This window comes from Haemaphysalis longicornis, unplaced genomic scaffold (genome assembly GCF_048455015.1).
Source record: "Haemaphysalis longicornis isolate Haplotype H1 unplaced genomic scaffold, Haemaphysalis longicornis Haplotype H1 scaffold_14, whole genome shotgun sequence".
Taxonomy (NCBI): Eukaryota; Metazoa; Arthropoda; class Arachnida; order Ixodida; family Ixodidae; genus Haemaphysalis; species Haemaphysalis longicornis.
The window spans coordinates 23028071-23099550 of record NW_027526245.1 but is presented as its reverse complement, the minus strand read 5'-3'; the positions used below and the strand labels follow the sequence as shown (position 1 = coordinate 23099550).

General features: G+C 47.9%; 2 protein-coding genes across 4 annotated transcripts; one reads left to right on the top strand and one right to left on the bottom strand.

Annotated features, from left to right (window-relative positions):
* Window positions 1-31221: 31221 nt before the first annotated feature.
* On the bottom strand, window positions 31222-46256 carry LOC144165195 (uncharacterized). 3 transcript variants are annotated; one of them, XM_077695313.1, is made up of 16 exons: window positions 46018-46256; window positions 44495-44619; window positions 43679-43780; window positions 43112-43250; window positions 41205-41300; window positions 41082-41141; window positions 40177-40239; window positions 40036-40101; window positions 39896-39961; window positions 39752-39817; window positions 39611-39676; window positions 39470-39535; window positions 38592-38657; window positions 36742-36848; window positions 34071-34284; window positions 31222-31460 (listed from the first exon to the last, which is right to left on the bottom strand). In XM_077695313.1, exons 1-16 carry the CDS (start codon window positions 46196-46198, stop codon window positions 31237-31239), a joined length of 1707 nt encoding a protein of 568 aa, XP_077551439.1. In that variant the 5' UTR covers window positions 46199-46256; the 3' UTR covers window positions 31222-31236. The 3 variants fall into 3 exon arrangements, with proteins under 3 accessions (XP_077551439.1, XP_077551440.1, XP_077551441.1); XM_077695314.1 differs by having other exon boundaries at window positions 36742-36845; XM_077695315.1 differs by lacking the exon at window positions 39611-39676.
* A 2032-nt stretch (window positions 46257-48288) lies between these two features.
* Window positions 48289-57179, top strand: LOC144165194 (uncharacterized). Its single transcript, XM_077695312.1, has 5 exons — window positions 48289-49654; window positions 50084-50221; window positions 53394-53513; window positions 53622-53882; window positions 56192-57179. The coding sequence occupies exons 1-5, from the start codon at window positions 48388-48390 to the stop codon at window positions 56986-56988; spliced, it is 2583 nt and encodes an 860-aa protein (XP_077551438.1). The 5' UTR covers window positions 48289-48387; the 3' UTR covers window positions 56989-57179.
* Window positions 57180-71480: the final 14301 nt, after the last annotated feature.

Sequence of the window (71480 nt, the reverse complement as noted above, 5' to 3'; positions counted from 1 at the left end):
AAATATTCAGTTCTTTGTAGAGCTTGAATAGATGTATTGTCCAGATCCTGATATCCTCTGTGGGGCGGCTTACCTGTAATAAACGGGGAAAGAGAAGGGGGGGGGGGGGGCGGAGGGCGCATACTTTAGTGGGTTGAATTTCAGAGAGATAAATTGCGCCGCTTTTAGCCAATTTCTTTTAGGGCAATATTCCGGAACACTTTCATGCTATGACTACATAAACTATTTTTATAACAGTTGCTTGACCAATTTTGATGTATATAAAACCGGTGTGAATGCCTTTACGAAGCGTTTTGGTTCTCAACAAAACACTCAGGAGCATTTAATATAACTGCTTCACAAAAAAAGTATGTCCAGTTTTTGCCCATTTTTCTTGCAAAGACATTTTCTACTCGATCAACTTTTCTGATGATCTTGCGCGGGGCTGATCCTAAGAAGGAGCGAACAGGTACTTTCATTTTCAATCTATTTTAATGTTGTTTTCATGAGTGTACGTCGACACCACTCAATAGTCCAAAAGAACTTAATTTTCTTCTAATGTCATACTACGTTCAAAAAATTCTAGACGCGTCGCGAATGACGCCCTGCTTCAGGTGGCTGCAGTTGTATCCCTTTGTGTTCACGCAAGGAAAGGCGTAAAATTAGAGTTACATAATTTGTTTCAAACCAATAACATAGCAATGGTAGCATGTATACAGGAAACCTTGCATACTGCAACGAATAGGGCAATAAATATTTTATTGGTCAAGGTTGAATGCGTAGGGTTCTCAACCCGTCGGAGGCAAACTTGTGCCTCTGGAAGTTTATTTATTTATTTATTTATTTATTTATTTATTTATTTATTGTTTTTATTTATTTATTTATTTATTTATTTATTTATTTATTTGTTTGTTTATTTGATACCTGCTTTCCTTTGCATGCATTACAGAAGGGAGATACATAACACGAAGCATTAAATATGAGACAAAATAACAAAATAATTCTACAAAGCGTGCTGAAAATCGTCAATATAAACAGTTAATGCAATCATACGTCGAAGATAATTACACTGCAGCATTGATGTAAAATAAAAGGAATCGCGCAAGGCGTCACCTTTAAAGAAAAGTTAATAATTTGCTTTAAGCTAGCGGTCCCACTTTGAGATATGTAGAGTGGCGCTTGGACATACTTCTCCCCTTCTACAACAGTTTTCGAATAATAGATATTACGAAAAAAGTTAAACCTGTGGTTTCGTCTGTGATCTTTCACGTCCTGCCATTTCAGTTTACTTTTACTTTCTCTCATGCTAAGTTGAGCGTGCCAATTACCTAATACGAATTGCACTGACATATTCTGTATGTTTTCGAGCGTATCAACGAGCTCTTTGGTGTAGGGATCCACGAAAACACATGCGTACTCCAAGATTGAGCGCACATGAGTGAAATACGGTTGTTCTTTTCAGTTAGATGAAGGTTCACTGAAATTTCGTCTCAGAAAGCCAAAAACATATGCAGCCGTAACTTTTATGGTGTGAACCTGCCTATTTAACCTCTAACCGCTCCCTAAATAAACTCCTAGGTATTTATATTCCTCGGCCGTTGTCACAGCAGCATAATTTACGGTATACGTATCCAATTGGAATGAAGGTTTTCTTGTAAAGGTGCCGTTAACACACTGTTTAACATCCAAAAACTTTTCTGATTCAGCACACCAGGATGTTATTAAATGCGAATAAAGCTGCAGGTATACGGAATCACGTTCATTCGTTATAGTCCGGTTAACTACACAGTACTTTTGAACAAAGCTATAGGGCCAATAGTAATAACAATGCAAAAACCGATTCATTCAGTTCATAGGATGAAATGTACTACGCAGAAGGTGATATGCAACACCATCATTTGCTTTTCTGCAGTCCAAGAATATACAGTCAACCACTTTAAGCTTATCTATTGCAAGAGCCAAATCGTGCGTGAACTCAACAATCTGCGTTGAGCAAGAAAATCCTGACAAAATCCGTGTTTGCTAGGATGCTGGCGAATATGTTTAACCAAATGAGTCATGTCCCAAGAGTAGCTAAGCTCACCTTCAAACATCGGAACTAAATTAACAGCTAGGCTTCGTCAGTGACAAGGCTCTGTTGTTATCGCAAACTTAAAATAATTTTTTTTCTAAATAGGCAGTCGTAAAATCCCCTGAAGTAACATAGTGCAGGGCATGAAGTTGATCCTACCAATGCACGAGCGAGTCTCTTCTACGTTTATCACCAACAACATAGTGCAACATTGCTTGTCGCAGTTTAATTATAAGCAGAATAACTTGCGCTTTTGCTCGCACTTGCCTTTCTTTGGTGGGGAGTCCTTGACATGGTGGCGGTTTAGCTCCTGCGTGGTTGCCGCTTGCTCGACGCCCTTGAAGGCCAGTTATTTTGGTGAACCATCTCTGGTGGATCGATGTCTCCAATGCTCTCCATTTCTTGAGCGGGCGAATAGCCTCGAGATGATGCGTCGACGAAGCCGGAGGCAGAAGCGTGGTAGCGGCGATGACTGGCGAGGCTTAGCTCACCCGTCGGTGTGGCACAGTCTTCTTGTGGCAATAAATGACATTTCGATGGCCTAAAAGGTTCCCTGCTAATGCCCAGTGAGTCCTTGTACCTTGCCCGTTCACCGAGAACACTCATTACTGTTTGACAAACGATGTTCGTTCATTTAAAACGTAGAAACACGGAGCGGATGAAAAACGCGTCCCCGTCGTTCGGCTCCCTAACGGCTCTTTGTCCCCCCAGAAAAAAACCGGTCGGTCTCCTTCCAAACACGTCTGTGCATGAATTCTCGGCGCCCAGGCGCGAGCCGTTGTTCGGCTGGATGCCGTTTGCCGAAAAAAGGACGTATAACCAGATACCTTACGTAGGCCGGTCTCCTCTTGAACACCGGTTGCCAAATATTCTGTGGCCATTCGCTGGCCGTAATTCGGCCGAAGACAGCTAACCGAATGCAAAACGTATATTCTGGGGCCGTACGTCCGCCGGACGCGCGGTTCACCGTTGAAACAACGAATGCACGGCAGCCGCGCTCCGGCCGGTCTCCTTTCGAACACCAACTGCCGCAAGAATACGCATATTCTGTGGCCGGTCGCTTGCCGTGCTTCGGCCGATTACCGCTTCCCGAAGAAAAAACGGATGCCCTAAGGCCGTACTTCGGCCGTTCTCTTTCTCAACATCGGCATCCGTAAGAGAACTGAATATCTGGCAGCCGGTTAGCTGCCGTTGTGCGTCCGGACACGGGCAGACGGAAAAATGCCGAAGCGCTGGTTGCCGAATGTTGGCCGTTCAACGCATGATCAGTGGCTGCCAGAACCTGGATGCTGGCCGGACATGCCAGAAAGCGGCCATAGACGGGCCGGTCTTGGGGCACACTTTCTGCGCCGCCTGGGAGACTCCTGGAAGAACTAAGAACGAAGTACATTCCTCAACACGACAACCCGAAATACGAGAACTACAACGGCAATGAAAACAAAGCTGTTGATGCGGAATTTACCCTCAGTGAACTCAAAGCCAATCTGCAAGACTGCAAACAAGCCAAAACACCGGGACCAGACCAAATTACGAACCCATGCCTCCGGCACCTCAGCGATGAAGATCAAGAATGGCTGCTTCAACAGATTAACAACATATGGAAGGGCAAAACGCCCCTGCCCAGCGAATGCAAAAGAGGAGGAGGAGGAGGAATAAATGTTTATTCCACGAGCGCTGGTGCTGCTGTTAGGGCACCCGCCCGGTGGGGGGCGTCCCTAGTCCGGGATGCCCTGGGCTTGGCTGGCAGTCCAGGCCCTCTTCACCAGTATACGCTGGGTCCTAGGGTCTGGACTTTTCAGGCAGGCCACCCACTGCTCGTAAGAGGGGGAAGGGTTGGGGGGTAGGCCTGGGGTTTGTCCGCACTCCCATACTTGGTGGTAAAGCGTGCCCGGCAAGGGACAGAAATTGCAGGTGGCCGGGTATATGGTGGGGTAGATCGCGTGAAGGAGGGTGCGATGGGGATAGGAGTTCGTTTGTATCCTTCTCAGGCTGGTGGCTTCTTGTCGCGATAACTGGGGATGTGGAGCCGGGAATAATCTTCTGCCTTGGCGATAGTGGGCCAGAATGTCTCCATATTTGACAAGAGGTTCTGTTTTGGGAGCGGCAGGCGATGTTTGTCCCTCGTAGATAATGGCCCGGTGTACGTGCGCGCGGGCAGCGGCATGGGCCGCCTCATTACCAGCGAGGGATGTGTGTCCGGGTACCCAGACGATTTCTATTTCAGGTAGCTGACCCTTGGTTTCGAGGATGCGGAGGGCTGTTTTGGAGATGCGTCCCCGTAGATAGCTGCGGCACGCTGCTTGCGAATCCGTAAGCACTGTGATTGCGTCCTCGCTAGTCGTTGCGGCCAGAGCAATAGCCACTTCCTCTGCGCTTTCCGTCTGCGTTGTACGGACGGTGAGGCAGGTCACTTCTTGCCCTGTTGAATTGATGACGCATACCGCGTGCGCTGGTCGCTGCAGATAAGGAGACGCGTCAGTGTACCTTGTGGTCGGATTTCGCCCATACTTTATGTCCATGGCCCTGGCTCGTGCGATTCTGCGAGCTTGATTGTAAATTGGGTGCATGTGGCGTGGTAGTGGCCTTACCCTGATGTTCTGTCGAATAAGTAGGGGAATCCTAAAATTGTGGTCTTGTATTGGCGGCGTTTTATAGTGCAATCTTCTTAGGGTCGCACGTCCTGTTGGCGTTAATTTGAGGCGTTCTATTTGAGAGGTATGATGGGCTTCCTCTATCTCTTCCCAGGTATTGTGTAATCCAAGTTGAAGCAATTTCTTTGTCGATGTCTTGCAGGGCAATCCTATGGCGGTCTTATATGCTTGGCGGATAAAGATATTCAATCTTGCCTTCTCATTCTTTTTCAGAGCCAAGTACGGCGCACCGTACGCCATCCGGCTGACTAGTATTGCCTGCACCATGCGCAAGGTGTCCGACTCTTGCAATCCAAATCGGCGATTTGATACGCGGTGTATTAAGTGAGTCAATTGACTGAGCGTCCTTTTTAGTGGGGCTATGGTGTGGAGGCCTGATCCATTTTGGGGGATTGTAAGTCCCAAAATGCGCAGATGGGATACCTTTGGGACTGGTTTTCCTGCTATGTGAATTTCCGGATCCGGAATGCTCCGCTTCTTTCGTTGAGCCGTCCCACTACTGAGAGCAAGGAGTGCCGACTTTTCTGGTGCGCATTCGAGACCTCTAGCCCGCAGATAAAGATGCGCCTCTTCTATGGCTGTTTGCAGAGCATCTTGCTGCTCACCTATAGATCCTGTGGGGGTCCAGAGGGTGAGGTCATCTGCGTACAGTGCGTGCCGGAGATGCGGGATGTCTTCCAGTAGAGGGGGAAGGTCCTTCATCGCTATGTTGAAAAGAAGCGGCGATATCACAGATCCTTGAGGGGTGCCCCTGGGTATTGTCCTGAATGTCGTCGATCGAAGGTGACCGATTCCTATTGTTGCTGTGCGCCCGGTCAGGAAGTCTGCGACGTAGTGGTACATTCGTTCCCCACAGTTGATAGAAGTTAGTCCTTGAAGGATGGCTTGGTGGCTGATATTATCAAAGGCGCCCTTGATGTCCATGGTCAGGACGCACCTCTTGTGTGTATTAGAAAGCCGGTCAATGATCTCTTCCTTCAACTGCAAAAGGATGTCTTGTGTGGACAAGTGGGGTCGGAACCCGTACATGGTGTTGGGGAAGTGCCCATTATCTTCAATGTAGGGGGAGAGGCGATTTTGAACCATATGTTCTAGTACCTTTCCAACACAAGAAGTGAGGGAAATAGGTCGCAGGTTAGCAGGGGTTAGCGGTTTTCCAGGTTTCGGTATCAAGGTAATATCTGCATGCTTCCACTGAGGAGGCATATTGCCAGTTGTCCAATGTTCATTAATGTAGTCTAGAAGGGTCTCTAACGCTGCGGCATCCAGATTTCGAAGCAACTTGTTTGGAATCTTGTCTTTCCCGGGCGTAGTATTTCTCGTTAAACCTCGTACCGCTGCTTCAATTTCCACGAGGGTGAAAGGGCTGTCCACTTCAGGGTTTGGAGCACCGGTGTATGGCTGAAGAGGGGAAGGGGTCGGATTAGTTACGTCCTGCCATGGTTTCTTGATTTCCTCAAGGAGATCTTCTTCCGTGCCGTCGTAGTTGTGGATAAGACGTTTTAGTTGGTGGGCTGTGACTGATTTACTTTCCTTAGTTCCCATTAGGGATCTTAGGAGATGCCACGTGCGTCGGGTGCCGAGTGTGCCTTGCAGTTTTGTGCAGAAATCAGACCAATTTTCTTGGCTAAGTTTACATGCATAGTCTGCAGCTTCTTGCGTTAGTTGGGCTATTCTGAGCCGTAATTTTCGATTTGTTCGTCGAGTTTTCCACCGTTTTGTTAGCCCTCGTCGGGCCTCCCAAAGGTGCAGTAGGTGGGCATCTACGGCGGGACAATCCTGGGTGAGCGGCAGTTCTTTAGTTGGCTTTTTTGCAGCTTCCAACATTTCTTCAGTCCACTTTTCAATGTCATCAATGGGGTTCGTTGGAGCTGTTTCTCGGAATTTTCGCCAATCGGTGACGCGGGCAGTTCCTATTCTCTGTGGTGGGGTTTTGTGATGCGGAAGTTGCAGTTGAATGACATAATGGTCACTTCCGAGTGTTTCTTCTAGGCATTCCCAGATGATATCTTTAATGCCGTATGTTAGAGCAAGGTCAGGGGAAGTGTCTCTGGAGACACTATTCCCTATTGTCGTAGGAGTGTCGCTTGCATTGCATAAATGCAGGTTATTGTTCCGGATGGCATCATGGAGTTGCTGGCCCTTTTTGTTATCACGCTGATAGCCCCAGGTGGTGTGATGGGCATTGAAATCACCGACAATAATCAAAGCGTGTCCTTTGGTGCGTTGCTTCGCGATTTTAAAGACGCGATCGATGTCTCCTAGCGGTGATGATGGCTTACTGTAAATGTTGAGAATAAACAGGCTGGTTGGCGTCTTCTTGTTCGGAATTAGCTCAACAAATGTGTAGTCCATTGTAGTGGGGAGGGTGTGTGCCTGCGCTGTTTCACTTGCACGGACTAGGGTTGCCGTCTTCAAATTTGTCTCTGCAGAGTACGTGTTGTATCCCATCAGCGTTACTTTTTCGGTGCCTGTTTCTTGGAGAGCGATTACTGTGGGCGTATGTAGTGATGAAAAATGAGATAAGGAATTTCGCTTGCTTCTATACGATCGGCAATTCCACTGCCAAATCACTGTTGGTTTTATAGGGGAGCTTTTAGAGTTCCCCGCTTTCACACGGTTCGAAATCATCGTCGGATGGTATTGTGCTAGGCGGGTTGCTGGGGCCTGGGGTCTTTTGTTTCCTACGATTCTTCCTCCTCACAGTTTCATTAGCTTCCTGTCGTTGTTCTATAGCAGTTATGCGACTTTCCATTTGTTGTCCAATCTCTCGAATAAGTTTTTCTAGCCTTCCGATATCCGACGGTGTGGGTGGCACGCAAGGTTGCTGCATTACTGCTGAAGCAGGCGTAACTTGTGATGTGCTCTCTGCCGGTGCCGGCGTGATTTTTTGCAGATGAGTTAGCAGTTCTTCTATGCGGCGCTCGAGCTGTTCTGTGCGGGCTGCCTGGGCTTCTAACTGTTTCCTGAGTTGCGCATTTTCTTGCTCTAATTGTTGAATGCGGGGGCTGTTGTCAGGCTCAGGGATTTTCGGTGAAAGCAATGGGGGGAAGTCTTGTGGGGCGACAAATTCGGGCGCTACGACTGAAGACCAGCTTACTTGTTGCGACGAGTGGTACTGGCGACGAGCGTTGTCCTGAATCTGGGTCGGAGGCGGCGGATGGGCGGCAGCAGCTGGTTGTTGGGGCTGTCGTTGGTAGGTTACCGCGGTCCTGGCTAGGCGTTCGCGGACATGCAGAGGTGGCGGTGGTGGGTGAAGCTTCTTGCGGCACTCTTTGCTTGCCGTGAGATGTGCGAGGCCGCATAATTTGCACTTTGGGGTGCATGTGTGCTCGGCCGAAGGATCTCGCTCGTGACATTGGGCACAGACGGTCACCTCCGGTGTCGGGCATACATCCCGCCGGTGACCGATGTCGCCGCACAACGTACAACACTGTATGGACCGTCGGTAAGGCCTGCAGCGAGTGTGAAGTCCGTGTGCTCGGATGAAAAAGGGCACATGCGGGCCCTCGAAAGTCACTACTGCTGATGTTGACTGGCCAAGTATTCTGGCCTGCACTATCCGTGGTCCTGATGATGCAAGTATGTAGGGCAGTTGTTCGGTGGTCGTTCCAGGGTCTAGTCCGTGAATGACACCCCGCACCGTACCCGGAAAATGTTTTAAATACGGCTGGAGATTGTATGTGGCGGCACCCAGAATGATGGACGTGACCTTGCATAGCGCGGCAGCACACTCCTCGTTGGGGGTACTGGTGACAATGAGGTTTTGGATAGCTTGCACCTGCACGGTTACCTGTTGGTTAAATGCTCTCTCTGGTATTTTGCTTGCCAGCTGTACCCCTGCCGTGATTTGGCGGTCGCTCCAGGATGCCAGGCGTAGCCCGTCTCGTGGTCGATAGATGACTTTAAAGTCAGATTCTGGGAGTCTCGGGGCAAGCGGAACTCGAGAAGGCTTACTTGGTGCTGGTTCCATGATCGGTGAGTAGGCCTGCTGCTTCACTTGCGTCGTTTGGCTAACATTTCTTGCCACGGTCCGGGATGGTGGATTGTTCGTCCGCTAAGTTCGTCGTAGTCCATTGCCGTGTCATGATGTTTTGGCTCCGTCATCGGTGGAAACTGATCGCGTGCCGGCTGTCCCGGCACGCCAGCTGCGGCCCCAGCCGTCGTGGCACAAGGCCTGTGAGCGGGGTAGCCCCAGTCTGCAGTTGGCGATTCCCCGCTACTGGATGGTCCGATGTCGCTGAGACTTGTATGAAACTGTAGGGCGTGACTTTAGGAAGCTGTTTGTACTGATCACACTGGTAAAGACACGCCGAAAACGCAAAAAATGTCCGTCAAGGCAAGAGCTCATACGAGCCCATGCTCGCTGTGGTTCTTCTTCGTCGTCTTCCATGCAAAAGAGGGAAGATGATTTTTATCCCAAAACCATTAAAGGAAATCAACACATCAAACCTCAGACCCATCACACTCACATCCAACGCCGGTAAGCTCCTCGAACGAATGGTATTACGACGTTTGCAAAAGCATCTTGAAGAACACCACCACATCCCCTTCAGTCTTCTAGGCTTCCGACCAAAACTATCTACACAGGATATCCTCCTAGCACTATATGAAGAAGTGATAAAGGAGCCCAGCGCGTCACAATTGAGAGAAATAGTAGCTGCGGACTCGCAAAAAGCGTTTGATAACGTAACTCACGACGCTATATTGCAGGAACTAGCCAAAACGAACTCTGGAACGGCAGTATATAACTACGCCCTTCAATTCCTGCAAAACAGAACACTTTCAATCCAGATCGCCGACTATCAATCCCAAGAAATTCGACACCCACAAAAAGGCATCCCTCAGGGAGCGGTAATTTCGCCGATGCTATTCACCCTAGCTACGCTGAAAATACACGGAGCTCTCAAAGACATCAAAGGACTTCCATACCTCCTGTATGCAGACGACATTGCTTTATGGGTCACGCAGGGGTCGCCAGGACAGATTCAGGATACGCTACAAGAGGCACTGAATGCTGTTCAAACGGCAGCTTCAGGAATCGGACTGTTGTGCAGTACCTGAAAATTCTAGCCTCTTGCCAGTCCATCACCCAAGATGGCATCCACCGCCGATACATCTAAACATCGGCCAACAACCCATACCAGCAGTGAAGGAGACAAAAATTCTAGGTGTACACATACACACCAAAGGAAAAGTAGACGCTGCGGTCGCTAACGTAACAAGACAAGGGAACCAGCTCCTCCAAGTCAGCAGAAGAATTGCCAACAGACATAGTGGCCTCAAAGATGCCGACCTACTACAACTTCATGACGCACTCATCACGTCACGTATCAGATACGCCATACCGTATTGTACGCTAACCAAGAAACACCACGAGAAGCTTAATGCGTTCCTCCAAAAAATATATTAAGCTGCCCATGTGAGTCCCGATGAGCACCTCCAACACGCACATCGAGAACACCGGACTCTACGTAACATGCGAAAGGATCATGGCAGCACACAAGCACAACCAACTGGCCAGACTAAGAAGCACCATCCCAGGACAAGACCTTTTACGACTACTTAAATTCGACACCAACCATCCACCAGAAGAAGAGAAACCAATCAGCCCGGAAGACCACAACCGAATTACCGTAGCACCCATCCCAAGACAAATGAACAGCGAAAAGGACGACACAAGTCGAAAAATTACGGCAGCATACTTTACGAAGAAAATACGGCGCACACGAAATGAACGACATATCTTCACAGAAGCTAGCACCCATAAGAACCAATGGGAATGGGCCGCCGTCATTTCTAAGGAAAGGAAGCCACGGGCACCTGTCCCTGCACAGAGAGCACTGAAGCAGAAATGTACGCCATTGGCCAAGCCATCCAAAAATACGCACACCCCACCTCACCTCTAAACATCTACACTGATTCCCAAGAAGCATGTTCACGCATCCTATAGAATCGGATACCACCCACAGCACGCATGCTTTATGAAAAGATAAAAGGAACGATTACACTCTACTGGTTACCTGGTCATGTCGGGATGCGGGGTAACGAAACAGGAAACCGACTCGCCCGCGAAACCGCACTCCGGGCTCCCTGCAACCGCATCCAGCCCCAGAGATCGCATCCAACCAAAACCCATCACACTGAAAGATCTACGACACAACCCGGAAGCTTACCCTAAATCACACAAACACCTAACCAAAGAAGAACAGGTCTTAGTGAGGCAGGCGCAAACGGGTACCTTCCTGACCACAGCACGAATGACCCTTTACCAAGGAAGACCACTACCACAGTGCTCGAAATGCCTGGGAGTGCTGGACCAACGTCCCCTATTCGGCAACTGCAACAAGGGACCACGCGAACAAACCATTGTGGGACTCTCGTCACGTGAAGACCAAACCGCCCTCCCCGCTTTCATCAAGCAAAACCTGGAACGCCACTGCAAGGGACGTCAAAAAGCCCCCGACAAGGACTCAACCTAGTCCAGATGACGCCGCCTGGGAAGCCACGATAGGCAACCTAGAGGTTCCGTGAACAGAGGGGACCTATACCCATAGAGTTTCTCAATATTAGTGGAAACTCTATGCTTATACGGACAAAAGATATATAGTAATAAAGCTTTCATTCATTCATTCATTCGCTTTCCTTAGGCATGCGGCAGGCTTTCCCGCAATACATCGGCGCGCAGTGGTATCGCGGGTGTCGCTTGCGGCTCCCGCGCGAGCTCGGGCGCGTCCAAACCGGCCGTGGCAGAGTGGACCAGCTCCACGCGTGCATGTCTTTGGAGCCGAAAGCGCCACATTGGGCGCTGCGGGCTGCGGTGTTACCGAATTTCAAGTCCGCGCCACTCGCTGCGCGCACTTGCTCGGTTCGCTGGGTTCGCCGTTATTCGTTTGTATCCATGCTTGTCTCCGCTCTGTCGAAGACGCCGAAGACTGCGTACCGCTTCCGAGCACGAGCGAAGTGTCGCTGCTGTGGTCCTGCTACGGCGATACTGCAAGGCCATTGAGGGCAGCAGTCTTGTGTTTGTCGACTGTTTAGATACCGTGCAGCAAGCAGTCACAAGCAACGCGTTGCCCTCCAAGAATCAGGCTACCTCACCGATTATTTCGCTCCAATAAATTATTGTTTTCTTTCCGAGAAAGCGTCGTATCAATAGTGAACTGCAGGTTGGTAAGAGCTCAGCGTTAGCTCGTGACTCCATCGGCAAGATTGCTCTGATATCAGTTTTTTTGCTTCACTTTCTATATCGAATTTTTGCTACACCGAACTATTTTGAATCCTCGCGCTGTTCGATATAAGCGGGCTTTACTGTACTGCGAATAGTGTTGGGACTCAGTAATGAGAAGCGAATAATCTGTGTCATTGCATAATTGCGCAATCATTGTGACACACATCCGAAGAAGCTGTAAAGTGTCGCCCCGTCTATCCACGAGGGTTTCGCGGTCCAAAAATGTAAGCAGACATAAGTGCGCCCCGAAATGTTTTGGCTGGCCTTTGTGTAGTGTAGTCCCTGTCATTCGGGGTAAGTTGGTTTCATTCCTCTTGCGTTTTGTTCCGTTTGAATAAAGACACGTGGAATTTTAGGTCAGCCGGTGCTGACTACAGAGGGTTTACCGCAAAACAAGTACTTAGTGCTCTCGCAATAAAAATTGAAATCGCACAATTGTTTTAAATTGAGCACCCACCCGTAGAAATTTGTAAGGCACACAAGAATGATTAGATACCCCTGCCACTTCGGATCTAAGCCACCGTAACCTCATCAAATATCTCTTGGGTAAACCTTAGGCGGTTCGAGATGTCCTCTCCGGAGCCAGCTTGTTACTTTCTGCAGAGTACGCTTCAACTTTTTCATGCAGTTTCCAGACGAAAACATTAATTACGTATGTTAGTCAAACATCAGGCATCTGTGGCACCCAGAATGGATGATAGATGTTACATAAAATGGCCGCCTGCTTCAGAAGACCGAACGCAGGTCAATGAACTCTCCGGATGACAATTCGCATCACGGGGAAGAAAATTGCACTGTCGCCTCCTGTCGCTGACGCCCATCTGCCGGAAAGCCCAGGTTCTTTGAGGTTGTTCCGCAGCGACTGTAACGTGCAACAGCGCCAGTAACCTGGCCCGGGCGCTTGCTAAGGTTGTCAAAACATACATCTTCCAACAAACGAGGCCCACAAAATGTACCGACTCAGGACTACAAACTGAACTACAAGCAGGAGCCAATGAGAAGTCACAATCCAGCGAAATGTGTATAAAGCTAAGAAATTATAATTAGACAGAAAAGAAAAGAAAGGGTACCATCAAATGTTCACGGCCATGCAGAAGAGTCGTATGTTTTCATGAAGATGCTAGGTGAGGCGTCACGGGGCAACCATGATGGTGTCGCGTGTTCTGGGACGGCGATGAGGAAGACGAAGACGCAGCGTTGCCCTCGTACGAAACGACTTACTTTACACCCGTTCAGGAACGCCGCTAGGGGGCTATGGAGTGATAACCTACTCCACATGAGCTCTCGCTTTTGCTGCTTTTCATGCGGAAAAAGGCCATTCACCTTTCTCAGTTGTGCATCAAGAACACCGGCAAGTCGCAAGGAATCTCCCGTGGCCCCGTTTGTCACAGTGAGTGCATTTTACGCCAAGATTTCAGGCTGTTTAAACATCGCATCAGGCTAGGCCTCACGAGAGGAACGTTCCAAGGCCGGCGAAGGAGAGCGCCTCGAGGAGCCAGTAGCACATGCCCGCACCACGCGCATGAGCAGCAGCGCGAGCTCTCATCGGCAAGCTGCGGCTGCCCAAGAGCTCCACGAGCCGGTCCAGCCGCAGCTGCTCGTCGCCGACGCAAGCTCGGAGATGCCTGCGTACGTGACCGGGACCCCGACAGCCATGGATACGAGTTCGGCGCCGGACCAGCAGCCCATATTGGACCGCAGTTCGGGCCGCACGGCAATTGCTGTCCCGGGAGCGGAGGAAGAAAGCGCACAGGAGAATCAAGCCGGCTGGGTCTTGGCGACTCAGCGTGGAAGGCGATCACCGAGGGCGAGCACCGAAGCTTCGCAGCAAGCTTCAAACAAGCCCGTCACCGGTAAGAAGACTTTCCAACCAACGAGGGCCCAGTTTGCCCGTAGAGTGAACGCAACCATCGAGAAGGCAGCACGTATGCCTAACAACATGGCACGCAGCGAGTTCAAGATCGTGGTTAGGCCTCGCGGCGGGCTGATCATCGGCAAGACCAAGCCAACGGAGCTTATGAGCGCCATTGCTAGGGCTGCCGGAGTGGAAATGCAAGCTTTTGCGGAGGACATTGCCTGTCCAAACATCGCTCAAAACATTGTTGTGATGAGCACCCCGAACGAAGAGCGGGCCCAGCGCTACTCGGCGATTCGGGCCATCACCATGGGAAATCAAGTCTTTGAAGTGTTCGCGTATCACGCAGCACCGGAGAACACAGCCAAGGGTGTGATTCGAAACATTTCCATCAACGACACCCCCGAGGACATACGCCGGTATGTACTCAACAATATCAATACTACGGCGATTGACGCTCACCGAATTGGCAACTCGGAAGCGGTCATCGTGCTGTTTCAAGGCAACAAGGTCCCGTCATACATAAAGTACGCGGGAGTGCTGATCCGGTGCTATCTGTACCGACAGCACAGAGAAGTTTGCAGAACGTGCGGGCAAATTGGACACCGAAAAGATGTCTGCCCGTACCCAAACGCCCGAGTGTGTTTCGCCTGTGGCAAGCACAACCCGGGGCACAATCACGAAGAGGAGTGCAAACCGCACTGTAAACTCTGCGGAGGCCCGCACCCAACGGGCACGAAAAATTGTAAGAACAAATTCAAGACGCCGTATCTAGTCAAGAAACGGCAATGGAACCGCAAAGAGGCAGAAGAGGCGAAAGCTAAGCCTCAGCCCGCCATGAAAGTCAGGCTTTCTAGAAAGGACGAATTCCCCGAACTCGCTCCTCTCGGAAACCACCAACGTCAGCAGCGGAGCCGCAGCAGAACGCCAGCCGCTGCTGTTGCTACCCGCAACGCGGCGAACCGCGATAGGACGAGAAGCCGATCGCGCGATGGTGTGACGCGAGCCAAACCGTCATGGGTCGCGGTGGCGGCAGCGGGCGGCGGCGCCAAGAAGAAGGCGCGCTCCCGCTCAAGGAGTACAAGAGGACCTCAGAACGAGATCCAACAATTGAAGAAAATGGTGCGAGAACAGCAGGACGTGATCGCCAAGTTGACCAAGCAACTAGAAGAAATCCTGCTTACAGGAAACAAGCCTACAGCAACAACACCATGTGTCCAAGGGAAGGTACCCCAACCTCCATCCCTCACGCCGAAACACCTGCAACAGCAACAACCAGAGAACAAGCCCGCCACCCCAGAGGAAGCGAGCGAAGAGTCTCTGAACATGGAAGACGAAGCCGACAGGATCTCTTCGGTATCGTCCCCAACAACACAGACTACGAGTACACCGTGCAGCATCGGCTGTGCGGTCTGCATTCGACGTATCACAGAACGCGTAGACAGGCTCGAGAAACGCGTGGACGCTCTCGAACACAGAATGAATGCCAGATTCGACCGGCTGGAGAAGTTCCTGTTCGAGAAACTCGGAGCTCCCTCTGCAGCCACCGGCAACCACGGCAACAACGGAACGCAACAACAACAACCATGCCCACCCCAACCAAGACAAGCCTAAAGATCTGGCACTGGAACGCCAATGGCTTCCAGTCCCGAAGAGCCGTACTACAGCAACACCTGAGGTCCATGAAGTCTCCCCCTGACATTATCATGGTCCAAGAAACACACACGGAGCAAGCACCAACCTTGCCGGGATACCGCACACACGCCAGCCCTCCCAGCGCACGGGAATGCGGCACGGGAGCAGCACAGGGGGTCTGCACCTTTGTCCGCAAGGGGATCACATTCATAAAGCACGAACACTTCCTCGGCCGCAGCACGGCAATCGAGCTCTGCGCGACCGAGGTGGTGATTGGCAAGAAGAAGACTGAAACCATGCTCTTCATCAACACCTACAGCAACCCGCAACACAGGCAACAGAAATTCAAAGCCCTGTTTCATAAAGCACTGAAGACGGCCCCCAGCGACACGATAGTGATCGGCGGGGACTTTAATGCGCAGCACAAGGAACTCGGATATGGCATCACGGCAGCCAAGGGAAGGGACCTGTTGGACGATGCGACGGACGCGGGCTTCATCCTGCTCACCGACCCGGCCAACCCCTCCCGCATCGGCACATCGGTTGCCCGGGACACCAACCCTGACCTCGCATTTGTGCGGCTGCCAGATGGCAGACCCGTGCAGTGGAGGAACACGGGCCACAACCTGGGCAGCGACCACCACATTATCGAGGTAGAGATCCCCACCCTGGCAAAGGGAGGCATTGGCTACCAGAAAATCAAACACAGGCTAACGGATTGGCACCGGTTTCGCGAAACGAGCCTGGGCACCCAAATCACGGACATTGAAGACTGGGCGGAGAGGCTGGTAGAGGCAACTTCGCAGGCTACCACAGAGGTGGAAACGGAAAACACCATTCAGCGTATGGGCCCTCGCCTCGCTCACATGATCGAGGCGAGACAAGCATTACAGAAGAGATGGAAGCGGCAGAGGCACAACCGCAACCTCAGAAAGAGGGTAGCGGAGCTGAACCGCAGCATCGAAAAATACAGCAGGCAGCTCTGCGCTCAACAATGGAACGCCATCTGCAATGAAGCGGACGGGCAGTTACACGCTGGCCGAACGTGGAAGCTGCTCAAGCACTTGATGGACGAATCCAAGAGCAAAGACTACCAACAGCACAGACTCTCACAGATTGTCTACGCTACCACCAAGCAACTCGGAGAAGAGGAGATGTGTAAACGCTTGAACGAGCGTTACCTCCCCAGCACCCCGAGCGAAACGCACATAGACTACCAGGGACCGCCCAACCCTCTGCTCGACAAGGATATTGAAGAGTGGGAGGTTCGCAAGGCGGCCCAAGACCTCAACTGCAAGTCCGCAGCCGGCCCTGACCAAATCACCAACAAGGCCCTGCGAAACCTAAATGACGAGGCCATAACGGCCCTCACCAACTACTACAACAAGTGCTGGCGCGCCGGAACACTACCCAAGCAGTGGAAGGCAGCCAGAACAATCCTAATACCAAAGCCGAACAAGCCACCCGGCATTGAGAATCTGAGGCCCATCTCCCTCACTTCGTGTGCGGGAAAGGTATTGGAACATGTCCTAAACAACAGGTGGCAAAGGTTCCTAGAAGACCGCAACATGTACCCGCACACGATGCTAGGGTTTCGAGAGAAGCTCAGCACGCAAGACGCCATGCTGCTAATCCAGCACGAAGCCATGGACACCACCACAGTCAACACCGGGCACAAACCGCGCCATCCTCGGCCTAGACCTACAGAGCGCCTTTGACAAGGTGCGCCACTCTGCGATCCTGGCTCAAGTCAACAGACTGGGGCTCGGAGAGAGGACCTACAACTACATCAGGCACTTTCTGTCACACCGCACGGTGATGCTACAGATTGGAAACCTACAAATGGAAGAGCGGAAGCTGGGCAGCATCGGCACTCCGCAAGGCGCAGTCATCTCGCCATTTCTCTTCAACCTGGTGATGATTGGAGTCGCCGAACGCCTGAACCAGCTCCCTCAAGTCAAGTACACCATCTATGCGGACGACATTACCCTCTGGGTCCCCGGGGGTAGTGACGGCCACATTGAATCCACACTACAAGAGGCAATCGACAACATCGAAGACTGCCTGAAAGACACGGGACTACGATGCTCTCCGCAGAAATCGGAGTTGCTGATACTACCACCGCCCGGGCGCCTCCGCAAGCGAGCAGCGAAGGACGCCAAAAAGATCACGCTGCGCACGGGGGACGGCACAGTCATACCCCACGTGAAAAGCATCAGAGTTCTCGGCATGCACATCGAAGCCAGCCGCAGCAATACAACCGCAATCGACCGCATGGTCACCAAGATGGGGATCGCAACGCGTCTCATCAAACGAATATCTACGCGCAGACAGGGAATGCGAGAAGCTAACCTGCTGCGCCTCTTGCAATCATTTGTCATGAGCCACGTTACATACGTTGGTGCGTTCCACTACTGGAAACAACAGGAGAAGGATAGGATCAATGCGGCCATCCGTAAATCCTACAAGGCAGCACTGGGGTTGCTCAACAGCACGAGTAACCAGGCCCTTGCCGAACTGGGGGTACACAACACCCTGGACGAGGTGAGTGAAGCCCAGCGGGTCTCCCAGCTCGAACGCCTCGGTTCCACCAAGACCGGCAGGGCCATCCTCCAGAGGTTGGGCCTCAACCCACCTCAAGTTGACCAACATCAAGATAGGATCGTTCCCATAGAGGACGACATCATTCGCAAGATCAAGGTGCTCCCCTTGCCGCGGAACGTCCACCCGGACAGGAACGCGGAGAGGAGAGCGGCGCGAGCCCGAGCGCTTGCCGAGGCACACAACAGTGACGAGGGGGCAGTATACGTGGATGCAGCCAAGCACCGCGACCGTCCCAACACATATGTGGTGGTGGTCATACGAGCCACCACCGGGGAACTAATGAACGCCTGCAGCATCAAGGCCCGAACGGCCGCGCAGGCAGAGGAGGCTGCCATAGCCCTAGCGCTAGCGAGCAGCCCCACAATCACCACGGTGCTCAGCGACTCGAGGACCGCAGTAGCAAGCTACGCCAGGAACGCCGTGTGCGGGACTGCAGCGAGCCTGCTCCCCGAGCGCAAGGAGACTACAACGCACATCCGCTGGTTCCCCGCACACGTGGGGGGCATTGCGGGTGGCACCGTCAACCGCAACGAGGAGGCGGACGCCATCGCACGCGAGCTCGCGCACCATGCGGTGCCCCCCTGCCCATCGTCTGCGGCGGAGATCATGGAGCCCCTGACCAACTACGGGGACATCCTTCACTGGCATCGTGCGGGAAGACGCGCCCTGCCCCCCCCCTCACCCGAGGCTCAAGAGGGGCGAAGACGTCCTCCTCCGTCAACTACAGACTGGATCTGTGCTGACTCCAGCGCTCGCGCGCCACGTGTGCCCTGGAACTTACGAAAATGCAGTGTGCAGTGTGTGCGCGTTGGTGACTGCAGACCTGGCCCACATCATGTGGGGATGTGAAAGACACAGTGCAGTGGGGAGCCCAAAAGAGCTACCACCGGACATTATAGGACTTGTGAGCTCGCCCGAATACGAGCGGCAACTGCTGGCAGTCCAGCGGCTCGAGGCTGCTCTGGCCCGGCAAAGGCGAAAAGGAGACCCTCCTTCGGGAGGGGACTCGCCGAGTAGCCTGAACCGGTGCCCAGGCATAGCTTCGGGGTCTGCTTAGTACCTAGACAGGGGGTGGCGAAGCCCTGCGTGGCCTGACCCGCCTCCCCGCCGGAAATTTTCAATAAATGTCATTTTCTCTCTCTCTCACTCGTTCACGACCGGTTGTCCAGCTACAGCAGGCAGCGGTCATACGGCAGGCGGCAGCTGTCGGTAGGCGACGGGCAGCAGGCAGTTGGTCTTCCAGGGCTGTCCTTGTGGTTACTTCCTTCGTCTTCGTCACCCAGCGGTTGTCCTTGTGGTTACTTCCTTCGTCTTCGTCTGAATTTGCGCTGGTTTTATCCAAGAATGTCTAAATTTCAACTAGCCCAGCTTGCTCCTGTATAACGCTGCTCTTTTGTTCGAAATCTTTTTTTCTCTCTCTCTCTTTCTCTTTTTTACTGCTCTCGTCAACACTGTGCACTGGCGACCGCAGGGGCAGTAGGCCGTCGTCAGGCAGAGTACATCTGTCTTTTGCCTCTGTACCCCAGGCTACTCCTGTCTGAATAAAACTTCAACTTCAAATATGTCATTGATCTCATTGCTCCTTGCCTCACACATATATTTAACCTTGTTCTGGTGTCTGGATGTGTTCCAGATGCTATGAAAATAGCGAAGGTTTCTGTAATTTATAAGGGAGGGGAAAAATGAAATAAATAACTACCGGCCAATTTCCACACTTTCAGTGTTTTCCAAGGGGTCAGAGAAAGTAATTTTATTCCGTAGCAATAACTTTTTTAGTTAACTCTCTATACTCGCAGAGAGCCAACACGGATTCCGTCGGCGAAAGTCCACTCAGACGGCCCTTTTAACAATGAAAGAACTGGTCATGAAAATATTGAACGCAACGAGGCCACGCTTGGTATATTCATAGACTACAGTAAAGCTTTTGACTACCTAAATCATAACATATTGCTTCATAATCAACGTAAAGGGAAAAACTGCGCGATTTTGGACGGCCACAAAAAGGGAGGGAACACAGTACAAGCGCAGACTTGCAACTAACCTTTATTACACCAAAGTGTAATAAAGTACATCTGGAATATAAGTACATCTGGAAACACCGCCACATATAAGTACATCTGGAAACACCGCCACTGCGCTTGTGCAATACAAAAACCAATATGGCTTCGCATAATGATGAGATGAAATGTATTGATGACCGGAGTTAGGGCGTTTGAATTTGTTGATATTTATTATCGTTATGCGAAGTCCTATTGGTTTTTGTATTGCGCATGCGGATTGGCGGTGTTTGCGGATGTACTTATATGTGACTTCGGTGTATACAAGTTTGTTGCAAGTCTGCGCCTGTCCTGTGTTCCCTCCCTTTTTGTGGCCGTCCAAAATCGAGCAGTTTTTCCCTTTACGTTGAAGATGCACCAACTCGCCTACTAACGAGTTCTTCTAAACTATATTGCTTCATAAGTTGGATGCGCATGGTGTTGGTGGTGTTGCACATGCTCTGTTTCAATCATACATTTGTAATCGGATGCAGTATGTTGCAATTGAAAACTTTGTTTCATCGCAGAGCAAAATATGTTCCGGTGTACCACAGGGGAGTGTTTTAGGTCCCTTTTTTTATGTTTACGTCAACGACATTGTTAAACTTGACTCAAGTGTTGACTTTATACTTTATGCAGATGACACAAGCCTTTTTATTTCAGGGCCAGAGGCAAGTTACGTAGCAACTAGGCCAGAAAAATGTCTCTGAGAACTATCCAGATGATCCAACCCAAATGGTTTAAAAATAAATACTCAGAAAACAAAAGCTATAATGTTCACGGCCAGTAACGAACAGGCAATGTTAAATAAGCAGCTGACACTTGCGTCTGCCCCTATAGAAATTGTCGGCCGACACAGGATTCTTGGGGTAACTTTTTGTAATGCTTTGACCTGGACATGCCAAGTGCAGTCTGTATCGAAACCATCATTACCTGCGTCGGGAGGGCTAGCTAGATGTCATTTTTTCCCAACAAAAGCTAAGCTGCAAAGTTATCATGCCCTATTCGTTTCGCATGTCAATTTCTGTACACCTGTTTTGTGCACAACTACAGATAAAAACATAAACGCAATTCACCTTTTGCAAAAGAAAGCACTGCTAGTATTGCCAATGTCCCGTTTGCGCACACGACAAAGCCGCTGTTTACAAGTTAAAAGATAATACCTCGTCCGCGAACATACGAGTTTCGTCTGCTTTATGCTTTTTTGTTCTCAAATGAGAGCTTGAAATCCTTTTTTCACTCAGTATCTGGGATATCCAAAAATGGTACGGATGTACGCACTACATGCAATGACAACTGGCTAGTACCACGCCGACGCACTATGTACTGCAATCACTCGCATACTCATTACCTGTTCTGCCTAATACGTGTGAAAAAAGGGTTTGATATTGTGTTACCCGGAAACAACTGGTGTATTACTTTTAGATGCGGAGCATCTCTTGCTCGGGGGTATTTCCCGCGGCGTCGGCGTCCGCACTCACACTACGCATGCGCAACTCTCCTCCTTCCCGTTCTCCAAAAGCTGCGCGTTACTCTCTCCACTTCTCTCCTACCACCTGCTTTCGCTTCTCCTGCGTTCTCGCTTCTGCTCTCGCGGCGCATGCGCTACTCTGTTCCTCTAGTCTCCTCTCCTTCAAGTGTGACTATAAAGCGGGTAGAGCGCTTCGCGCGTTCAGTGCAGCACTTGCTTCGGTTGACTCGTTGATGCTTCCGATGAAGTGTGATGGAAGCAACAGTCCCGTCAGTGAGTGGGCTGACGCAAGCACGCGTCAGCATCAGCCCAAACACTAATAGCAACGTTACGTCCACCCAAGACAAAGCTGCGAAGCGAAGGGCACGCGACGCTGGACGCAAACGCTTGAAGCGAGCGGTGGACCCTGAACTTGGTCAGCGCGAAGCAGCTTCGAAGCGTCAACGTCGAGCAGCGGATCCTGAGCTTCGGCAATGTCAAGCAGCGTCGGTTCGAGAACGCCGAGCGGCGGTAACGGAACTTCGACAACTTGAAGTGGAACGCAAACGTACGAAGCGAGCGGCGGAACCGAACCTTCGAGAACGGGAAGCCGTTTGTAAACGTCAACAACGTCTACATTCCCATCGGGGGTTCCGTTGCGTTCCGTTGTGTTAGTAGTTGGGTTTGGGGGAAATGTAGGTGAACCCCGCGATGCTCCGCATCCTACTCAGGGTTCCCCTCGGGCAGATGGGGTAATTTTTAGACAACTCGTTGTGAACAAATCATTTGTAGACATGTTTTTTCCTGGTTGAGTGCAGCTTTTTATATATGAGCATACGATTTTATGCTACTTTTTATCGCAAGTACTTTAGGTTGTAAATAGGCCATTTTATGCAATACTTTTTATTTTGAACATGCTGTCCTCCAAGGGTCGTCAGGCACCCTCAAACAGTACGTAACTGCTTTTCGCCTGTTGTATCCCCACACTTTTGCTGAAACAAATAAACCTTTGAACCTTTGAACAAACATGGCGGCCTACGCAATGCTGGCACATGCGTTCCACAATTCAACAAGTAGAGTTGCTTAATCACTACGTGCCCCATAATAAAAGAACCTGGGATTTGTCTACATCCATGAAAATAAGGCTAACATAACTAAAATACTAGGCCTGTGCAAACAATTTGAACACCTTGTTTAACGTCTTCTTAAGACACATAGTCGTACTAGTAGTAGTATGGGTGTTTTCGGAGTGCAAGGTGGCCTAGGTCAAAGAAGGCCACGGCTTAGCTGAATGGTCCGTCAGTGTCGATTGCAGGCATGGAGTAAGTGTTTCCAGGTAAAATATAACCGTGTAAATGTGAATTAGATAAAACGAGTCACAAAACAATTTTAAAAATGTCCGTATTATAATCGTAAACGTGGACCCAATGAGGAGAGAAGATAACAATAAGGCATGAAGTACGCCAGAAACCTCTAATCTTGTTCCTCAATTACCGGGGGCGGACGAGTGTACCAGCGCGTACCAGACAACCCTCAGTGCTGCCATAGGAGGGGCTACGCTAGGCGTTACAAGAACTGATCTTTAAAAATCGTAAAGCGCTAAGCTAGGATAAAATGTGATTCTGGTATAACAGGTTGACACGCTGAAACCAATAATAGGTGTAGACGAAGGGCCTGTGAGTGTGTTGATCAAACGAAATAACATGTTCACGGCCATCATGACGTTGAACTAGAATGGCACCAATGCCCACTCTGCTAGCGTCGGTGTGGTCTTCAATATGGGCAAGGCGGTCGAAATGATGCAGGATTGGCCCCGATGTAAGCAGAACCTTCAACTGGCGGAAAGCTTCATCACATTCTGGAGTCCAGATGGAAAGGACGTCTTTTTGAAGCAGGCGCGTTAGGGGTTATGCCACGTCGGCAAAGCTGGGCATGAAGGGTTGGAAATACGAACAAAGGTCGAGAAATCTTCTTAAATTCTTTACAGACGGTCGCTTTTTGAAGGACGCGACAGTCTCAGGCTTGTGCGGGTCTGGTCGCACACCATCCTTGCCAACCAAAAAGCCTAAGACAAGGACTTCGGGGGCTTGGCGTGCACGGAAACATTTTTTTAGTTCAATAGGAGGTCTGCGTTTTCTATGCAGTCAAGCACGACAGCTAGAAGGGAATTACGCTCATCGAAAGTGCGACAGAAAATGACGACATCATCGAGATAGCACATGCATATGTGCTACGTCAGACCACGCAAAACTGTGTCCATGAACCGTTCGAAGGTGGCAGGAGCATTACACACGCCAAAGGGCATAACATTACATTCTTATAGCCCATTTGGTGTGAAGAAAGCGTCTTTTCTTTGTCGCTGTGATGCATAGAAATCTGCCAGTATCCGTATCGTAAGTGGACGGAATAAAAATGAGAAGCTGAGTGGAGGCAGTCAACAGCGTCAACAACCCGTGGTAAAGGATATAGTACATCCTTTTTGGTGACAGCTTTTAGGCGGCGGTAGTCAACAGAAAATCACCAGGAGCCATCTTTATTTTTAACCAGTATAACGGGGGCTGCTGGATCACGCCTGGCTTCGCATTTCGCCGAGTAATAACTGTGCGCTCAGGTGGTTACACTCGATAAGGTTTCTGCCGAATTGGTGTTTGCTGAACCGGTATTTATGACGTGATGCGTCCAGGAGTTTGGAAACGACAGCGTGCAGCGGGTTTGGGAAAAATAAAGCACAGCAGAGTGCCAGGAAAGAATCCTCAACAGAGGCCGGCGTTCGACAGAGCGGATAGATGTATCAATCATTCCAGTGAACTTTGCTTCCTGGGGGAAGGATCGAGAGAAGGAACTGGGGCATCGGCCAGTGCATAAATTGCAGTTGGGGCACATTCCTCGTACGAGGCAATTTTCATGCCCTGGGGAAGCACGGTGGTTTCGCTCGAGCACAATCTGGCACGGCCATCAGCAACTGAGACAACACAGCGCGGAACCAGTAGGTTCTTTTTGGCACAGCGTTCATGTACTGGCTCCACCAAGGCTTCGAACGATCCTGAACTGATCGTAAGCGACGTAAAAGCCACAAATTTCGCCGGAAGGGCTGGTGCGGCATAATCTTCCAATACAGAAAGAACGGCGATATCAGTCAAATCGTTCATCATCATCGCAATCAACCGTAGCACCAAACTCTTAGGAAGTCAATACCCAATATGACATCATGCGTGGAACGGTGAAGCACAGTAAATACTGCCTTGAACACCTTGAACTAAACATATGCTGTGGCAGGACGCCGTACGTTCGTCTGCATGAACTGCATGGAGCGAAGACAGCGTTCGCAGCCGCGTTACAGTGAACTGGCCGCATCGCCGCTGGGCTACTCCCAGTGCGGCTAATGGAACCTCCATTCATGCCTAGAATCAGCGGCGGCGTTCAGTAAACAGACCCAGTAAATGAGATTTCTGCTGGTGTTGCACGTTGTTAGACGATTCTGCCTAAGACGGGAGCGTTTTTTCTGCCGAAATATTTGATTTCAGTTGATTGATTTCAGTTCAGTTGAAAAAGCTTGACTTGTGCCATCAGGGGTTTTACCCTTGACAGCCACTCAGGAAGGCAGTCCTTTGACTTTTGCATTTCCACGAATTGCGTGACACTCTCTATAAAATACTCTCTTTGCGGCCTCGCATACACGTCCCGGTGGACCTGCGCCATGCGCGAACGCCAAATGCTGTGGAGGCCCAACAACATGACCAAATCGTAGGGAGCCCCCTCTTCGTTGCCCACACTTAAAAACCGGATGCCGTGGGGATGCGGCGGAATATCCTTGTGATTTGATTGATTGATTGATTGTAGGGTTTAACGCGCCGACGCAACGCAGGCGATGAGGCGCGCCGTAGTGGAGGGCTCCGGATGAATTTTGACCACCTGGGGATCTTTAACGTGCGCCGAAATCTCGTACACACGGGCGTTTTTGCTTTTCGCCGAATATCCTTGTGGATGGTCCTTTGAAGGATATCCCACAAGAAGGTGGCTTGCCAACAATGATGGAAAGCGTGCTCGATATTTACCGGTTATTTGTAAATATAGAAGTTGACTCCCAATGGCACACACAGGTTTCTTTCTTGCATCCAGGTTTTCACTGAGAGTATGCCGGTGTGCAGTTTAAAGAAAAAAGACTTGACTCCCGGATGAACTTCCACTTCTCTTACACGTTTCCAAACGTTTTGTCCTGGGCCTCCCCAGAACAGCGCTTTGTACGACGGCATTGGAAAGACAGTATCCCAGACTGCTTTCTATGTGCAACTGAACTGAAATGTTAAGGGGAAAAACGCGCAGTTAGAAACTAAAAAAGGCATAAAAACCTATTTCAAATAACCGTGCAAGCCACCCGTCATGCTTCCTTAGGATACGCAAATGCAGGTAAAGCACGCGCCAGCCGAACTTGAATGACCGTGCGCAGGGAAGGATCAGGAGTCTCCTTGTAAAAACAGAATGCCATTAACTAGCTCTCTCACGTACAAGTGTACGTAAGCCCCCTCACTGACCCGCTTGAACAAATTGTTGCGACTGCATCTTTCCAACGTTGACGACCACACAAAAACGGCAGACCTTGTGCAATTTCTGCACAGTAACCCTTGAGCAATGCACTGTTTGCCTCACAAACCAAAGCTTTGCAACGAGAAATAAATTTCATAGAGTGGGCTCTCAAATACAGACAGCCACACTCCCTTTCGTTTCTCTGCCCTTTCCTTCAAATCGTTTACCTGCCGTCGCATAGGGCTCGCTATCTCGGTAATGCTCAAGGGGCGTACCCACCATAGAGTTTCAAATGCAGAGCATTTCAGTAACTCACGATGTAACCCGCGTTGACGTCCGTAGTCGTAGTCCGCAACCCCTCCCCTACACTACATAAAAAAAATACTATCCGGCGCCTGGTTTCGATCCCTCGACCCTGCGGGAGGAACGCAATGTACATGGTGCTCTACCCACTGCGCCACAAAGCCGACACAGAATGGGAGGCTACGAATGCGCCTTATATCCTTGACTCATTCAAACTACGTCAAGAAGCTGCTGATACAACGCATCCACTACCACCAACTCCCCAAACACTAAACTTTAACGCAATACACCCATTCCCTATGCGACGCATTTACTCGGGTCCCCCTCGCGGGGAGATGGGCAAAATTGTCTTGAAATATACACTAGAGAGGAATCTGGCGCTAGCTTCTATGCGGCTCACGTCAAGGCTGTCTGTGTCGTCATGGACCGCCATGATACATCGCGCTCGCCTTAGTTTCTTCATTGGCTTGGATTGAAAAGTTTTAGTGACCGCAAATTTAAACAAAGTGCCACAAAAACGCGAAGAATAGTGTGCAATTATGTAAGTGGAAAATTAAAAACAAACTGATTTAAAACTAAGGAAAAAGGAAGTAAAGCGTATTTTTGCCCGAACGGTTGTGCTGCTATTCCCCAGGCCAAGGTTGGGGGAGAATATTTGGAGGAGAAACACATAAGAGACTGAGATTTTATTCATTTTACCATTATTGCAAATAATAAGTTGCTTGAAGAGTTTGGAAAGGTTTTTCAGCGTGCCTATTAAAAAGTTGCCTTCGTGCTGAACCAGTGCATCGACTGCCGGCTAGTTTAACAAGAAAAAAATAAAACGTGGCGTTAAACATTCGTGGACGATGACAAGATAGGACGCATACAAACGCCCGTATCTGTCGTATCTTGTCTTCGTCGAAGTACGTTTTGTTACTCCTTTTCGTCGGCTACAAATTTCGCGGCGGCATATTACCCGCTCAGTCATGCGTCCTTCGACTACGGCATAAGCAACATCAGGTGCGATCACGCACTGCCTGCTGTTTCACGTACCGAACACGGCTACCACAGAACAGAAAGGATTTAGGCTTCCTTGTAGCTCGTAAACGTTTTAATGCATAGTGAAGAAAGCAAATCCCCAAAACAGCTGAAGAATCCAATTGTCATGCCAAACCCTAGTCAAGAAGGGGGTTTTCCCAAGAATCCCCATGACGACATGGCTTACAAGGCGCATTTTCCTCTCTAGAATACTTACTAAGAAATTCTATGGTACCCAGGTGCTTCACTTGTGTTGTCGCCCAACTCGCATTTTCGAAACTGCTTGGTTTCGATGACGAAGCTCCGTGCCAAAAGCCGACATGCATTCCCCAATCGACTCGACCTCCTGTGACATCCCCGAAGCGCTTGACCGCATGCACCTCCAAAGAAATGCTCCGTTTGTACGTGCAAAAAACTGCCACATCATCCGCGTAAGCCAAACGCTTAACTTCGGTTGCCTGCAGTTTGTACCTGTTAATTGCCTCCTTTCACATGATGCTCTGGCACAAGGGCTCGATATAGATGCCAAACAGCAGCGGGCTCAGGGGACATCCGTGGCGCACCGAGCGTTGTACACACATAGGCGCTCCAAGCTTCTTGTTCACTATTAGCCGTGTGGTGCAATTTTGACATGCCTCTCGCCTATTTCAACTGATGGCGGCTTCGGGCAAAATAGAGCATTTCATACTAGGCCATCAATACATGCGGCTTCCTGCTTCGTTTTCGTCGTATTTGGGAATCCCTGGCAGTGACGCTTCTCAGGCGCCAATCTGGCAGACAGGTCCCACATTGCTATTATTACAAGTAATGTAGCCTGATAACCTTGATGTAATCTAATTTAAGCTATCGTACATGCCCATCTCGGCGACACAAGCCACGGCAGTTGGGTCGGCACGGTGTTTTGCTTGCAGATGGAGCTATCATAATCGCGCGGAATTCACTCGTTTCAACCTCATTTTTCTCACGCAATCGCTGATTTACAATCCCTTTGTTTAGGTCGAGTAACAATGCGCCAAGCGTTCTAATGAGAAACTGTTTGGCTTTCGAAGGCTTCCAAAGCGGCCGCCCGACAGCGGCGTGTACACGCTATGGAGGGAAATCGGAAGACCCGATTCGTTCCTGCGTGATGCCGCTTTCCTGGCCCAGCCAGATATGCGGCGGACGATGTGTTTTCTACCGCATCGCGTAGGGCGGACACCGCCGTGTGTTATTCGTAGACTTTCCATCGCAAATTCGCTCCAGGTATCCCGGCCTTTAGGCATTTGAAAGTAGCTGTAGTTGCTTGTATAGCACTTTTAGAGTGAAAAACATCCTTTTTTTACTTCCGTATAGTGAAACAAACGAAGGCTCGGTATTCGAGCCCAGTACCTCAAATTTATCGGTATTTCGAACCGTAAAGGTGGTCCCCCCCCCCTACCCCCCTACCCCTTTACCCCCCCCCCCTTTTCACCGAAGGCGTTGTGTAAAAAGTGCGCTAACTCAAACACGCGTAGGTTCCGCAACGGATATTTCAAATTGCTCATCACCGCCCCGGGGCTTGTCGCCTGCCACACAGCCACAGAAACGCAATGCCTTTATCACGCCGTCTGTGGACGCGACGGAGGGGCTCCAGTGGCCGCCAGTGACGACGAAGTGTAGGAGAAAGAGGGTCTGCGCGGCCGGCCCTTCTCTACGAAAGCCAATATTTGAAGTCAATGCCACCCGTCTCTTGATAACTTGTGATGAAAGCGAAGGGAGGACTTCGGCCACTTTCAGTTTTTTTAGCGTTTATTTTGCCACAGGGCATAGATGAGGGGTATGAGTTGATGATAAGGAAAGTTTGTTAGATGAACATGAGAATGTTCGCTTCGCGTATAAAGCCTGTAAGGGAACGATGACGGGGCCCATATATCCATGTCTTGTATGCGGATGCGTCGTCGACGCGGAGGCCCGTCGCCGCAAGATGTCGCAGTCTCGTAGGACGCAAAGCCAGGCAACACCACAGCAGGTGGTGTACGTCAGCTATTGCATCGCTGTGGTGGCAAACTGGGCAACCGGGGTCTGTAAAACAATCTTTGAAGTGAGGCCATTGCCGGGTCACGGCGAAAGTTAAGCCCCCCCCCCCCCCCCCCCCCCTCCCGGATCCTCCTAAGCGCAACCTCCTCGGCACCGGTGAGATCCGGGGGGAGTGTGGCAGCACACGGTGGAATTAGAGCACGTGTGCGGCGCCGGAGGTGTTCCTTTCTAGTCAGCAGGAGAGTCGCATCATCCAGCTCTAACGGGAAAGTGGGAGATGGAGTGGAGACTGCTAGCCCGGCTGCTGCGTCTGCCTTGCAGTGGGCCGATAGTGCTGCCACTGCTGCCTTGATGGACAAAAAGCTGACTGCAATAAAGGACGTTTTCAAGCATTTTATTGTTCATAAGCTCTACTACATTTAAACCTGGATATAACGAAGTTGTCGAAAATGCGCAATTTTTTGTTAGATGCATGTTTCGAGTTCAGGCTCGCGGGAATGAAGTGAAAAAAAAAACCAAGATGTTAGACATCAGTGACGCTGAACTCGCCCTTCAACAATGTATTTCACAGTGAAAAACAGCGTCATTTGCGCTTGCTGCTCTGCCACGAGCTTAGTGAATACACAACACTACAAGCAAGGTCACTTACCCCTGTACGCACAGACCTAACTATTGTATCACTTTTGCTTTTGACACTTTCGGTGTCTTAACGTGTTGTCAGTACCAAACTTATGCTGAAACGCTGCTGTTTGCGAGCTTGATGCTCTTTGCCTCACTAAAAATTGGTCAGAGGGTGCCAGCTGGGATATTGTACCGTACGTCGACGTTCGTCTTTCTTGCTAGTGCAGACGGCATTTAAAAATTGCGAGCTTGCGTTGAAAACAAAAAACTGGTTTTTTTTTTCTGCAAGCAGAAATCATCACCGGCAAACCGACACCGCAGATAGCATGGAGACGCGCCATTATACGCCCACAGCCAGGCATAGCACCCAAACGCACGGTAGTTTGCGGTGCGCGCCAAATTTGCCATACTAGTGCGTTTCTCTATCCAATTTTTCAGAAAAAATTGCAAAAAAAGAAGGTTTCATTAGCGTAGCGAATTAGTTGCATCCATGTCAACCGTCGCAGCGCCTTCGTTACATAAAGGTCGCAAAAGTATGGGTTTCAGCGGGGCTGGAAATGGGGAATCGAAAAACTTTGTTAAATCCAGGAATTCGTTACAAACACGTCCGTTACATCCGCATTTGACTGTACTTTTCAATCGCAGTGCGCTGTTGTCCTCGACGTCTTTCTCTTGTTAAAACTGTCTAACTGAGATGACTTCCCCTTGCAGTTCGAATTAACCAGCCTGCACTGCATAAGAGGGTGTCAACTTCAATTCGTCTAATAAAGCATTTTGTATCTACAAACTCCTCAGTGTGTAAAATGAGTGGCTTTGATTCCCAATGGGTATATGAAAGTGTTGCCGCCTGTTTCAACTGCAAAAATGAGACAACCGAACACTCGTCAATTCAAGGCCGTCTTTTACAAAAAGGGGCCTTTGTGTCTGAAAATATAGCACAAGAGTCTGTCGCTGGTCGTTTGGGAATAAATATCAGAGCGACAAAAAGGTGGCACAAAAGAACTACCCTATTGAAAATGTGGAGTTGATGGAAACCACATGGTGGATTATGGTAATGGAAGACATAATGGCATGCTGGATAATGGATGTCGGCAGGACAGTTGACGGCAGGACGGTTGGCGGCAGGACGGTTGGCGGCAGGGAACAGGGTGGTTGGCGGCGAAACATAAATTGTGTGCTCTCCCTATGGCCTTGACAAAGGTGACAAGCCACACACGCGCATGCCAATAACTTGAGTGTCATGAATGTGTTGTACAATAACTTACACAAATACACAGCCAGACCGCATTACTGTCAGCTTCTTACAATGAATGCAAAAAAGCCAGTGCTTACTCATCGGCTTTATTTTTTTTTGTGTGCCCCGCTTGCCCCGCCGACTGGACTCAGTAAAAAAGCTGCGCAGGTGCTTGCGGACTTGTCCCAACCGGTGTTCCGCCGGGGGCCCTCCAGGTCGAGGGTGCTCCGCTATGTACTTGGCCAGGAAGTCTGAAAATATATATATATACATACATATAAAGTTCCTAATCCACACAAATGCAGTCCATAACTTGTTATTTTACACATTACTGTAAAATGAACAATTTTGTGAGTGCTAGATTCAAGCTTACTTTTATTCGAGAAGTATCAAGTACAGTGTACTCTACCAAACAGAAAAATTTATTCAAGAAATAAGTTTGTGCACAGTCCTTCCTGCACATGAATTGGGTGCACCTAAGATGCTAGCACATTCTGCAGCTGCAAAATGGGTTCTCCCGCAGCTTGCATCTTTTTTTGCATCACAATCACTGACTGAAAAATTACAGCAACTAAACTACAGGCATTTTTTGCTATCAACATTACCAAAGCAGAGCCATGCCTGCTTACACAAGTGTCACAAACGCATTCCAGGGTTCCCACAGCTCAACGTAGGGTTCAGTTGCACTGTTTAACATTTTGTGTTAAAGGGACAGACAACCGATTTTTGTCGTGTATATATTCTCTATCCCAACTGAAAGGGCACCACTTAAAGCACCTTGACGAGACGGTTTTGCTGATAACGCCCCAGAACTTTTTAAATTGAATTTTTTTATCTACGAGCCGTATGTGTCCCTCCCAAAACTAGTGCTGGCAACCATGACAGAGTAGCTCGGCAACATACTTTTGTCTGTATGCGAAATAACAAACAATATTTAAAAACTTGTTCCCAGCTAAAAAAGTTTGAATCGCAGGCTTTCCTGTTCCTTTATGTGTTTTTTTAATGCAACGGTCTATTTTGCACGAATGCGCCATCTGTTGGGATAGATGATAGGTAGAATCTGGCTTCACGTTGTGGAGGCGGGAAGTTCGATTCTCCCCGGTCGCGACGTTTTTTTTTTTTTTAAGCTTTCGTTGGTGTATTTGAAAACTGAAATCAAATATTTTGGCAGAACAAATGCCTCTGCCTCAGGCAGAATCGTCAAAGCTCCTTCGCTGGGTCTGTTTACTGAACGCTGCCGTTGATTCTGGGCATGGAGGCTCAGTTAGCCACACTGAGAGCAACCCAGCGGCGGCGGGCGGCGTGTCTCAAAAAATTTCAAAATACATATACAATTTAAGCTTGTACAAATACTTGTGTTAAAAGGTTTCCAATACGTAAATAAACATTTAGGCAGTTACAGTAGCTGCTAGGTTTGCGGGTCACGTGACAGGGACACATATTGTAGTGCCAAGTTTCGACACTACGAACCGCCACCCTTCCGTTTTCAGGAAGTTTGCTGCCAAATTAAAATTATTTCCGTCAGTTTGTTTATAAATTGCTTGTGGTTACCGGGCTATATAAAACGCTGGCTTTCATATGAGCTAGAGAACATATACGCGACAAAAATCGGTTGTCTGTCCCTTTAAAAACTGGCAATGATGGAGTCATGATGCTGAGACTAATATGTGCTGCAGAAAAAAATATGCATTTAGTCAGCATGTGTGGGCAGTATGAGCCGGAGTTTCACAAAACGTACCTTTTGTATTTTGTCGCTGCTTAAAATGGGCTGTGGCCAAGAAACAAAAACACGAACAACCAAGAATGGCTGAGTATATTTACACCATCACAATGCAATTTGTGCTTCTTATCTACCCTCCTGCATTAAAGGAGTACTGACACCAAATTTCAAAGCTGAGATAACTATGTAAAACGCTTCCTTTTCATCAGGAGATATCTCCCAGCAAGTTTCAACAGCAACCGTTCAGCGAAACATATTTAAAATCCATTTTAATCTTCGCCCGCACGAGAAAGCCCAGAGCAGGCCGACGTGACATCATCTGCTACGTGCCCCAAACTGCCGACGTCGGGGCTCCCGTGACGAAGCCGACGCGCTGGCTGTGGTTGGCGCGCGCTGCTGGGGCGTGTGTACACGTCATGGTTTTGGGACTGACATCATGCTGCCCGGGCCTGTGGGGACGGCGAAGACCTCGGCCGGTCTGGGCGCGCGCGTGCGCTCGCTCGCGCGCGCTTCCAGAGAGGCAGCGATACGGCAAGAATGGTGACGCCATGTGATACATGCTGTCATGGCGGCCGCTCGGCGTATTTTTGCCGAAACCGAAACTGGCACAAATAAACGACGCCGTAAATGAATGTTTACGCTGCACTCGACCGTCTAATCTGTCAGTCTATGATTAGTGGGCTGGTAGGCACGCATAGCAGCGAAAAAAACGTAACATAAAAATTTCGTGTCAGTACTCCTTTAATGTACAGTTTGTTTCGATGCCCCTGTACCTGAGTATTCAGTGCAGACTAAATTTTGTTGTAAAATTACCAACTAGCCATAAAACTTTGGTAACCTCCTTAAATGCTTTAAGGCAGAGGCCTTTTATGCGTCAAGTAAAAAAATCTGGCCTTGTTGACCACAGGTGGTGTAAAACCCCATAAAGCGCAGTGCGTGAGCACGAAACAGCTCAAGGGAGTAGGCACGCTTAGCTACAGAGAACAGTGATTCTGAAAAAGTAGTGATGAGAAGTGTATGCAAATGTGCACTTTTATAAAAGTAAAAAAAAAAATTCTTCGGGATATTTAAACTCTCATATTGCCAGGTGAAGACGTAATGCCCCTTCTGCTGCAAAATGCTGTGCTGGACAAGGACTTACTCTTGACAATGTCGACCTTCTCTGGTGTGGCGACACACTTGCCACTTGCGCCCAAGATGGTGCGGGGGGCCTGCCCGGTCAGGCTTCTCTGGGCTGCTTCTTCTTCCAGCCACAAGTGCCGCGATACGTGTAGCACACACCGGGCGTCTGACGTGCTGCGCATGATGAACGCGAACTTGTCGACGTTCATGTAGGTGGCTGGCCCAATTTCCACCTGCAGTGGTAATCCATTTTCATGGTTACTACACAGCACAAAAAACAATGATGTAACACAGGGCCATTGTGGTAGAGAAAGGCTCCACAAAATGAGTGACAGAGCAAACAACATAAAGCATGTAAAAGATGCTTGAATGAAGCGATATGAGGCCACGTCAGGGCGACTCGCCTGTCACCCTGACGTGGCCGTGCGCACACCGAGCCAGCCGGCACGCGATGCGGCCAGCGCTGCACCATGGCGCTGCACCATGGCGCTGCCTCCGCTCGTAGAACGACGCCAACAGGTGCAGCTACAGTTTGCTGCCGCTTGCCCGAATGGAACTAATCGCGCAAACCAAGTTATGCATGCGAGAAAGGGGATGATGCTGTGGTGAAAATTCCCACAATATATAATCATGCGCGGTAGTCGCGCAAGCGACGATCAGTATTCTGCCACGATGTTAAGCCTAAAGTTCCTTCCGGGTGCCAGCTGCGGACAGAGCTGGCTGATCCAAGCGCTTCAAAGTTGGTGCCACAGAAGCATTCTCTCCTATTGGCACAAAGGTCAAGTCCCGCCCACACGCCGTCTACAGATTGGCGCATCGTGAGCTATCCTCGTTCGCAGAAGCCTAGCATGCCTCGAAAAGGGTGCCTTTGATAAGTGCGCCTTAAGGAAGGTTTGTGAAGCGCAAAGCAGCCTTTTCTCATTCTGGTCCTTTTCGAACGCTTACGAAAGGCCTCCTTAAGGCATAATTTAAGTATGCTTTCTGAATACAGGGGTAAGGAGTGTGTTTTCCCAACCAACGTCACGACAGCTTAGCTAAGGTGGCAAATTTTGTGCATTATCATGAGAAATTGATACAGCTGTAAAGGACGAAGCGCTTTCTACACACAAAAAAGGATCACATCTGCGTGCAAACTGGGTGACATGTGATGCGCCCAGTGCCAGTACCATGGCGCTCCCTCCCAAGGAATGAGTCATAAAGGCATGTGGGGCAAATTTGTTGCCACTTGGCAAAATGTAACCAACCGCAAGAACTAAGTTCAACATGCGAAAAATGGGATCATAGTGAGGTAGAAATTTACGTAACGAATAGTCATTCTGGCTAGTCGAGAAAGTGCCGATCAAATATCTTCCATGATGTCAAGCAGGGGACCAGCCACTGACGCAGCTGTGATTCAAGGGCTTCAAAACTGGCAGCACAGCAGTATCCTTCCCCACTGGCCCACCCAGGTCCCACCCACACGCTATATGCAAATTGGAGAGTTGTGTGTCAGCCGTGTTTGCAGGAGCCCAATTTGCTCAGGAAAGGGTGCTTCTGATAAGGATGCCTTTACTCTTTCGTGACTGCGGGAAAATTGATATTTTTAGGGGTCCAAGAAAACATTTTCCTGCTGCAAAAGAAATTGGTTAGGCACTAATTACAGGAACAAAAAATGCACATTATTTAACGGCCTTTCCAATAACACAAGTTTTTAAAATGTTTTCATGCATCATAGTTGCAAAAAAATATCAAAATCAAAATTTTTGCCAGGTTGTCAAAGAAAATAATAAAAAGGAGTTGTGTATAACAAACCACCCGTAGCAGAAAAAAAATAATATATTTTTTATAGGGAAACATTTAAAAAACATGCCCTAGAAAAAAATGTAACTTGCACGGAATTGTTTGCCAGATATTAAAAAAATTTCAGCACGCGTGGCGATGGTGTCTGGCAGTGAAGCCCAACCTCCATTTTGAATTTGCAATTTCGGGTGGTTCCCCGGAAGAAATCTGGCGGTTTGACATTATCAAAGGCACGCATTCGCCCCCACGTAACGTAAAAACATCTTGCCAATGACTGACTTTTCATTTACGGCCAGCACAGTATTTGGGACAAGCATGCAATGCAGAAAAACATGCACGAAGTTGAAAACGAAACTCTGTGGTTGGTGCTTGTTGCCGTTCACTGTCAGTTATCTCTGAAAACACTTTATCTCCCAAGGTATCATTCAAATTGAACGATTCTGAATAGGCACAGTCTTGAAAGAGTTAAGGAAAGTTTTTGAAACTTGTAACGGCCTCTTCACATTCTGGTTCCTTTTCAAACTTGTACAAAACACTGCCTCGTGGCATAAGTTTTATTTCTGAATACAAGGGGTCAGACACAGTATCAGAGTGAAGAAGCAGAGGGCACAGGGTGACTTTGGACACAGTCGCTTCACTGGACACATGCAGTTACAGCCTATAGAGAAAGGATGATAATGAAAAGGCATATTTGGCAATTGGACACAAATGTTTTTGCATTTTCTACACCATGAGGAGTGATTAGGTGCCCTTGGAGACCTCTATTGGCTACACAGTTGAGCAGTGCAAGTTAATGCATAATTCGAGTCCAGTTTACAATATTTGCACACGCTTTGCTCCTTTTTCTTTGTATTCATATGTGCATACAGTACAAGTTCTTACAGCAGCCTACAAAAAAAAGTGTCAGTCACCTTGCCGTCGGCCACTTTAAACGAGCTTTGAAGAGGTGCAATTGAGCTCTTGCTTGCCAGGCCAGCGCCAGCGCCACCCCGTACCGCAGCTGTGGCTACAGCAGCTACTGCAAACACAGAAAGAATGAATCAATGCGTACCATCTCGTCTCACTTTCGCCAGATTTAAAGCATGCCCTTAGAGACAGAACAGTTAAGCTACTATGTCACTAACATAGTAGCTACAGATCATTAAAAAATGCAGCACAGTATTATCAATGCTGGTTTCCAAGAAAAAATGTCTACAATGCAAGTCATCCATACTAATGAATGTTTAAAAAATAAATAAGTGCAGCAAAAACACAACTACTGTTTCTTCAGTGAAAAAAAAATGAAGTCAAGAGGGTTTTCTCTGATAAACTTAGCTTCACTTAGCATGTAAGAAGTGCAAATGACATCACTTACTTAAAGTGCCCGTTAACATGGTTCCTGCATCCAATGTGGGCGCTATGCTATGGAAAACAACTCCTAGTTCGACATCTGATCTCGCCTTTTCATCGCCTGCTTCTGACCGCACAGGGTTTTCATCCAATAAATGGGCTTGCTGAGCAAATTCGTTGACAAGCTCCAAAATGCGCTCGTCACTGATTCCCAAACATTGGAATCATCGCTCGATTATTTTTAAGAAAGCTGATGCTTTTTCTGGAAGGCCAGAAGGTTATCTTTTATTTTCCTTTTCCTTAGCAGAGGTATTGCCGACAATTCTTGCATGCCACCAGTCATTCATACTGGTTAAATTTTAAGTGAATTCGACACCATCTTCAGATCTTCAGTTTTCGAAGCTACCACCTGAAATCATCAGTTCACAGTACCTCATTTCTCACACAAATCCAGCAATGGCCTAAAAGTTCACTATTGTGGTGTGCATTAACAGCAAATAATTCATTGTTCCGAAGGCTCAATTTCGGCAGTAATGTTCGGGGGAGAGAGTTCAACACACCTTAAAAACTCGTACCGAGTGATATTAAGCATTGCCCAACTACAGATTCACCTTTCTCTTGGGCGAGCTAGTATCACATAATTGTTGCCGTTTTGGAGCTTTACTGGCACCACATTGCAGCCTTTTTGCAATACAGATTTCGTTCCTGTTTAGCTGTTGAAGCCCAAAAAAAGAAATGAACGGAGGAGAGCCATAAACAATATAGAAATCTGAGAATTCACTGCAGCCTTTGTAGACATTTTTTTTTACAAGTGTCCACAGTAATGCAATGGCAATGAATGCACTTAGCCATTCATACAAAAGACCATTCCTAGTTTGGACTGCATGTTTCAACTAATGTTATGAAGCCTGACACTGAAAGTTTTGTCCAGACTATCAAGTGCCCACATTAATGAGACAAGGCCACAGGATAACATAAGTTTGTATAAAAGACTATTGATGGCTCGAAAAAAGTTTCAAATTCAAAAATAAAAAAAAAGGCTGAACTGACTAAAACGTCTGAACTCATCCACCTGCAACACTTTAGAAAAACTGATATGAACGATCATAGTTCACTGGTACTGAAGATTAAGAGAATGCCACAACAGAACATCTTCAATAAATTAGTGACCATAGAGAAAAACACCCCTGTAATGACAGTTGGCCTCATGCCACAGCTACTTCCCAACCCCAGCTTTCTGAAGTGAAAAATAGATCTTGGCCTTAAACTCAGCGTAGTAGCAATAAAAGCACAACTAGCCATGATTCATATAACTGTCACTAAATAGATGATGTTTGGCTACATGAACTATATACAGCTGATGACCCTAGCTTGAAGAATTTAAATGAGGTGCCCCAACTAAAAATGTACCCGAGTGAAACACCACGCTCACCTGCTAGTCCCCGGGCCTCGGGCCGCTCGGCAAGGCTGGTGGGCGGAACTGCCGCAGCACCCCGGCCTGCATAACATAATGAAGTGGCCCCCCACCAAGTACGTTAAAGGAGTACTGACACCAATTTTCGGCATTACTATTATTGCACAGTTCACTTCCTTTACTCGACAGAATACCCTGGCTGAAATATGAGCGGCCTGTGACGCGAACACACTATGGATCTCATTTGTCGCGCCGACGGAGACGCGCGCGGAGAAGCATTCAGCAAATGGACATCCGCGTGACATCACCCCGTGAAAGCCAAAAAAGTGACGCGACAACACTCGTCAAAAAATCATGACGTCACTTCACGCACACGGCCCCGCGAGGGCCGAGTGGGCGCCGGCACATTCACAAACGGGTGCACATAGCCAGAGCTAGAGGCATAACTGCTGCCCAGAAAGGCACTGTTGGAAAAAAAGTTCCACACACGGGAAAGGAAGCGATAATATAGCCCGGAATCACAATAGAAGTCGCCATCAGGACTTTTATTGAAAGCAGTCATCGAACTTGTGCTGCAATGGTAGGCCTAGCACCTTCAGGCAGCTCAGCCGAAACAGCATCCCCACCGGCCTCCCCAGTGTTTTGACATCCTCACAAAGCGGTGAGGTCACGCCGGGATTCTGTCATATGCGCAGTTCGGGATGAAAGTGCAAGAATTTAAAACAAGCAGTTTTCAGGCCGTTCAATGTAATTAATTACTACGCGCTGAAGTATTTGAAGCGCTGTTTCGAGTTCGCCAGACCATTAAGCATCAATAAAAGCGATAAAAGTGGAACATAAAATTTTCGTGTGAGTTCCCCTTTAAATTCTGTGCATGAGCGAAACACCACGCTCACCTGCCAGTCCCCGGGCCTCGGGACACTCGGCGGGGCTGGTGGGTGGCACTGCTGCAGCACCATCACCTGCATAACATAATGAGGTGGCCCCCCACCAAATACGTTAAGGAATTCTGTACATGAGTGAACCATTAGGCTCACCTGCTAGTACCTGTGCCTCGGGCCGCTCAGTAAGGCTGGTGGGTGGCACTGCTGCAGCACCATCACCTGCATAACATAATGAGGTGGCCCCCCACCAAATATGTTAAGGAATTCTGTACATGAGTGAACCATTAGGCTCACCTGCTAGTACCTGTGCCTCGGGCCACTCAGCAAGGCTGGTGGGTGGCACTGCCACAGCACCATCACCTGCATAACATAATGAGGTGGCCCCCCAACAAATTATATGTTAAGGAATTCTGTACATGAGTGAACCATTAGGCTCACCTGCCAGTCCCCAGGCCTCGGGACACTCAGCAAGTTTGGCGGATGGCACTGCTGCAGCACCAACACCTGCATAACATAATGAGGTGGCCCCCACCAAATGTGTTAAAAAATTATTTCGATAAGCGAAACACCACACTCACCTGTTGGCCCTTGTGGCCAAGGGCACTCGAAGTCGCTGCTCACTGGCACTGCGGCAGCACCACTGCCTGCAGAACACACCACAAGCAATTATAACAGTAAAATATGTACTGCGAAAGTAACAGATACAACACACCACTCACCCAAAAGTGATGGGCCCTCTTCATGCGCAACCGAAGTGCTCAAAGGCACGCAGAATTCGATGCCTGTAGAGCGAAAACAAAGAAGCACTTAATTCAGCCCCACAAAAGACTAATGGTTATGTTCAAAGAGGATTCACTAAAAGCAAGCAGCGCTATATTTCATTCCTCTGCAAAGTTTGATGTTTTAGTATAAAGCCCCAGCCCCAAAGGGGGCTGAAACCAAACCGCTTGAGGACACATTTTAAAACCAGCCAATGTGAGTTTTACTCACACAGTGGGCTAATTAAGCTACTATTCGGATGTACTCCTGGAAATGTGCACGGCCGTTTCATTGCTGTAGCTAAGGCATCCAGCTCTCATTTGTTAAGCTTTTCAACTAGAAAAGCGGTTTCAGACTATATTTTATGACAACACGGGACAATGTTACAGGACCAAGAATAAACAGAACCAAATATGGCTGCAACTCCTACACATGGCATATGAAGCTTAAAAGCTCTGTTTGTGTGTCGTCTCTTCGCTTGCAGACTACACCTGATGGCAGCTTCCTAGTGAAACAAGCGACACCTTTGAAAAGCAATCATTTTGTCAGAGGTGAAAGCACAGATTCATAAACACGAAAGCCTACAGTTCATACCGCAAGCTGCATGCAGCACTGTGGAGGATACATTGTTGTCTATTAATAGAGTGCCCACTGAGGGTGCCTCTCACCATGAAGAAAAGCGAGAATAGGTGCCGGTGCCTTGTGTTACAGAATCCCACGCAATATGATCTACCCAAAATATACCCCCTCGGTCACTTTCAACAATCTGCAGCTGCTAGTGGGTGTACACTGCACACGCAAAGCATGCCTTTCAGAAGTGTTTCACCAGAAATAATTCAGATGAGTTTTGAATTGACAAACATACCTCGATCATCATATGGATCCTCGTCCAGCTCCTCAATCATCTCCCTTGGGAGACCTGAGGCTGTGAAAGTTGACACAAAAGCTTAATACTAGATCTCAGTAGCCACAATTACCAAAACATTACCTGTATCCAGTGATGGCACAACAAACTCTGCCACAACCTCGCCGGCAGGTTGTCGGCATTGGCACGCCGGCACATGAGAGCTTGTACCAGCAGCCTCTGCAGTGACAACAAGAACAGAAATTACAGTATGCAATGAGCAATTGCATAACCAGAATTAATAGAAAAATTGAAAACAGCACATAGTAAAATAGCTGTCCCTGGTAATTGTAAATGACGAAAGCCCCATTACTTTTACACTCCTCCAGTTGGCTTTTCATGGCCGCTGACATGCACCAGTAACCGTATTAGCAGGCTAACAGTCATAGGTGTGACCCCCCCAAATCATCTTGGGGGGGCGCCAAATTTGCCCCATACCTTTACTCAACCGAACCTGTTCCGTAAGGGTATGACCACGCGTGTTTTCACGGTAATGACAGCCGAAGAACTCTCATGTTACCTTCCAAAAGCTGTTTAATTCAGTCCCGGAAAGGTGGGGATCGACCAGACGCAGGCTGTTGTGAGAAACACGTTATCACATAATTTTAAATTTTCCATCTATTGCGGAGCTTGTCCTTTTTCTACTTTTCCTCGTAAATAACGTGCGCAGCACTGATCAAAAGAGCCGCGCAAAAGCGAGTTTCAGAATAGACCATATTAAGTTTATAAATTCATACGCATTTCTTCCATTTCTTCTCAATGGATCTTATAAATTCTTACACATGGGAAGAGGTCAGGAGTTGGCGGTGAGGTGGGGGGGAGGGGGGGGGGCGCTGCGGTAAGACTTCGCCCCCCCCTAATCTATAACCCTGCGCACACCTATGCTAACAGTGACCTGCCAAAGGCAAACGCAACAGAAACTAACAAAAATAACCAGTCAAGCTTAAATAAGTGGGGCTATTTAAAATGTAAGCCCTTGTGTACGAAATAAATATCATGCAGGTTTTTGCGACCACCAGTTCACTAACCACAAAGCCGAAAGCCTGAATGCAATACTGGCGGTCTTTTGGGTGGCTCACTAAACGACCGGAGCAGCTGGTGTGCAAGAAAGAATTGGAATTTGGCATGGCACTCCTCTTGGACTTGGCAGCGGAAAATAAAAAAAAAACCTTTTCTCGTTCACATATAACTACAATCACTGGAGACCGCAAGCTACCACCACTTGCCGAGTTGTCTTAACCTGAATCTTTTGCTCTCAGTGAACAAAATAGCAGGTAACGCAGTAACCCGTTTTTATCATGTTCCACCAGCACTTTCAGCCACTATAGCATCCCGTTGATTGTGGGGTATAATGCGCCAACTGTACTCAGGCGATGATGCGCGCTGTAGTGGAGGGCTGTGGATTAATTTTGACCACCTGGGGATCTTTATGTGCGCCGAAATGTCATACACCACTATAGCATCCTTTCTTCTGAAAGGCAAGAAACAAGCACTCTCCCTTAAAACAAAAATGCAGCTCTTGTCCTCTCTACTTTGTGCTCACTGTCCATGAGTTTTCACTGCACTACCTACCAAGAGACTTCAACTAGTATAGCAGAAAGTCCTGCTTGGCCAAAAACTTAAACTTCGTCTGCGAATAGCAAAAATATCTCAACAGCAGCTGCAAGAAAAAACAAAATCCCGCATAAAGGTTGTGTGAATTTCAGTGATGTAAAGAAAGAATGCATGAGAGGTTGGTTGTACACACGGCGTTGCTTGGGCATCTTTTATAAGCAATGACACTCGAACAGCCGAACAAGATGCATGGAAATGCGTAACAAAATTTTCAATGCAGAAAAAATAACACCGAATAAATCGTGACAGTTTAAATTTAGTCGTGCTACAGATTAGCCAAGTGGCAATCCTATGCATTGTCTTTATAAGTACAGTGTACTGCAGAATGGCATAATGCTTCAATGTGGGCACATTACCAAGATTTAAGGCATAGTTACCTATTCTATCCAACAGCACGTTGGTTAGCCGTTGAACCTGTGCCTCAGCTAGGTCCAGCTTCTTTTGAAGCTTTTTCATAGCTTCCCTTGTCCGCCGCAGTCGCGCACCAAGGCGAGGTCGTTTTGGCTCTGCTGTAGACTGTAAATTATGAAAGCAGACGCAACTAAAACACAAACGGTGTCCTGTAATTCAGTTTTACTATTTGGTTTAAGATTATACCTATTGAGACACTGTGTATTAGTAATAATAAGCATGGCAATCAACTGTACTTTTGCCAATGTAACCACCAGGGCTTCTTCACGAATAAGAACATTGGATCTCACTACTTGTTGCTTGATGAGGTTAAAGTTTGTAGCTGCAATTATGTAAATTTTTCGTTGCCCATTCCCAATGTTACCTAGAATTTTTGCCTGATTTGCTGGTACTCGAGCAAGCCACTACAACCTGAACTGCCATGCAATATTCAATCAACTGATCCAAAATAAGTGTATGTAATTAACCATGGCTCAGGCATGTGCAACTCTTTTTTTTTTGTGTAGTAAAATATGTTATGAAAGAACACATACCCTCGCATCCGGGCTTCGGTTCAACTCTGCCATGATATTTTCATGGAGAGCTTCAGTGGCCTCCTTTTTCCTCTTTTTCGCTTGCTTCTCGGTGTCCTTGGTCTGGAAAAACAAGCAATAACTTTGCACTGATACTAACATTGTTTCCTGTTTGGTGCCACAAGTTTTCTTAGCCATCACCCACGTCCTGATAATTGGACACCAGCATGTCTATAACTGTTTTTAGTCACGCTTTTTAGCAGGGGAAGGAAAAGGATAAAAGAGGCTCTAACCAGCCTTCACGTGAAGTTTCATGTGATGTGAAATGCCATCTTAGAAGGTTTCCCAGTCTCTTTTGTATTTTGCTCACACTTTCCACTTCCTTCACCTTTACTCACATGTGTCACTGCTCCAAACAACCAGTGGACATCGGCTCAGCTTTACTTCAACATGGGTTTTGGTACGCCAGCCTTTCACGACCACTGCTACAATGTTATTGCTATCGACCCCCAATAACCACTAAAAGCACCACAACTTTGTTGAGGTCGCCCGTGAGCGGCTATGCGTGGAAAACGAGTGGATCAAGGCAGGTCGTGATCGACACTTAATTTAAGCAAGTCCTCATGGTCCCAAGTCATGGCCTGTTCGTAAGGCGGTGCATGGCGGCTTCCAGATCTCTATAAACATTTACTCTGTTTTCTAATGAAGAGCTTCTCTCACTGCCACACTTCTCACAACCAATGTAGTGTCTACAATCCTCTCCCGAGCCTTTCTTCGTGTTAAAGGAACAAGTTTGCTAAGAGGAATTTGCAATTACACATTGTTAAATTGCCTTACAGAGCGGCCAGCTGCCCTTTTCTTGGATGCAGCTGGTGTGGTCGTTTCTGTTATGCCCACTCCAAGAACCCTCGGGAACGGCTCCCGCATGCCTTTGGCCTTCAGCCGAAGTGAATCCAGGTTTTCTGGAAACATGAGGGCACCGAGTAAGAACTAAAATCACACAAAAAACCTGAAACTCACCCACTTATATTTTCTTAAGGACACTAAAGACAAAATGCAAGTTGCTTTAGACCTCACTGAGAACACTCTTATGAGCAACCTTTCTAAAATAAGGTAGCAAATAGCAAAAAATGAAGACAGTTGTGGCTGCCACTGGCTATACCATGCAACTTACACCGGAAGTGGTTGAGATTGCATGAGAAGTATTTTAACAATACGCCTTCAGAAATTTATAAAATCTCAACTGGAAGTTTTTGTAGTGCCGTGTTTAATCATCGAAGAACAAAATGAAAGCCAGAAACCAATAGATCCCACAGCGACTCCAAACACTTGTTTTGCTAGTTTGTTTTGGTTTTGGTGCCATACCTGCAGCAATATGCAGCCAGATAATTGTGCAATCTGTGTACAGTATTGTGGACACAGCAACAGTTGTTTTTATATCGCTACACATTGTTGTGCCTTCCTTTTTCGTGGCTGCATACATAAGCCACATTTTTGGTGTAGTGCGATTGCACAGTGAATACCATGCTTAAAAGGGAGATGACAGGCCACAATTTATTTTATTAGGCTCCAGCAATGAGGAAAGCCAAGGAAGCGCATTGTTAAAACATGGGTAACAGGATGAGTGAAAGTGAAATAAGATTCTAGTGAAATACCAGCTATAACCTTTTGAAAAATCCCACACTAACCTTAGCTAGTTTTGCACATTCCCGGCGTTTCGAATCCTATATGCATTGTACGAGACATTGCAGACTTCCGGATGTGGAGTGAAGAAACTGCACGAAGCTGTTGACCTTTGCCCACACATGGCACCGAGGCGTACTTTTAGACAGCATATGCAAGTGCTTGAACACTATGTCACAACATGTCCATTTCTTTCAAAAGTGCACAATGCACACGACTTCAGCCTGAGACGACGTGCTTGAACATCAAAACGAACGCAGTGGGCACGGGCAACTGCTTTGACCATTGAGTGAACGTGTTTCTACACTGATCGAACACACAACGTGAACCCAGCCAATCCTCACTGATCACGCCGGGCGACGTATGAAATACAAAAAAAGCAATTCACACTTCAGACAACGGCCATTCTCCCTTCTCACGCCCGGCAAACGCTTCGCGAATTGAAACGCGAACAACCTCCAGTGACGAGAATGCAAACCCGCGACTTCGTGCTTAACAAAACACAAGTTGTCGTCAGGATTCAAAGCGCCGAATAGGCTTGACATCAACGCACAACAATCTAAAAATCTTGTATGCCACGACATCTCTGCTTTTGTTTGCACGAAATGAACGCATGAGAGGGTAGAAGTAAATCTGTGGCATTTGCGTTAAATGTATGAGCAGGCAAGCCTACTTACCGGCGAGGGCGACGACGCGGCCGGGATAATACCCTTCCACGGAACCGTCTTCGTTCGTCCAAAAAGCTTGAACCCTCTTCGTGCTATCGAAGTCTGTGTCATCATACGGGTGAAAATTCTTAATCAAACGAACAGGTACTATTGCACGTAGCTTATCTTCGTATTTGATATACGCCAGCATGGCTGTTCGATGACTAAAAACACCATGAGATTTCAACGGATGCGCTGCAGGGGCTGGTGAGGGATGGTTAAGGGGGCACCCGATGGTTATATATGGTTATACACTGCTTTTCTAAGAATTGCCAGATTTCCTTGTTTTCTTTTTCATTTTTTTACTAAAACCCACAGCGCTACATCTGTTATGGAGGGGTGTTAGCAATGTCAGCGCCGCAGTACGCAGAGTAAGTATGTCTTGGTGCGCCACTGCTACAAAAAAAGAGAAGAAAATTAACATTTGTTTTGGTCATACTTCAACAATCAAACTGTTTACAGCAAACAAAGTAATTAATTTTTGTTGCTGAAAAGTACAATGGCCCATTGAGACGTGTGTGTTCGCATTTATAAAACGCGTTTTAGTACAAGAACTAGTGTGGAATAATTGATATTTCTGAATGTTCGATACGGCTTGTGATTCATCATTAGAACATGTCTTTTGAACATTTCTCTGCCTAAAGCAGCTTTGAGCAGTTCCTGGGTAGCCCAAAACTGCTTCCGCCATAGAAATTCAATGGAAAATACAATACGGAGCTGCTCAGAGCAGGCAAATGTCAAAAACCGATCTCCACACCACCCATACAAAAGACACTCGAGCCCTGGCAACTCATTCTGCCAATATATTCGGCTCATGGTGCAGCTTTGAAGCGTTTATTGACACCAGACTTGCGCAGAAATGCCGAAATATACAAAAAAGCAGATTGTTGTGTCACAAGGGGGATAGTGGCAAGGCCAGGCACGTGCGTGTGTGTGCATCGAGTGGAAGGTGTTGATACCTTTATCTCCTTTGCTAGGTAATATCGGAGTCCCTTAATAGGACTCCGGTAATATCAAGGTATGCGTGGTTTCTTCACGAACCAAGTACTTGGTTGCAGCAGTTTCATCAGTATGACGCAAGGAAAATAGCTGCTCTCTAGCCGGAACAAAGACATATGTTATATACATTGAACACAAAAATTCAGTTCCAGGTTTTCTTTTCTTGGTGATTGGCGTACCCGAGTGATAAGGTGATGGTCACCTCATCCATCACCCAGATGTGGTCGGTTTGGCCGCTAGCAGTTGCTTTGCTAGCGACTTCCGAAATAGGAAATGCATAAAGTTATATTCGAGGCATTTGCATGCATGAGGTTTAACTATTACTGTTCATGCGACCTCCCGTTCAGTTACTGTTCATGCGACCTCCTGTTCAGTCTGTTCATCATTATTGGTTTGATTTTGGTGTTGAGATCACATGCAGCCATGAAAACTTTGTCAATGTGCATTGTTGTTTTCCTGTTTTCTTCATTTTTTGACAGACAACCTTTCCGACGTATATCTGCGTTCATATCGAAATACTGATCATGGTTATATTTCGCATAAAGTCCCTCTCTGATGAAGGGACTTCAATTTCGCAATAACAAATTACGGCGCCGTGACGTGGCCTTATCTTCGAAAAAAAGTTCTATCATCAGGCCTAGGTGACGCGTTCCCACACCTCCATGTTCGCAAAGGAAAAAAGGATTAAAGGTGCGCGTTCTGATGGTGGCCAGCTTCCGCTTTTGATTTGATAACAACCATTTATTTCTATCTAGGCATCCTTCGATTTTTTAATCAGTTTTCAGCTGTACGCTCGCTTGTCATGTAGGCCACAGCACGAACATACGAGTGCACATGGTGGGACCTAACGTTAAGGCGTTCACGGGCGGGACCAAGCAGAATTAGCAGCGTTTGCTGGGCCAGAGCCTTCCTTCAGGAAATTGACCCGAACAGTTGAACTGACGTTAATTTCTTGCTGACCCAATTTAAATCGTACAATTAACTGCCAGCCATTCTTCACTCATGTATAAATTTAACTTTGATACAGAAGCAAAAAAACAAAAAAGAAACAGTTTCAGCAAGCAGTATATTTTGCGAGGTATCTAAATATACTTTTGAGATACAAAAAAATATTTTTTTTGCCAGTTTTGCAGCGCCATCTGAACAAATTGGTTGGTTTCTGCAGTGTTAGTGCGTTTTTCTTTTGTTTCTTTTTTCTGTTGACGGGCCCGCGCTGCCGCAAGCATTTGTTAGATCACAGCGCAGCCTTGTTGCATAGGCGCATTCAAATACTTTTGTTTTTCTGTGGTTGCGACTATGCGTATGTGCTTTACCATCTGACACCTGCGGACACGACCGGCCATGTCCGACAGCCCTGCGAGAGCGCGGCGGAAACGGTACTTGGACCGTGACAGTTATTTTTATGTGCCGGCGTCAACAAGCTGGAAGCGGGAAAAAGACTTCGAAGCTTCAGCGCTTAGTGCGACCGCATCTAACGTTGAGCCTGCAAGTGACGCACAGGTCGTCTCCCAGGAGCACTCGGAAAGCGATGTCGGACCTTCAAATGCAAGCAATGAAGGCGGCGCGGCTGATGTCGACGCGGCACCTTCAACTAGTCAGGCCGAAAACGATCAGCTGATTGACGAAGGCGACCATGACAGCGAGTATTGCGGCTCGGAGTACAGCTATGACAGTGACGATGAGAGTGACAGCGGGTTTTTGGACGTATCAGATGAGGATGGCATGCTTCATTCCCGCTTTGCGCAGTTTGATGACCAAACATTGCCCAATTCCCAAGTTACAAGGTCGGGTGCTATAGCAGCCATTATGTCATTTGCTGTTGCCCATGGGCTGACATGGTCAGCTCTTGGTGATCTAGCGAAGCTGGTCAACTTTCTTTTCGGAACGGATGTATTGCCCAAGAGCAAGTATTTGTTTAGGCAGCTCTGGTCCAAGGAAACACAGGATATAGTGCAACAGCACTACGTTTGTGAGAAGTGTGAATCTGAAATGGAGGCACAAGGGCTGTCAGCTCACTGCCCCATGTGCCAACACACTGATCGAATTCAGACATTGAAAGACCGTGGCCTGTTTTTTGTTGTTCTTAACATGGAGAAGCAGCTCAGCTTTCTTCTTGAAAAAACAAAAGCGGACCTTCATGAAAACCTCAACAAGCTTCAGCAGCCCGAAGAACAAATTACTGATGTGACCAGTGCAGAGTGCTACAAAAGGCTGCGAAAGGCAAGAAACCTGAGTAAGGATGACTTGACACTGCTCATCAACACGGATGGAAGCCCTGTGTGGAAGTCTTCAAAGACTTCTATCTGGCCCCTTCAGTTCATTGTTAATGAACTTCCACCCAAGGTGCGGTTCAAGCATCCCATTCTTGCAGGACTGTGGTTTGGGAAGAAGCATCCCAACATGCAGTTGTTCTTGCACACATTTGTGAAGGAGCTCAATGGCATGAAGGCAATCAAGTGGAACCATGAGGCTCACACGCATGTGTCCAAGGTAGCTGTCCTGGGGTGCTCAGTTGATGCTCCAGCAAGAGCAGCCACACTCAACATGGTCAACTTCAATGGCTACTTTGGATGCCCATGGTGCCTCATTCCTGGGGAGCACACTGAAGGTAAGCCATGTTTATCTTGCAGTTCTTTGGCATGGCCTGTGGAAAACAGTAAACCAGTTGCCTTAATATTTACTTTCCCAAACACGTTGCAAAACTTATTTATCGCATGGATAAATGCAAACAGCAACGCTTCCAACTTCACGAAAGCAGAAGGGTGCACTGAAGGGCCTGTTGATACATTTTAACTTCAAAAAAACAGCGCAGATGGCAGGACTAAGCAAGAAACACAGAGTACAGGGGCTGACGAACAATTGATTGCGCTTTAATGCGGCAGGAAAACACACGTGAAACGTGAGGAAAAACGAAGAAAGCGAAATAAAGTTTTACATAAAATGTTTTCAGAAGAATACTGTTAGTAAAAAAATAGTAAATTCTGTGCCATGTTTGTAGTGAGGACATTGTGTGACGAGTTTTTATTTTTCATTTCAGGGAGCATGCGGTACATCATATATGAGCCACCAGAAGCAAGGACATCTGAGATGGTGGTTCAAGATATGAAGCTGGCTCTTCGGTTTAAGGACACCATCAATGGCATCAAAGGGCCATCTGCTCTTGTGAACTTGAAAGGTAAGCTAGCCTTTAATCTCCTTTTATCGGCTATAGGTGCGCTTAGTGATTTTCATGGCATGATACAAAAACAGCAACCTGAGCACGATACAAATGGAAACATTCTCAACCCTGAGGGTGAAATTATTGAGCAAAAGGTTGTGTAATTTAAGCCAAGGGTATGACGGAAGCCCTTTTGGTCGGGATGCATTTTGAAGAAGAAAGGCCAGGACGCCGACCACGTTATTTCGAGTTTAAAGGAAATTAACGTTTCGGCTTCCACACTGAAGCCTTGGTCACAATAAAACCTTGAAGGGAAATAATCACCTTAAGTGTTGAGGGTGGCCGAGCGGGTACTTCGAGGGACCGCCCCGGCAGAGCACGCAGCCCTGAGAGACACGTACAGACACGATGCTACCAGCAGGAACATAACCCGCCCCGGCGGGGAGCTCGCTTTATTAGCGCACCTAGAATCCACTGATGATGATGGTCGCCGTGGTGCCATCTAGTCGAGACGCGACACACTACATTAAGTACGCTTCACAACGCTGCGCAGGCTACTTGCGTACATTGGCGGCAGATTTCTGGCGTTCCTATTCAGCGTGTGTTCCGTCGTCTGTATGTGAAGTGATTCCAGTAGCAGGCGTGAAGTGGCATTCCTTTCTTTTGCGAGGACACATGTAGCAGACCAGTAGATTGTGTGCGATGTGGTATCGCAGTGCTCGGCAAGGGTGCTTGTCGACACGTGGTTCTTGTTCACATCATTTTGATGCTGCTGCAGGCGCTGCGCAAAGTTTCCTGACTCGCCAATATACACGTAACGGCAGTGTGCACAAGGAATGACGTAGACAACTCCTGGATACCTCTCTGTCGGCAGTTTGTCCTTTACGTTTACAAGTTCATGCCTTAGTTTGCGAGACGGCACGGGCGCAGTTTGCACATTGTATGAGCGGAGTATGCGTGACAGAGCCTATCTGATGCCGGGCACGTACGGAATTGCTGCGTGCTTTTGAAGTCCGACGTCGGCAGCATGCGCAGGGCGAGGGCGTTGTCACTGAACAGAGTTGATGAAGCCCTTAGGGTAACCGCACAATGAAAGCTCGTAGTGAGCTCGCATATTGTCTGCCACCCGGTCCTCTGGCTTGCTGGAGGTCCTGTCAGCTCTGCAGAGAAGGGAGGCCACCACAAACTGCTTCTCTCCTGCCGGATGCACCGAATTAAAGTGTAGGCACAGGCCAGTGTGAGTCTTCTTTCTGAACACCGTAAAGGACAGCCCCACACCATCACGCTTCACCAGGACGTCCAGGAATGCCAGACGCCTGTCGGCCTCTTCCTCAGTCGGGAATTGGATGAATTCACAGCCGTGAATTCACGACTACGCGAGCTCACTACGAGCTTTCATTGTGCGGTTACCCTAAGGGCTTCATCAACGCTGTTCAGCGACAACGCCCTCGCCCTGCGCATGCTGCCGGCGTCGGACTTCAAAAGCACGCAGCAATTCCGTACGTGCCCGGCATCAGATAGGCTCTGTCACGCATACTCCGCTCATACAATGTGCAAACTGCGCCCGTGCCGTCTCGCAAACTAAGGCATGAACTTGTAAACGTAAAGGACAAACTGCCGACAGAGAGGTATCCAGGAGTTGTCTACGTCATTCCTTGTGCACACTACCGTTACGTGTATATTGGCGAGTCAGGAAACTTTGCGCAGCGCCTGCAGCAGCATCAAAATGATGTGAACAAGAACCACGTGTCGACAAGCACCCTTGCCGAGCACTGCGATACCACATCGCACACAATCTACTGGTCTGCTACATGTGTCCTCGCAAAAGAAAGGAATGCCACCTGACGCCTGCGACTGGAATCACTTCACATACAGACGACGGAACACACGCTGAATAGGAACGCCAGAAATCTGCCGCCAATCTACGCAAGTTGCCTGCGCAGCCTTGTGAAGCGTACTTAAGGTGATTATTTCCCTTCAAGGTTTTATTGTGACCAAGGCTTCAGTGTGGAAGCCGAAACGTTAATTTCCTTTAAACTCGAAATAACGTGGTCGGCGTCCTGGCCTTTCTTCTTCAAAGGTTGTGTAATGCTACACGCAGCTAATGATAATCCTCTTGCCAAAACCTGTCAAGTTTTTCCAGGTAACGGAACATTGTAACTGTGAGGCTTTCCAGCTGATTCACTGTGCTGTTTCATTTAGATGTCAGCTCTAGATTGTGGCTAATGTTTGTCTATATTTCTCTTGCTTGCCAAACACCTGCAAGGACACCAGTGTAGCAGATAGAAGAGTGCACAAAAAGCAGGGTTTTAAGGCAAGTCAAGAAATGGAGTAAATTTAGAAGCTGGACCATTCAAAGTGTAGGGACCGGCTCAGTAGACAATGTTTTAATGACAGTTTAAGGAGTTTGTATGACTGGTGAGGTCTATACGCAGTGTGTGGCGACACAGCTAATAATTCTTTATACATCAGTTTGAACCATTATGTACATACCTTCCTCATGCTTTCTGTTGTTCTGTGGTAAAGTGGGAAAAAAATAAATGAAAGAATGAAATGGCAGAATGGAACATCAGTATAAGGTGAGAAAGGCAAGTCTATTTCAGGGCATAAACAAAGTAAGCGCTTTTTGCGGGATTTTAAAAAATCCTGCACAACACTGTTTGTGGAAATAACAGGTGGCAGCAAACATCTATTGTTTTGAACCTTCCTTAATGACAAAAGAATACGGGAGGTGTCTGTATGAAAGCATAGATAAAGTCAATGGTGCACTTACCTCTTGAAGTTGTTTTGAGCTTGTAATTAGAGGTGGTTTCACAAAAAACAATAAATCCTATTGTCGAGAAATTTATTTCTGCTTTGCACTCCCCCCCTCCCCCTCCCCGCCTTATGAATGCACATTTCGAAATAGTTAACTGAGCTCTGTGTATTGACTGTGGGCTTCAGCATTTCATGACAGCCTGGTAGTCCGACTTCAGTCATCAAGGCAGCACTATTTTGCCCTGCTCCTGCTGGGTATTTTAGCAACAGGGATAAGGTTATGGTGCAGGTGTAGGTCACAGAGAACTTTAATGGCATGCAGTATTTTATCGGCCATTTTACTCTTCATACGTGGAGTAGTTATTTCTTGCATTGGGCGACACGTTTAATGGGGTATTTGTTAATGACATTATTAACCACGCTGTTTTTTTAGGGCTAGATCTGGTCAATGCTCAGAGCGTGGAGTACATGCACTGCGTCCTGCAAGGTGTGTCAAAACAAGTCACAGAGGCACTCCTGTCCACTCCATACTCCAATCTCTGCTTTGACGAAGGTAATAGCACATATGTTCTCTTTTCTTTGTATGGTGTGATTTGCTGCTGAAATGATGCTACTTTTACATTCCTTGGGTTATACATTTATTGGAGGTTATTTTTTACAGCTCTCACATCAACAGTGGCTAAAATAGATGCACGGCTCCTAGTCATCAAGCCTCCCCATTGTGTGACAAGGTTGCCACGGCCCCTTTCCGAGCGGAGCTACTGGAAAGCTTCAGAATGCAGGCATTGGATCCTGTTTTACGCCCTGCCATGTCTTGAGGGAATTCTTCACCTTGAATACTGGAGGCACCTGTCGAAGTTGTCAGAAGCTCTGCATATCCTTTTGGGAGAAGAGCTCAGTTCAAATGAAATCGACAGAGCAGGTAACATCAATGTTTCAATTGTGTTGCAAGCAATCCGTTATGCGAAATGTTTTCCCAAATGCTTGTTGGGATAGATGGACCATAGTAACACAGTAACATGGTCATAATTTTTAGCTGCATCTTATGTTTGCAAGTGACTGGCCAGTGTTGAGTGGCATTGATAAGTTAACTCATTTGATATTTCAGCCATAAAAGCCATTGGATGCCATTATTAATGGTCATTGAAGCCTTTGATTGGCCACTTATCGCTGCTATTTTGAGTTTTTAGTATTGGGCAGATGGTCAGTGTTTGCTGTGTTGTTATAGGAAAGCGCAGGCTTTAAAACTGCATAGCACTAGTTTCAGCGTTGGCTTTTTGCACAATGCGCCAGCCATGTGGAAAAGCCAGACACGCAAAATGCAGTATGTAGGTGTTAGGCTAGAACATTCGTGGTTGAAAACCACTTCCATAGATAATAATAATAATACTTTTATTTGTACTCAGGGCGACTGGAGCCATGTGTACAGGACTACAAAAGGCAGGACTGCCCATACTCGGGAGGTTTATGTGGGAAAACAACTTGCGCTTCTGCAGCAGGCTAGTTTTGCGTAGGGCCACGCACAGGACATACGCCGCTGGCAACAGCCCACGCATGACCATGACGACATGGGTACCAGAAGTATGCAACACAAGGAGGCAAGATATTAATCGACCAGATTTAGGGGAAATCCCCAAGGTGGAGTAAGTTTCAGCAAATGAAAGTTTGACATCCACCTAAATGCAGCCATACGGCTACAAAGGAAAGCTATACAGCTTTCTCAGAAACTTCGCAGTTGAAGAAAAATTCGTCCTGGTCCAGGATTCGAACCCGAGACCACTGCTTAACCGGAGCAGTCGCTCTACCAACTGAGCTAACCACGAGGCTAGTCGTTTGTAGAGCGAGAACAAATTGATCGACAACTCGAAGTGAAGGGCAGGTGTTAATCGACCAGATTTAGGGGAAATCCCCAAGGTGGAGTAAGTTTCAGCGAATGAAAGTTTACTTCCTCCACCTTGGGGATTTCCCCTAAATCTGGTCGATTAACACCTGTCCTTCACTTGGAGTTGTCGATCAATTTGTTCTCGCGCTACAAACGACTAGTCTCCTGGTTAGCTCAGTTGGTAGAGCGACTGCTCCGGTTAAGCAGTGGTCCCGGGTTCGAATCCTAGACCAGGACAAATTTTTCTTCAACTGCGAAGTTTCTGAGAAAGCTGTATAGCTTTCCTTTGTAGCCGTATGGCTGCATTCAGGTGGATGTCAAACTTTCATTCACAGGAGGCAAGGCGACAAGGCAAAAAAAAAGTGACAAGGCGACAGCAAGTGCAAGCAGGGCAATGACAGGCATAACATGAAGCAACCACTGACAAAAATGATAAGAGCACCCGCCGCGGTGGCTCAGTGGCTAAGGCGTTGCGCTGCTGAGCACAAGGTCGCGGGTTCGATTCCCGGCTGCGGCGGCCGCTTTTCTGATGGAGGCGAAAAGCAAAAACGCCCGTGTGTACGAGATTTTGGCGCACGATAAAGATCCCCAGGTGGTCAAAATTAATCCGGAGCCCTCCACTACGGCGCGCCTCATCACCTGCGTTGCGTCGGCGCGTTAAACCCCACAATCAATCAATCAATCAAAAATCATAATAGCACAGCCTTCCCAGGCACCCCCTGCGTTTTTTCCCTGTCGCAGCAACACCACGTACCACTTCATGCGACTAATCTCCTAGTCAAGTGAGGCCATTCAGCAAGAAAAGTCAACATGGTCGTTGGCACTCGTCGGTTGGGCCGGGTCAGAGTGCTAGTTTTTGTGTAGCATGCGGGAAAGTTTTGGCGATTACGATGTATAATAGAGGGGTTTCTAATGCATGAGATCCTATGGGAACCATGCCGGGACTGATTGATGATGACGTTGCAGCCAGGAAAATGCAGCAATTGCGAATGTAACAGTGGGGTTCTACTGTATCGGCATTACTGGTAGAATTAGATACTGTGGAGAAAAGATTTAATTGTCAATGCTGGAAGGCTAGTGATGGGTTGCCCGGTGTAGGAAGTAGAAGAAAGCAGCGGCCATAGCTTGTGTACATTAGACAGGTAAAAAATAATTGCCATGTGAGCCCTGTGTTTGCGGCATTTATTTGGAAATCCCCTAGTCAGAGGTTATGGAGGTAAAAAAATAAATGCCATTTGGGCCCTGTGAGTGTAACAGATATTTGGAAATCCCCTAGTCAGCGGTTATGGTGCTGACACATGTTGAGTTGTCTGCTGCACTTAAAAAGATGCTATTTCATTCTCTTTCAGAATTGCTCTTGGAAAGCTTTGTGCGCAGTTGCAAGTCTCTGTACGGTCCAAGCTTCATGACGTTCAATGTCCATGGGCTGCTGCATCTGGCCAACTCTGTGCGGTCGCTAGGGCCGCTGTGGGCCCACTCTGCCTTTGTTTTTGAAGGTGGCAATGGCAACATTGTGCGGCAAGTATCAGCAGCCAAGGGCATTCCTCAACAAGTGACCGAAAGAATTGTCATGTTTCAGCAGCTGTGCCAACTTTGTGACAGTGGTCGGCTGACACTGCAAGAGCAGCAGGTGTGCAAGGAACTGATTGGTTACACACCTGTACAGAATGCTGCACGTGTTGGGGAAAAGCTGTGCCTTCTGGGAAGAGGCAAAGTAACGGCCCTCAGCTGTGATGAGCAGAGGACAATTCAGCTTCGTTGTGGGATTGCTGCTTCAAGTGCACTGCAGTACGAGCGTTTTATTCTAGATGGCCAGGTATTTCACAGCACTGCCTACACAAGGCCAGCTAGGTCGGACACCACTTTTCTTAGAACGACCAGTGGTGACTACAAGCGGGTGGAAAAGGTACTCGCTCTGAGGGGCACTGATACCTGTGTTATTTTGTGTCGTCCGGTTATTATTGCCGATGTACCTGCTGGTGTGCCTGCCATGCCTCAGCACATCAAAGAGTGTTTTCTTTCACACTTTGCAGTGCTGGATATTGTGCTACCAGAGGAGGTTCAGGACTCCTGTCTGTTTATAGATTTCCCTGTAGAAGAAAAGATGTTTATTTGTAATATTCCTAACAAAATTGAAAGGGACTAAAGTGGCAGCTTGTTGTAGGACAGTATAGCGTATTTTCACTTACATTGTGTTGCTATGGGCTCATTTTTGCTGTGTATGTGTTCTGGAGGTCATGTTAGCATTCAAATGCATTTAGTGTTTAAATATTTACCTGTATTTAGTGTTAGTAGGAAATTTTCAGTGTTGTACGGAAAAACGTTCCTGGAAAGTTTTTTTTGGGAGGAACAGAGGAACATCACCGTTCCGTCAAGGGTAGGTAGAACTGTAACAATACCTCCAGTTATGTTTACGAAAGAACAGCATAGGGTACAGCGTTCCTTCTGTAAATGTTACATTGCTAGGATTTGGCTGTTTTTGATGCCAAGGTTTTAGGGTGTCCTTCTCATGCTATAAGCTGCCAAATTTTTCTGCCCTTCATGGAGCGTTCTTCGTTGAAGGTCGAAGGAAGAAAAGAATAACCACAAAGCCTGTCAGGCAGGCTGCAGCAGGGTGCACACGGCTATGCTGGCTGTAGACGCCAATGAGAAAGGTTCTTTGGCGCCTCTTTAATTCGTCTTCTGCCACAAACTCTTTTTTTTGCACAACCATGAACACAAAAACTGTGAGGCCGCTTGAGCTTCGCCATTAAGAGGGGAATGCGAAAGCTGAGCAGGGGCAGAGGTGGATGCGCCATCGGCATTTGCAGAACATGCCAGCTCAGAAGAGCACCTCGCACGGGTAGACGGCACCGCATTCATTGTATACGTGTTCTCTACAGCCACCTGAGCCAGCCGAAGGTGCCATACGAGACTACTCTGCTGTCTGTCAATGAACATCTGGGTCACCAATGTTGCACTCACCGCGTGTAAAAGCAAGACGTCAAGTTTCCAGCCTCAGATTCTTGAAATACTGCCACTGCCCGAAGCGAGGCGAGAGCTAGGTCTCATGCGCAACAGCAACCATTCCTGATGGCTGCAAACTGAATCTGACCTGCAATGTTGTATTGCCCCATGGCACGAACATGGCGCTCGAACGTGCCGCCGTAAACTTTCCCACGCACCAAGCAGACCAAAGGTTTCGTGATGCCCATCACGTGAAGCAGGCAAAGTTGCTGCTAAAAGCCTGCTCCAGTCTCATAAACACAAAACCTACTCAGCATTTTCCTCACGAGAGCACTAAACAGTCATACTTTATGGTCTTTGGGTGGGCCCATGAAGAAGGAAGAAGCCCCCTCTGTTAATCTGGCTTGTATGTTGAGCACATCTGATAAGTTGCTGAGAAGTAACTTCAATGCTACACTTGTATTTGGAACTAACCTGTCCCTTCCTGTTTTCATGTATTGTGCAGTTTGTTTTTCTGTCATTATTCTTAGTTCAAGGATAAACACAGAAGAAATCATGTTTATTTTAACTTCCATGTTACTGCCTCTAGGATGTACCTATGGCCCTTTTGCCACTATATTTTTGCTTGCCAAGCGGTTCACTGTTGTAGCCAGTGCATTAAATCTGGGCTTGTTGGTTGCATGAACTGTACAACATAATTAACAGGGCAGTAAGGACTGGACTAAAGGCAGTGGCCCCACAGAGCTCATCTTTTTCCTCTCTTCCAGTCGTTACTCCGCTGCTTATGTTTCACAGTGCATTTTTTGCGGCCTTTTTCGTACTTAAATTTTCTACCACGTGTGGTTTTCGTGCTATTGATTTGTTGCTCAGCTCATGTAGCTTTGTCAGTATTATTCATCCTGAGATGTCTTACGATATGACAGTTGCTTTAACCTTATCCTTGGCGAAGTGTTCTGAATGAAAACACGTAACAAAATCTTGCGAACTGTCCCAATGTACAGATTCATTTTTGTCAATGTTAGTCATGTGTAAGCACAGGCTTTGATGCTTGCATAATACATTTTTCAAAGAACCATGCTTTTTGTTCCATGCTTTTCAAGGAATCAAATGTTGGCAATCAGTTTTTCAAGAAAGCATCATTAAACTTTTTTTTTTGCCCCTGTGCGGAACTCCACTCAATAAATGTATTTTTAATGTATTTTCTTGGCTCATGCTTACTTAAGTTGCAATTACTATTTTTAACTACATGCATTGTAGATTACTGAAAGCTGGAATTGCCATAGAAATATATGCCGCAGCTACGGGATGCAGAGAATAAAATAAGGGTGGATATCAATGTAGATTAATGGGTCCATTATAACTGGTGTTTTTTTTTTTTTTGCAAATATACTCTGACCTGAATTGATGTGGCAGTACTTTGGTTGAAGTGGAATTAAGGCTACTGCATGAGTGACGTTCTGGGCTATGTGCACTTCACTCATCCAACAATACTGGGTTAATAAATGTGCTTGAAAGAGTGGGGATCGTTTCCTGCAGCTTCATACAAGCGTGGACTTGTATATAACGATATTGGCGGAGTGGTGGATTCGTAAAGCTTTGCTGCATACGAAAGATCCTGGCAGCGGGCCCCTTAAAAGCCCGAATCAAACATAAGCACAGTAGAAAAAAATTTCAGTGCTGAAGCGCTGAAAATTTTTTTGCTTAATGTCTTTGCTCAAATTTGCTTGAAAAAAAATGCTTTAAGGCAGGCTATGCAGTTTGCTCTCCAGAAAAGAAGAAATGAGGGCACGTGAAACCTTCCAATATATTCAGATTAGAAACATGTTCCTCGAAGAAGCTTGTGCTTGTACAGAGTATGCCAAGGCTTCGGCAACTGCTTTTCTACTAAGGAAATAAACCATATGTAATTTGCTAAAAATAAAGACCATGGGGGAAAAAAAAAACTTCGTGTTTTTAGCACGCAGTACTCTCACCGAACACACTACAAGAAGTACCCGTACATTTTGTCCTTTAGGAACATCGCCTCAGGAGTGAAATCAAGGTCAACAGGCAAATTACCTTGTAAAAAATGTTCGCAGAAGCAAAAAAAAAAAAGTGTGTGATGGTGGATCGCACAGTGGAGGCTCGAACCATGGACTACTGCACCAAAAACGCGCTTATAACCACTGCGCTAACTCAGCGGCGGAGTTGATAGTAGAACATGCAGCATACAAAGCACAGTACTCGTCAAAATTGCATTGTCAGATAATCGATCTACTTTCTGTCGTTTTTGAGATATTCTAGCGTAATGCGCGACCAGCGAATTTCTATCGCATCGGACTTACAGGTGGGTTCCGTCTGCCTAATACTACCGGGTCGCCTTTACTTAACTGATGAAAGAGCCATCGCATGAGCCATCGCAATGAAACAGCTTTCGGATAACAATCGATCGCTTGGTTGAATTTGTCTTCGGGGCATACCAATCGGCTGGATAGGCGAGGCGCTTGACGCGTAAGTACCGCGCGCACAGCGCCCCATCCGCAACGAAACAAATAAAAGCAGAGCGGAAATAATGATTGTTTTGAGGTCGTGTTTTGAGGGCTTGCGATAATTAGCATATCGTTACCGTGTTTGCGCTACCGTTTACCGTGTTACCGCGTTACCGGAAGCCGCTGGCGACGGTGAAGCCTGTGCCAGTAAGTTACCGTTCGCGGTAAGTCTCGCGCTGCGCAGTCGACTCCCGAAACACGGTAACGATATGCTAAACCGAGCTCTCTATTAGCTAGCTCTTCTGGACAAAGAAAACGGAGAAAAAATTTGACAGATCGAGTCACCCTTCTGATGTTCAGCTCGAGAATCAGAAACGCTAATCGAAGCAGAATGTATAGGTGAAGTTCGTCCTACACATAATAAAGTCTGCCTTCCTGTCCTTCATCACACTTTACAATCATCGACTCAACCGTCGAGCTTTCCTTCACTTCCATCTGCCATCACCATGCCGATATGTTATCCTTCCAGCAAGCGAGATTTACCATCGCGCAAGCATCTTCCGATGCGGACACAGAGCGCCTACCATCACCTGCCTGTGTCTCTTCCATCACACGCAATCAAAGTTCATTTGTGCATCAAACACCAAAAAGGTAGTTTTTGTAATTTTCTCGAAACGTTCGGTGCCACCGCTGTGTTTCTGTTATTACAACCGCTTTGCTCTCGAATGAATGTTGGCTTGCACGCTGCCGTAATTCATTCGGAAAATGCCTTTCCATCATCAATTCAGCAGTCAAGCTTGCCATCACGCCAAAATCTGCCGCCATTGCGCCGCAAGCCTGCCAGCATGGAGGAAGGTGGTGGAAGACGATGGAAGGCATGCCACCATGCCTGCCAGCACCTTCCAGCTTCCCCTTCCAGCAGCTTCCATTACAGTTTCTTACGTACATCAAGCTTTCCGAGGCGACCATCAAACGCAATCAACCTTTCCAGCAATGAATCTTGATGGTTGGTTGATGGAATTTTCAATAGGGTAGAAATGGCTTCCTGTCCATTTCTCGTTCTTTTCGCGCCTTGTGTTTTTCGCCCTGTTAATCATGGTTTCTAAAAACATACGCGAGCCAAAGGTTTTCTCGCCGACCTCGCAGTTTTTTTGCAGTGGTATGACAGGCTGCGTTACACCCTCCGCCTAGCCTTGTCAATGCACACGCAGTCGACAGCCTTGGGTTTTGTCCGCAGGCACCTTGTGCTGAACTACATCACCCTGAGGGCGTGGTCCCTGTTCACACCGCTGCTGCCCAGGGACTACGTGCACAACCTGCCCCACCTGCCTGGAGCCGACTACGTGGCCCTGGGAAGCCACAAATACTTGCCCGGCTGTGTGAAGCTCGCCGAAAGTTTCTGCCCCGAGGGAATGGTCGCTTTCGTTGTGTGAGTGGTGATATTTTCAGAAGTCCCAGGCTCTGTTTGACATGTCTCTGGATTATCGAAGGGCAGTGTACGTCGCGGAGCAGTAGCGGTAGAGCAGTCCGTGTTCTGTTAAATGGGATGCGCACATTGGTGAGGCGACGATACCTAACCATTGGCAGTGCCTAAAACAGCAACCTCCGCAGCCCAAGGCTGCCGGCTATTATTGCAGATTGGGTCTGAATTAATGTGTCGATGCCAGCTAGTAGGTACTTCATCATGGGAACAGGGTAAGCGCCAGGCACAACTGGAGTAAAGAAAACAGACAGGAAAGGTGCGCACTAACAACTGAGCTTTATTTTCTCCGAAAGCGATTATGAGGGCACGAAAAACAGAATGTAATGATAGTTACACCACGTGCGAAAGCGATTACAGCTGCAGCACCCGCCTTACTAATCGTCCAGATAATCCACCTGGCTCCAAAGGTCAAGGGAAGGCTTGTTGACACATCGGTCCCCCATCTTTTTTATGACGTAGGCCTCTACCAGTTCCCGTTCTTCTTTTTTGCGGTGTGAATGTAGCACTCTGGAACTATGGAATGCTGGCACGCAGCTCCTTGGCTTGAATGCCGTCTTACAGTGAAGCGCCAGATTGCGTCCTCTTCCCGTCTTTAGCGTCGCCGCATGCTCACGTAACCAATCGTTGAGGCAGTTCCCCGTCTGTCCTACGCATACACGGCCGCATTTCAAAGGCCTCTGATACATTACGTTTTTTGTACACTCCACAAACGTAGTGGCATGCTTCTTGCGCTGCAGTGAGGAGGCCTAGGTCCGCAACCGTTAACTGTGCGGCGCATAGTTCCGAGTTTGTTGGGAGCGCTGAAGACCACGCGCACACAGTCACGCTCCGCATTTTCCTTTAGGCGATGCGATATCCCATGTAGGTATTGTATGACGGCAATCTTCTGCCTTTACTTCTGCCCGATGTCGACTGGCTGGCTCCTTCGTGCAGCTCATTTAAAAGCTTTCCCGCAAAGCCGCATAGCCCGTACTGATGGATGGGATATCCGTTGTGCTGGTGTGAGATTTAAACGCGGACGTTAAACGGCCCAATGGGACGTGTCCGGAGTCCTTTGTGGTAGAGCGGATCGGGTTTGTGTGTTAGACTATATTCAGATTACCGACGCAAAACCCGTATCGTGATGTATGGACGTAAAAAAATGCCATGTCAATCAGTTCGGTTGGCTGAGACGTGAAATGACATCATTCTTTACGAGTGAGTGAGTGAAACGCTTTATTAAGGATGACAGGCCATGATGACCTGTGGGGAAGTGAGCATGGTGGAGGGGGAGGAGAAAGGGAAAGGTTACAATTCACATAGTGTACACAGTTCTAGTTTTAAGTTCGTATTCACAAGATGCACACTTCACTCTGTCAGTGGCAGCAAAATGCAGAGTTTGCACTTTTGACATTGGTCGTAGATGGGTATGGCCAGTCCGAGACAGCCTGTCAGACCGCCACACCAATTTGTACAGGTCATTTTCAAGCGCGTACTGGGTACTTATTTTTAGAGTAGCGGGGTCGTCACGGACATGACTAATGTGCTCCAGTTCAGTCGCGGGGGCAAGACCTACAGCTAGCAGTTGACGGCGGCTACGGGCGCATATAGGACAGAGCCAAATTAAGACAGTGGCGGCAACATTCTGAACCCGGCCTCACACAAATAGTAAGATGCTTACGACGCGGGAAGGACACAGGCTCATCTGCAAGAACAACGCTTTGATCCGTCAGAGGTTCATTCAACTTATTGGCTAGGAGATATGCTCCATTGCAAATTACGATAAACGTGGTTTGTTACGTGGACTCCATGGACTGCGCCCAGCTTTGCAGATCTTTACAGAGTGGAAGGGCACTAATTTTTTTGTCATGAATGTTCCTCAGAAAATTCTGTATGAATATTCCTCAGTCTGATATTTTTCAGCAAATAGTTTTTATGACACTAGTAGGTCCTACGCAATTTAGATTTCCATAAATGGGTCTTAAACACGACTAACGGGTTCCGAAGAATGCGCAATCAAAAGTGCTGCTTGTTTCTTATAGTACAGCAGTATAAGGGGGAAATAAGCAAGTCAGTTTTTCGTGGTTCGGAGAGGCAACATTTTTCTGTAGATGCTTCTGTGCCAGCTATACACGCCCGGTTACTACAACATGACAACCAGAGCTGAGAGGCAAGGTTTTCTTGCTTCGGGTAGAATGTGACAGATTTATTTCGGAAATGAATTTATAGCGCGACAGTTCAAGCCGAAATGTCCAGCACAACTTTCGTCTACGCGAAGCGGAAGGGCTCTTCGCCGCGAGGTCGACATGTAGGTGGCGACAGCGTCGCGCTGCTAGTGTGGATGCTCCGCTGAGCGGCCCGTAAGAATGCACACTGTGGGTGCGCTTCGTGCCTTTTTCTCGCCGTATGTGCGCACGAAAGGCGTAAACAAGAGTGGTATGGTGTAGTTCGGTTCCTCAAAGTTTAATGTATAGCATGGAGGCGGCGGTAAGTTTTCATTACTACGCCAAAAAGCGACGACCCATTGGGAATCTCATAATGGCCGTAATAGTGACAAAGTGACAATGAACTTGTACGCCGTGGCTCGTGGCAAGCTCGATCTTTCCAGACTGTGGCTTTGAGCCTTCAATAAAGGCATAAACAGAAACAAATCATGAAGCCTCGATCTTTGAAATTCAGTTTTCAGCGGCAATCTCAATCGCTTTCACTGGTAGCATGACGCGTTCTTGCATTTGTGGAGTTAGTCCCTCGCAGTTAGTCCCCAAAGGGACCAATGATTGTGGCAGAGGCCGTTAGTCCCCGTAAGGACGAACTTTTAGTCCTTTTTGCCTAAGAGGGCGGTAATGACGTCAGAGGACGATGGTGACCACTGCCACGTCGCGCTTTCCTAATCGGCATCATCGCTCACCCGACCCCTTGTCTGCCCGTAAACATTCCCATTTAACGTACCCCTTGCCGAGCGCATCTGGGACCTCGTGACGCCTATCGTCGTTTGGGAAACACAGCTGGCGGCGGTGACCGGGCTGCGGAAGATTCACAACGAAATCAGCATGCGCTATTGCCAGATGCGCTATTGTCAGGATGCGCTGGTTCCACTGAGCAGGCGCTATTGCCAGAGTTTGATTTCCGATTGGGACTTGTTTTTCTTAGTTTAATACGATTGTACTTCTATTGGTTTTTGAAAGCCTAAAGTAAATTGCGAGCCCTTTTGGCAGTATTGCATTAGTCGGTACGGCTGGAGATTTGGATGCTTAGGGGCACGGACAAAAAGCCCAAAATGGCTTGACAGGGGTCCGTGCCCCCTACAAGGCATACAGTAAAAAGCGGAGCATAAAAAAAAACACTTAGTGTATTTGAATTTGCAGACGCAGCTGCTTGTGGACACACATGTACACACAAAGATTGCGATATAAATAACAGAGTTAAACAATATCAGGATGACAGAACAAGAATAATCTGATGTACATAATATGCGTAAGATTAAAAGAAGGATAAAAGAAAACGCTAGGACAATGCGCGTTGCACCAAACCACAGTATGCGCGAGTGCAAAATGTGCGCGATAAGAAGCACTGGCACGATGCCGATGACGCAAAACAGAAAACGAACTCAGGATATTGCTACCTGCATATTGTTTCGGTTTACAGAAATATTTTGCGGAAATCTTTAAATGATTTATTTATCTTATCTGGAGTATGTTTCTCGTACAGTTCGTTCAGGGTTGACGGCAAGCGAAATTTCAACATCTAGTTTTCCGTAATTAGTGCGGCAAACATTAACTTTCCATTTTTCGGGATTTCTTGTACAATACCCAGCATTGTGCGTCGTAAGCCCGGCTAATTCAGCAAGTGAATTGTCGCGCTTAACTATTTCCGACTTGTAATAACGGGTCAGTCTATAGGTGTACGAAGAGTGCACACGGATAATGTTGAATTTTCTAAACAGTTCTTCTGTGTGAGAATATTAATGGGCCTTGGCTATTATGCGGATTACACGTTTCTGTAAACGCGATAGTTTATCAATGTTTTCAGCTGTTGTCGTTGCCCAAACCAGGGCGCCATAATTCATGATCGAGGAAAACAGAGAGTTGTAGAGAAGAGTATTCACTGAAACGGGAAAAGATGAACAATAGCGACGCAAGTATCCAGCCACACGCGAACGTTTTTGCGTCAGGTAGGTAACGTGGTCGTTCCACGACATGTTTTCTGCGAAAATGATTCCAAGAGTTTTAAAATGGCGAACACCTTCAATTGCATTACATTACAAGCGACGTTACATTACGATACATTACATTACATTACATTACAATTGCATTACATTACAAGCGACGGTAGATCAAACACATTTTGACGGGGGTGAAACATCACAGCCTTAGTCTTATTAACGTTGATCTTTAGATCATTTTCACTTGCCCAGTTGTTTATTTGCTCCAATGCCCTATTCGCTCGCTCAGCTCAGACGACGCTTGTCTTCCCAGCGAAAAATACACTTGTGTCGTCTGCGTATAAAATATAGTCAGCAGATTTGTCAATATTAACTATATCATTAATATTAACTATATCATTAATATAAACTAAAAACAAGAAGGGCCCTAAAATACTCCCCTGAGGAACCCCTGAAGTTACTGGCTTTACGGCTGAGAAATGCCCGTGAATGTCGACGTATTCTGTCCGATATTGTAAGTAACAAATTAATAAAGAAAGCGCTTTTCCACGGATGCCATAGTATTCGAGCTTGTGAATGAGGATATGGTGGTTGATGAGGTCGAAAGCTTTCGTGAAATCTAAAAAAAGGCCTAAAACAGTATTTTGTTTATCAAAATTGTCTAGAATCAGTTCTTTTTGAGCAAGCAAGGCCAGTTCGGACGATTTATTGTTTTGAAAGCCGTACTGCGCAGGCGTTATCAGTTTGTGCTTGCGGGAGAAATCTAGCAGGCGTTGAAGAATCAATTTTTCGAAACACTTGGAAAAGACGAGCAGGATAGAAATAGGGCGATAATTTGAAAGATCGTCTTTGCTGCCTTTTTTATAGATTACGGTAACTCTTGCGGTCTGCGTGTTTCGCGGAAACACAGCGGACGACAAGCAAGCAAGAGTTAAAAAATTCATCACCCGTCTTACTGCGCTCGAGCAAGGAAACCAGACGACCGTCCATCCCCAGGTCAAGAAATCAAAGCTCTCCCAGGAATATGATGCCGAGTTAGCCGCCAACACCCCCCTCGCCCCGAATGGCCACTAATATTACCGCAGTGACCATCTATCAATGGAACTGCCGTTCGTTCAACAGTAAGAAAGCCCAACTCGGTGACTACGTCACGCTTACCCCACCCGACATCATCACGCTTACAGAAACGGACACCCCGAAACCCCAACTATCCGGCTACGCCACGTTTACCCATGACCCCGGACGGCGGTTCTGGTGGAGAAGCATTAACCGCCCAAGAACACCCCATATCCTCTCCGATTGCCCATACTTTTGTAGAAATCATTCCTACGCGACCCGGTCAACCAAGTTTATTCATTCTGAACATCTACAGCCCTCCGCAACATCCCCTCCGAGATATCGATCCGCTCCTGAACGAATCAGCCAAGAGAGCACGCACGAACCCCCTGCTTTTAGTCGGCAACTTAAAGGACCCCCCCCCCCCCCACCATTCATGGGGGTACCCTCAAGCGAACAAGAAAGGGACGGCACTCCTTCATGCAGCCTAACACCATATGTTTGCACTATGCAATGACCTCACCCTTCCAACTCGACTGGGAACAAGTGTCACTCGCGACAGTACGCCCGACCTCAGATTTGCCCGCAATGCACCCCATCTAAAGTGGGCGCGCTTACCAGACACTCTTGGAAGCGATCATTACATCCTAGCCCTCGCCTTGCCCGATCTTCCCCTTCGATGACGCATCGGACAAGCAACGCTCGTAGACCCGTCATCCTTCCGCGAGGATCCTACCTCCTTTCCTCCTGCGATGGATGGCCAAGTTAACTGTTCTAGTGCGGAAACATACTACAATCATTCCCCTCACAACTGCCAATCCTTCAGTCGACTTCCATCTCGCTCATCTGTGGGAGGCTCGGCGAGGCCTCCCACAGAGCTTCCCGTGCGCGAAGCTGGGGCTGCGGCGCTAGGCAGCTGACGCACATTTAGTAGAAGTTGAAGGCCCAACCACATGCAGCGTACTTCCGGCGTTTTCTCGCGTGGCAACGCGAGCTGACGCCCGAGCAACGCCGATTGTCTACGCTCGCCAGATATCGGCGTCGACGCAGCGCGAGAAAGCAGCGGAGAGCGGGACATCTGGCGCCATCTGGCGTACACAAATGCAACCGGTGCAACTTCTCGGTGGCGATTGAAACGTGCCGTGTAGCAGCTGAAGCATACTCTATGAGCGGGAGTGCGTCGAGCGCGTTCGAAAACTCGATCGCGATTCACTTCAATCGCGATTTAAAGGGCCCGTGTCTGCGCGTTGCCGCACAAGGACGCTCGCGCGACGCGTGATTTTGCGTCCATGTGGTTAGGACCTTTTCGTACCTACACGTTCCGGAAAGCACTCTCATTAAAGTAAAGACAAAAATTTGTTTTTGTCTTTTGTGGTCGCGGTGCATCGCGGCGGTCGATGGTTTCGCTCCGTGCGCGTGCATGACGTACGCGCTGGGAAGCTGAAGCACGAAGTATACCTTTGCCTACCTGTTCTCGCTTCTCACTCTCCGCACTCTCTCGCGAGCCTGCAGACGCTCGTCTTCCGTCCTGTTCCTAGTTAAGCTAGCGCTGGGCGCGTTGCTCGAAGTGCGCACGCAGGCGGACGCTTTTTCATGTACACGTGGTCATTGTTTACGTTCCTCAAAGCGAACACTTTCGATCATTACAGCGAAGACGCAAATGTTTTTTTCCTCTTGGGTGGTCTTTTGGATTCCGTACCGAAGCGCAGAACGTTTGCTCCCAATCGGTCGAAAGCACACGCGTACGTCGGTCGCTCATCTGCTGTTAACATCAGCGAGCATGTTGATCCGTTTTTATAATTGTCTCATAACCGTCAAATCTGAACAAATGAAGATAGGGTGACGAACGAAGACGCACTTAGCACAACTTTACTTGCTACTTGATTTAACCTTGATGCTATGTACGGACTCCAGCTTCATGGCTAGTAAAAGTGTGAGCAAAGCAAATTTCGTGGCTGCCTTGATACTGAGCGTACCGTCGAACGTCACTTGTAGGTTAAATGGCAAGGCACTCTGGCCCCCGTTGTTTAGCTTGAAAAAGAAAAGAAAAGCCGGTGAAAGCCTTATTGCAAAAAAAACGAGGTTTCGCCAAGATTCCAACCATGGACTTTCAAAACAAAACGCCAGCACACAAGCGCGCAACCGCTCGACCACGCCGGGAGAACACGCGGGTCCCAAGAATTTGGTACCCTAACAGAGGCTGCCAATGAATATTGTCGAGTGATTTGCTTTGGTCATGTTTGAGAGATTTGAGCCGTGGTAACGCTTGTTTCTTACGCTCCCATTTATGCTATTACTACAAGTGATGCAACCACAGCCCCCTTATTTGAGTCAAGATAACCTATCGCAAAACCTCGGTCTTCCCTACGCAAGCCACGGTTGCAATGATTGCAATGGCATGCGCCGCTAGCATTCTGGCGTTGATAAGGCTTGGTTTTCACGCACCAATCTTGCAGCCAAGCCCCATCATCCTAATACTACAAGCGACGTAGCCAGAGCTCCCTTATTTAACTCAAAAAAAGCTATGGGAAATACCCGATCTCCCTGACGAAAACCAAACAAGCCTCAAATGAATGAGCGCTTTCGAACACACGGAAAACAAGCGCTAAATAAAAACACGGGACGAGGAGTAGACGGGACAGGAGCAGCGCTTGCCCCGTCTACTCCTCGTCCCGTGTTTTTATTTAGCGCTTGTTTTCCGTGTGACAATGAACCAGCACGCCCAAACCTTTTCCCTTCTGAAGAGCTTTCGAACAGAAATAGCTTGCAATTTGTCTCAATGCAGCCGATAACCGCAAGTTAAAAAAAATTCAGAGCCCTTCCACCCGTGAAGAGGGATGGCCAGCAAAGCTCCGGTGCCAAGCCTCAACGTGAGGTTTGACTGGGTAGTAGTCCAAGGGGTGCATGAAGCAATACACGTTTGTTTGTAATTTGCGATTGAGCATTGTTCCTGGTCATTAACTGAAAGTACAGTCCTGTCGAGTCACTGCTCCTCGCGCATGCTCAGCACGGCTCTTCACGAGCCACGTGAAGCGGCTATCAAGCGGCTCCGACACAACGTCGGACTTGGCTACGGCGCAATTGAGGCGCACACCTGGGCACGCGCCGGCGCCAGTGCGTCTGCTGCGGCTATGACGCAACACTATCCACTTTATTCCAATCCAATCCAAATCCAATCTTATCTAATCCAATTCAATCCAAGACAATTCAATCCAAGCCAAGCCAATCCAATCGAAATGAATGCAATCCAATGCCCCTCGCGCTTGCTCAGAACGGCCCTTCACGGCACACGGGGAACTACTAAACCTCTGCCAGTGTAGCTTACGCTACAAAACACACAGGAATCGTGGGTAGAAATTTATTATAGCGCGGATATGGTAATCAGGGCGCATGCTCTATGACGGCCCTCGGACCTTTTTCATTTTGTATGATTTTTCCATGCCCCGGGGGTATGGCGCGCAGTTTTATGATTCCGGGGATTTGAGTGGGCGGCGGCCGCTTTTCTGATGGAGGCGAAAAGCAAAAACGCCCGTGTGCACGAGATTTCGGCGCACGTTAAAGATCCCCAGGTTGTCAAAATTAATCCGGAGCCCTCCACTACGGCGTGCCTCATCGCCTGCGTTGCGTCGGCTCGTTAAACCTACAATCAATCAATTTGAGTGGGCTCCGCAATGTGGCGCTACGCTCGCTAGCGATTCCTGTCTACATCGCTCTGAGACCGGAGACGATCTGCTGGATCCTAGCCATTTACAGCTTTGCTGTAAAAATTAATTCTCTTCTGCTGAAAGGAATGCCCCTAAAGCACGAGAAGGACGTGAAACCCGACCGCCGCTGCCAGCTTTCCGCTGGTTTCTCGCGTTGCGTCGACGGATATCTGGCGAGCGTAGACATCAGCGTTGCTCGCGCGTCAGCTCGCGTCGCCACGCGAGAAAACGCCGAAAGTACGCTACATATGGTTGGGCCTTTAACTTCCCCAGCTCCCCAGCGCCTCAGCCCCAGCCTCGCGCCCGGAGCGAAACCATCGGCCGCCGCCCAAAACGAGAGAAAAAAAAAAAAAAAACACGTCGCATGAAGTAGCGCACGAAGAGAAAGTGACGTCGGCTGTGACGTCGCCGTTTCAAGGGGGTGTGGCGGGCTGGGCCCCTACGGGATATGGTTTGGAAATACGCCACCCGGATAGCCCAAGACAAATTCGGCGTGCGAGCTGAGTAATATCGTCTCCCACTGCTCTGGTGTAGTTATCATTCTTCGTGCTTCATTCTGAACAAGAAATATAAGCTCACGCCGATGTTGCTTTTCACCCGGGAGAAATTCCCAGAAGCGGCTTTCTATTGTTTCCGCACCCATTCGCGCTTCACTTCAGAGAGACACTCCTTCGATTCGTACTGTTTTTCCTCCGAGCGAACGACACGCATCTGTCCATAGAAAGTTAAAACCTGGAAGAAGTCGAGCTTTATTCTAGTGCACACACACGTGGCTGTCCGTTTTCGCCCCGCGCCGTTGGCATCTCAGTGTTTGTGTAGCACACCAACCCAAACCCAAAC

What these genes read in the sequence shown, in the direction of transcription:
- LOC144165195 (XM_077695313.1), bottom strand. Translation starts at nt 46,198, where the DNA reads ATGCTGGCGTATATCAAATACGAAGATAAGCTACGTGCAATAGTACCT. An exon ending in AAAGGGCAGCTGGCCGCTCT is followed by an intron (nt 43,781 to 44,494) that starts GTAAGGCAATTT and finishes TTGTTTTTCCAG; the next exon opens with ACCAAGGACACCGAGAAGCA. An exon ending in CGAGGCCTGGGGACTGGCAG is followed by an intron (nt 39,818 to 39,895) that starts GTGAGCCTAATG and finishes TATGTTATGCAG; the next exon opens with GTGATGGTGCTGTGGCAGTG.
- LOC144165194 (XM_077695312.1), top strand. Translation starts at nt 48,388, where the DNA reads ATGTCCGACAGCCCTGCGAGAGCGCGGCGGAAACGGTACTTGGACCGT. An exon ending in TGCTCTTGTGAACTTGAAAG is followed by an intron (nt 50,222 to 53,393) that starts GTAAGCTAGCCT and finishes CTGTTTTTTTAG; the next exon opens with GGCTAGATCTGGTCAATGCT. An exon ending in CAATCTCTGCTTTGACGAAG is followed by an intron (nt 53,514 to 53,621) that starts GTAATAGCACAT and finishes TATTTTTTACAG; the next exon opens with CTCTCACATCAACAGTGGCT.